The 59,735-nt window shown below is 36.1% G+C and overlaps 1 protein-coding gene across 4 annotated transcripts; it reads left to right on the top strand.

Annotated features, from left to right (window-relative positions):
• Positions 1–4,730: 4,730 nt before the first annotated feature.
• ARHGAP29 (Rho GTPase activating protein 29) lies at positions 4,731–59,002 on the top strand. Of its 4 annotated transcripts, none has more exons than XM_058175966.1 (24): positions 4,731–4,961; positions 7,518–7,856; positions 32,938–33,081; positions 37,327–37,423; positions 38,017–38,089; positions 40,375–40,435; positions 41,289–41,426; positions 41,659–41,723; positions 42,142–42,252; positions 42,363–42,443; positions 43,003–43,188; positions 43,360–43,497; positions 44,954–45,144; positions 45,925–46,088; positions 46,962–47,090; positions 47,194–47,289; positions 47,907–48,070; positions 48,636–48,824; positions 48,917–49,054; positions 51,757–51,989; positions 52,598–52,910; positions 53,005–53,101; positions 54,053–54,163; positions 57,316–59,002. In XM_058175966.1, the coding sequence occupies exons 2-24, from the start codon at positions 7,598–7,600 to the stop codon at positions 58,200–58,202; spliced, it is 4,065 nt and encodes a 1,354-aa protein (XP_058031949.1). In that variant the 5' UTR covers positions 4,731–4,961; positions 7,518–7,597; the 3' UTR covers positions 58,203–59,002. The 4 variants fall into 4 exon arrangements, with proteins under 4 accessions (XP_058031949.1, XP_058031947.1, XP_058031950.1 ...); XM_058175964.1 differs by having other exon boundaries at positions 47,191–47,289; XM_058175965.1 differs by lacking the exon at positions 4,731–4,961 and adding an exon at positions 5,084–5,194 and having other exon boundaries at positions 47,191–47,289.
• Positions 59,003–59,735: the final 733 nt, after the last annotated feature.

Raw genomic sequence — 59,735 nt, 5'->3', positions numbered from 1 at the left:
GCGTATATAAATAGTATTAAATAAATGTACAGATAGTCCTAGACTTACAACTGTTCATTTAGTGGCCATTTGAAGTTACAATGGGACTGAAAAAAGTGACATGATCATTTTTCACATGACCATTGCAGCATCCCCATGGTCACATGATCAAAATTCAGGCTCTTGGCAACTTGATAAGTTAAATCTATATGTATGTTAACTCAGTGGCATTAATAATAAAGGTGTGCTTTAACATATCTAATTTTGTTTTTCTTTGGCTATAGGAAAGACCTGGTAGCTAGCTTTTTCTGTTTTTTCCCCTAAATTGCTATTAGCTCTTGGAGAAAGCCAAGACTAGATTTTCAGACAGGCTTGTTTCAAGCAAGACCTACTATGGAGCAATCTTTACCTACCCAACCTCCACTGATGCATGACCAGCAGAGCCATCAATGGTGATGTAATAACCTCCCAAATACAAACACTCCTTTTATTATTGTTAAACAGTCCCACTATTCACTGCTTAGGTGGTCAGCCTGTTCCAGCCTTTGACCTTTCACCACAGGCCCCTTTTATTCAATTCATGCTGATACTCTGAATGTCTTTGCCCTCTGTCCAGACTTGGGCATTTAAATTATTGTAATGTGCAAGGGTTTTGCTGGCATCTTGAGACACAGCAGGCCTACAGATGAATTACTGCTGCCTTCCTTAACCATGGTTCTACTGATTAGGAACTTTGGGAGTTGAGATCCCCAATCTGAAGAATCTTGATTGAGGAAAATAGAAATATATTTTAAAATATAGCTCTGGATTGTTATGAATAATAATTATTCATATCTGTACCTAACTCCGATTAATGATCAATAAAATATAGCAAAGCAGAAATCAGATGTATTTAATTAAAGCTTGCAGAATGGATTCGACTGCACAGCAAATTTCATGGAAAGAAAATGAACTATGCAAAGTCTGCTACAAAAGAACTCAACAATAATGGAAATGTTTACTGGAGTAAAGGGTAGATTTTCCCATCTCTTTTTGCTAATAAATTAGAAATTCTTCTGGGGAGTGAAACCAAATTGTTGTGCAAAAGCAGAGTGAAGATTCCTTTCATATTTCTTGCTGTGCTCCACATAAAGCATTGTTCTTGACAAGCAGCAGATTCATGAGACCAGTAACTTAAAAAAAAAATACAATTATTGTTGAAAGCTTCAATTTAGCAGAAAATCTGGCCATTGTTCAGCTTTGGGGAGGGCAAATCCAGAGAAGACCTCCTCAGATGGCTGGGCAAACTTTCATCCACTATAATTAGATGTTACCTACCGCAATGGCTCGTACATCCACAAAATCACTGGCTAACTCCAGGTTCAAGAGGAATATATCTTGAAGTTGCAGCCTCCAACGTGTAATCAAAATACGACAATACTTTTGAAGAATGTGGCAAAAGGGGAGGCAACAGGAATATAAACATTCCAAATGTAATCCTCATATAACAGAGAGATTTTTTTAATGTTAAATATATTTATTTATTTATTTATCATAACAATTTATACAAGCATTACATAAAGGATTATATAATATATAAACATATATATGAGGAGAAACAAGGTAATATAAACATATATATATATATATATATATATATATATATGAAGAAACAATAGGACAGGAACGGTAGGCACGTTTGTGCTCTTATGTACGCCCCTTAGAGTCCTCTTAGGAATGTGGTGAGGTCAACCGTGGATAGATTTTGAGTAAAGCTTTTGGGGTTATGAGAAGAGACCAGAGTCAGGTAATGCATTCCAAGCATATATAATTCTGTTACAGAAATCGTGTTTTCTGCAATCTAAACTGGAGCGGTTGACATTGAGTTTAAATCTGTTGGTAGTTCTTGTGTTATTGTTATTGAAACTGAAGAAGTCATTGACAGGAAGGACATTACAACGGATGATTTTATGAGCTAAACCCAGGTCCTGTCGAAGGCGACGAAGTTCCAAGTTTTCTAGACCCAGGATATCAAGTCTGGTGGAATAAGGTATTTTACTGGTTTCAGAGGAGTGGAGAACTCTTCTCGTAAAATACCTTTGGACACGCTCAACTGTATTGATATCAGATATATGGTATGGGTTCCAGACAGGCGAGCAGTAATCAAGAATTGGCCTAGCAAATGTTTTATATGCTCTGGTCAGTAGCGTGGTTTTTTTTGAAAAGAAGCTACGTAGAATTAAGTTAACAACTCTTATTTATATATTTATTTATAAATATATTTATAAATAAATAAACTTATTTATTTATATATTTGCATTAGCAAATGGTCTTACTTGATGGACAATACCCTATCCTAGTATTTCTCTTTTACTATGAAGCTTACCTATACACTGACGATTTAATTTTCATGGCAAAATAAAATGCTTACTTTCAAATAATTTATTGGAATATCTTTATAGCCAGGGTCACCTATCCTTCCAAATAATGCATGTTACTGTATTAAAATAGTCTTTGTTGTTTTGGTAGCTGTGCTGTAGAGGCTGTGGTGGAATGAGTATAAAGGTGGGGACCCTGTGGCCCTCCAGATGTTGCAAATCTAAATCCCCCCAAATCTTAGCTAGCATGGCTGATGGTGAGAGTGTTGAGATATGCTGCTCAACAATATCTCATTTTACCCATTCCTGATCTACAGGATCTTTCTATATCCTGAGCGTTGCCTGGGGAAAAAATGGAACAGTTGAAGACATTTGCAACCTATCTGGAAGCACCCAATTTCAGGTCCTTTCTCCAGTTTGATAGCATGATTTCCAGAGAACAGCATTTGATTGCACTTAATTCTGTCCTACGAATGATACGCCTTTGTCTGTCAGCATAGTTTTCAAAATGATCTCTTCCACGTTAAGCTAATGCTAAATAGGCCCCAGACTTCAAGCCCTTTCTTCTTGTGGGATTTAATAAATCTTCTCAGTAGCTGTGCCCATCTTGCAGAACAGTACCCCCTTGATATCTGTGAACTCCAACCCTCCTCGTTAAATTCTGTTCCCACAATCCTGCTCTTTATTCTGATTTGTCAGCACAGCTACTTCTGAACACAAATTTAGTATTCTTCTGAAGGTAGGGTACATGCTGAAGCAGAATTTTATTTTAATAAAAGCTTCAGATGTTGTAGAGACCTCTATGATGTTTGACAGTAATGATAGCAATAGCACTTAGACTTATACATTGCTTTACAGCACTCTCTAAGCAGTTTACAGAGGCAGCATATCGCCCCCAACAATCTAGGTCCTCATTTTACAGACCTCGGAAGGATAGAAGGCTGAGTTAACCTTGAGCTGATGAGAATCGAATTGCTGGCAGTCAGCAGAATTAGCCTGCAATATTGCATTCAAACTGCTGGCAGAACCAAGCTCTCTTTCCTGATTTAAATCAACCTTCTGTGCAGCCCATTTGTACTGTTTGAAGACAGTCCTAATCCCGATTTTTAAGTAGATTAAACAGATAAATCTTAGTGCTAAGCCTGTGCGTAAAAAATCAAAAGTAGCATTCTTTCAAAAGAGCATTATATTTGTGTTTACAATGACCCCTTGGAAAACAGCCTGAAAAGACTTTGCAAAGGGAGACTCTTTTATGGAAAGCCAGATGGATGTCCCATCTTTGGTGCAAAATAGCCATGGACGAATTAAGGAGAAGCAGCATGTTCATAAAAGTTCAAAGTGATAAATAGGAACTGGGGCAGATTCCAATCTCTGACCAAGTCAGCAACCACATGGTCAGTGAAGCATGTCAGATTGCACCCAAGGGTGACATTGTGACAGGGAAAGAAAGAAAAAACGACTCAGGATGACTTTAAGCTGCTTCAGAGACCCGGCAGGGGATTAGTCAAAGCCAATGTCATGAGGCCATGGAAGACAAAACGTTATTAAGGGACATTTGTTCTCTAGTTAGGGGAGATGAAGGATGAACGTGTGGAGCTTGAATGCCTTAATTAGTTTGAAATTAGTTTCAAAATTTCTGATCTGCCACAAAGAAATCAGCCACACACTAAAACGCAGGATTAGAGTTCTAGAAAGATGTTCGGGGCCCTTCTTCTGCACAGCTGACCCTATTTCCAGAATAATTCTGGATTTTTGCAGAGCTGACCCTAATATCCAGAATATTTCTGGATTTTGGGGAACCGTGGGGAGATTGAACACGCTAGCTGGTCTGCAGCGGAGATGCGTTGGACATTCTCCAAATACTAAATAAATGGCTATATATAACACGATATTTTAATTTCCAAACGTGGGGAAGTGGGGGGGGGAGGAGGAGGAAGAGATGAAGTCTGAAGATCGTAAGCAAAAGTTAACATTAACGTGTTTTGTTTTTTTATTAAAAAAAAGTTCATGCACCACGAAATGACCAGGGTGGTTTTGCATCAGCCGCACCACCGAAACGTGCTCTCGCCGCCCATGAGTTTGCATTACTCCCCGCGACCCGCTGTGTTTTCTTTAATTATAACGCGGCAGCCTCTTTTATCGGCCCGCGAACTGACAAGGTTCCTGACAACCGTGCGAACCAAGGAACGGAAACGCCGCCGCTACTCTGAGATCCGCCAAGCGAGCCTCTCTCGAAATCTTGCCCGAAAACTGAACAGCGTCTGACGTCTCCGCCCCTCCTCGTACCTGCTGCCTCTTTTGCAGAAAGCCACGCCCCGGGGGTGAAAGTACCCAATGGGAGACGTCGCTTTGAGAGGGAGGGGGGGTGCAGCGTGCAGGGCGGGACTGGAGAGCGAGCGAGCGAGCGAGAGAGATTGGGGAGGGTTGGTGGTGGCGGCGTTAGCCAGTCCGGCAAGGGCGTCGGGTGAAGGGAGGGTTGAGGAAAAGGCTGAGTTCGATGGACGGAGGGGATGCAGCGGCTCCTGACGCTGCTTGCCTTGCCCGCAGTTCCGAAGGCGACGAGCCCGCTCCTTCCGAGCCGGCTATAGCCTCGTTCTCCACGCCACGCCTCAGCCGGTCTGTCGGGTAAGAAGAAGCGAGTGGGCGCGTGGCTGGGGGGGCGGCTTCGCGAACGTCTTGCTGTCAACCCCGCGCGCGCCCCCCTCTCCCTCCCCTCCCCTCCGTTCTCTTCCACGGCGCGCAGTAACTGCAGCGCAGACGGGAGAGAAAAGCCTGACGGAGGGGCGGCTGGGCTACCTTCTGGCCTCGCGAGTCGGCCGTCCGTCGCTTCTCGGCTCGGCGGCCGGTTTTGGAAAAAGGTTCCGTCGCTGGGTTTCGGGACTTTGTTGTTTTTTTAAAACAAAAAAAAAACACCTTCCCCTTTTCTCCCTAGTTGGGGGCGTTTTCCCAGTTCCCTGTTTTTTCCGCCCCTGCCTGTTGAGTTTTACCTGATAAGTTTTTTGCGCTTCCCCTCGACCTCCCCTCCCCTCCCTCCCTCCCTTTCCCCTTCCCCCCACCCTTCCCTCCCCTGTCTTGTTTGTAGCCCCAGCGTCCCCTTTCGGTTGTATTTAAATCCAGAGCTTGAAACCTCAGTGGGAGGAGAGGAAACGTGCGATTTGGCAGCTGACTGCACTTGCACGGGGCTGGGTAAGGAGAGCCCTAGACGGCCTGCGGCGCCTGGGGGATGGGGGGGGGCAGGGGAAGAAGAAGCCAAGAAAAAAGGGGTGGGGTGGGGTGGAAAATGAATTTCGGAGGGCGAGCGTGTGTGTGTGTGTGTGTGTCTGCGCGCGCCCGTCCGCCCCGCGAGGAATGCCAGCTATTTCTTTGAAGGGGCGGGTGTGTAGCCAAGGCGCCTCCTTCCCTCGCTGAAACCCGGGAGGGTTTTTACTCTTCGCTCCCTGCGTGTGTATTTGTCAACAATTATAACTCTTCGGTCGGGTCCCCTTGCCTTGCCTCTCCCTCGTGCCCTTCGTTTGATTAAAAAAAGGCCCGCTGTCCGATTCTCCCCTCCCTTGCAAACCCTACCGGGTAGGTTCGTTGGTCTTAAGAAACCTTGGTGCCTTCTGAAATCTTGCCTCCACTTCTGCTTTTCTCCAAAGTCACCGTGATTACGAGAACTGGGAAGTGAGCTTGTGGGTATGGCCGAGAGCCCCATCGGGAGGAACGCTAATTCTAAGGGAACATAACAAGATAAATGGGTCCCATAAACTGATAAGACCTTATTACTTTGGAAGGGATGAGGCTTCCCCCTCCCCGTAGGGGCGGTAGTTGTGTTTCTGGATGATGAAATATAAGAGGGATTTTCCCCCCTCCCTCCCAAAACATACAGATCAGTCAGTGCCTTAGGGCCTTAACAAGCTAAGGAAAGGATTTATACTTAAAAACAAAACAAAACATATATTGTATTTTATGGTACTTGCTGTCCTTGCTTGGATAATTGTAGAAAAAGGTTAATATTGTGTAATGTAGGCATGAGCTGGACAGGAGAGTCTAAAGCGTGTTTGTGTATCTTAAAAAGTTGTCTTTTATAATGTGGGTTGAGAGCAAGTTTCAATTAACACGTATGAGAGGAAGCATTTTACATATTTTAAAATGAACCTGATTCTAAATAGGACCTGCATATTTAGGATACAAAGCCACAAGAGCTGTTTGTGTTTAGCAAGTTTTGCTTGTCTCGCTACTAGTCATTATGTTTTAAAAGAGGGAAATAGTTTAGTGGAAGGATAAGATTGCAGAATATTATTCTGGCTTTGAAAACACACATAGGAAGTTAAGAGTTTTTGCACAATATAGTTTAAAGACAGCTCCTATCTTTATCTTTCCATAAAGTTCAGTGCATCAGGATATGATGTTGACATGGCTTTTTTTTTCATATATTAGGATATGATATTGTGTATGCCTAAGATTAAAGAAGTGTAAAAGGTTCAGAGAATTTTTCTTTTTTCAGAGAATGCAAATATACATGTTCAAGTATTTGAAATTTCTATTTAAGCCTTTCTCTATATTATATATCCCCTAAATATTTTAACTGAATTGTAATTTAAAATACTACCTTCTTCATAAAATTGAGAGAGTGGCATATTGAATCATTATACTTACATTTAATTTGTTATTTACTTTTTATAATCTAAACTGAATGGCTTAAAATAAGATTTGTAAATAGCTATATAGTAAAAACAATATATATATGTTATTATAATGTGTCTTAAATTCTATTTATAAGCTTGAAGGTGTTCATAGGAGTGAATTGAATTGAATCACATTGGAAATGGAAGAAATCATGGTTTAAATATTTATTATTTTTTCTTTCATGAAATCTACAATGTTAGGTTTTTGCAGGTGCTTCAAGTTACCACTTGAATGAGAATTTCTTAAACTTTGAGATATGCTTTTTAATATTTCTAATTTTAGAAATATTTACACTTAGATGTGGAAACAACTTTAAAATGACTTTATAAAAGTGTAAGTTGGATACCAACAATTTTGTCAAAATTTTAAATGGCACCATTCGTCTTGAACTGAAAAATATTTTCCAATATTGGAAAAAGTTTACCAATAATGCAGCCTTTGAATAATGTTCAAAATCATTTTTTTTTTATTTTTATAGCTGGCTTAAGTTTGTTTTTGTTTTTGTTTTCTCAGATCTCTGTTGCTTGGCAGATGGACCCTAAGTACCACTGAATGTTAGCTCTGGAAATTTCAAAAGCTCTGCAATAGCTGGGATGTTGCGACAGAACGGTGACAGCAACAAGCGTGGTTTAGGATTAACTAAACTGTCTACCTCCAATTTCTTCCCCATCTCTAACACAGGAAACTGGGGGATGGGGCGCAATATCAAAAGTAGTTCTCTGAGCAGCATTAGCTCAAACTTTGATGGCTATGACAGCATGATTGTGGATCCAGATTATATCATGCAGCTGGTGAACGATGTCAGAAAATTTGCAGATGTTCTACTGAATTTGAGAGAAGCCATTACTTCAGGTACGTCAGATGCTTCTTGGTAACTTCTCATTTTATATGTGTACTTGTAGCAAAGTATTTAGTAAAATATAACTCTAGGAATGTTAAGGTGGAACAGTGGTAAACTTCTCTTGGGTATGTTTGTAATTTACAGGAAATTGTGGCTTTTACTTTGCTAACTTCCTGTGTGAAACATTGCATAGGAACTGAAAGTCAGCAATGAAGGTTTTGATTTAAATGGATTTCTCATTGCTTCTTTAGCTTAGTAATACTTTCAAGTATGAATGGCTTTCCCTTATTGTCACAGCTTTGACATTTTGCTTGAACTTTTTTTCTTAAAATTTCTTTTCAAAATTTGATAAGACATTTTTGCCACTTACTGCCAGCATATGGAAACAGCAAATGTCTTTTAACTGTGTTTTCTTCTTAGAGGGAAGTAGCTTATTATTTTGTTATGCAGAAAGGAAGTATTTCACACAGTTTGGGCATAAGGCTAAGCTGTATTTTAATCGCACTTACAGATTGGATTATTAGGAAGATTTCTTTTTTAATTTTGAACAATATAAAATATTTATCGCCTGTTATTTCTATTCTATTTAATCTTCTTATGTATGTTGTAATAACTTACGTGTTAATGTATCTATGGGTTCTGAGATAAAACAGTAGTTTTCCTGTCAAATGAGTCAAGAAAGCTGGTTAGTTAAATGTACTCTTTATATGAAAAGATAAAAACAGGATATTGAGGAATAAATCTCTGTCTCTGTCATAGGTGAGGCTTTCAGATTGAAATACCTTATATTCTTTGCAAAGTAATTAATGAATATTTTAAACTGAGCAGTGTATGTATTTCCTAAGAATATAACCACTTTGTGCAGCATGACCTAACAGAGCTGTTGTGGGAAAAATAGTGGCAATTAGTATGTTTGCTGCCTTGTATTATATAAAAAGGTCAGATAAAAATATAATAGATCTTCTGTAGTTTTGAAATAACTATCAGTGACCTTAGGTTTCTTTTGAGCTGTTAACAATTAAATTGACTTTATTGATACAATTGTCAATAGACAAAACAAATACAATCTCAAAATACATTTGCACATTAAGTTACAACCAATAGCTTTTAAACCTCAGTGAACCTCATGAATTCAAATAACAAAGCAAATAAAATCCACATTATGGCTTCAAATGATGTGATTCATATCACAGCATTTGATATCAATTCCATACTATAGTTCTTGCCTGTTACTCTAGATTAGATGAACATTGATGATTGTATTTTTAAATTAAAATTTTAATTTGTACACCTTAAGCAACTTGATGGCACTATCCTTAAAAATATTGTAGATTGTATATTAGTGAAATAATTAATTGTTTCACTAAATACAGAAGAACTACTACCAAAAGTTCTAATAAGTTTTGACTATACCTTCAGAGACTATATTACTTTTTGGAGAGCTTGTAACCAATAGGCACCTCGCAATTTGGGAAGATGTTGTATTTCAGAGAAAAAGTCTTCATGCTGAGGTGAGAATCATAAATATGAATTTTCCCTAGAGAAAATTAGAGCCTTTGGGCAAATCTGAATATTGCATAAATATTATGCAAGATTTCTGGGTATTACGTTCCATGAATGTTTGGATTTTGAATGGTTTTAATTATGATCCTATATACTCAGATCAATAAAAATCCTTCTAAAAGATACATTAGTACCAAAGGGATTATCTTCTGAGTCTACTAATGGCAAAAAGTCAATAATATAATGATACATGAAATAATTTGAATGCGGTTTTGTACTAATACTGATATAGTAAGATGAGTTTGAATTGCAATTAGCGACTTCTCCTTCATACTATGTAGCTGCAAAAATTAATTCGAATTATTTAGTTTGAATACCATTAAATATAACAAAAATGCTTGTTTGAAATCTTGATTTTTTTGGTAGGCTTATTTCAGATAAACTGCAATAAATATTAAGCATAATTTGGTGAGATGGATACTATGAGAAGTTATGATTAAGCAAAAACAGAAGCAAACATTTTTGAGCATATTATGAACCGCAGTGGCACAGTGGTTAGAGTGCAGTACTGCAGATTACTTCTGCTGACTGCCAGCTGAGTGCAATTTGGCAGTTCAAATCTCACCAGGCTCAAGGTGACTCAGCCTTTTATCCTTCTGAGGTGGATAAAATGTTGGGGGCAATATGCTGACTCTGTAAACCGCTTAGAGAAGGCTGTAAAGCGCTATATAAGTCTAAGTGCTATTGCTATTACAGTGAATAAGAAAATGGAATGGTGCAAAGATAAAGAAAAATGCCAACAAATTGTTTTGTAATTTAATATAGATTTCTCCAATGGGATCCCTCTGAATACTTTAGGATACAGCAACCATTGTTGTCACCATTACAAATTTACTAGACTTCTAATAACAGTCTCTTCCTAATTTGTAAATTTTGTTTGTGGTTGGATATAATTTTTTAACCTTATTCTGCAGTGCCATTTAAAAAAATTTAAATGCAAAAAAATTCCCTAAAGCTATGCATTTTGAACTGAGAATTGCATTGTCAAATCCACTATTAATGGAAGTGTAGGAAAAACTACTTTGGTAGATTTGCCTATTTTGTGCTTACATTCAAATATATATGATGATACCCTGTTTTCCCCAAAATAAGACAGCCCCTGATAATAAGCCCAGTCGGGCTTTTGAGCGCATGGCAATAAGACCAAGCTCTTATTTCAGGGTTCAAAAAAATATAAGACAGGGTCTTATTTTCGGGAAAACATAGTACTAACATTCTTATGTATATGATTTTGGTAACATTGTTTTGTTTGATGATGGCTGCCTATACTGTAAAAATATGAAGACATTTAATGGACCACTGAGTGCTATTTTAATCACTAAAAAAATAACCAACACGATAGTATTGAAATTAGAATTTACTATATAATAGAAACAATTGCTTTTATAAAACAAATAAAAGAATGGTCAATTTGTGAGAGTGTTTTTGGTGTGTTCATGAATAGCGATATTTTTTCAGGCTTGAAAAAGTAATTTTGAATTTGTGTTTCCAGTTTTTTTATCAGGGAATTCAAATCACTTCTACATTTTGATGGTTTTATAAGGTATATTTAACATGGAATATATGATTTTATCTGAGACCAATTAGAAAAATTATTAAGTAAACTAAGAATTCAACATTGCTTTCTTTTGTCCAAGTGGATTCTTTGGCTGGTGCTTATCAGTGGTGCACCTATTACCTGTTAGGATCTTGATTGAATTGATCACATTTGATATAGGTGGAAAAAACAATGTTACAATGTCTTTAACTATTCAGTTTGAAATTAAAAAAACATTTTAGTGAAACTAAATAAAATATTAGTATGCTTTTAATCTATATATATAATAGCCAAATACCACTCATTAATCATGAAATCTCTAGAACAATAAAGCCTACAAACTTGAAATTTGACATGTATGTTCCTCTTGGATTCTAGGTGTTCGTTAAGAAAGGATTTTTTGAAATGACCATCAGATCATTAGTATTTCATATACAGTATTATATTTACATGCTCGGATGCTAAGGAGTTAAGATGTTCTACTCCACCTCCCCACCTGAAAGGAACTCTGTCCCAACTGCCAGTTGCCAGCTGGGTGTCCAGCTAGTTTTAATATATGGAACAAGTTAAAAATCTTATACTGTATAAGCCATTCAGATTGCCTCAAAGCACGAGATGGGTGGCACATACATTTAATAAAAAACAAGTGATTTCTTGATATAGCGTATTACTATTGAACATAAAACAAATTAATCAAATGAATGTATATGATAACTAGCATATTTTTCCTAGTATTGTCTTTATGTTTACCTATATTAACATACTCTGCTAAAAAAGAAAAACACTGATAAATGATACTAGATTTTTAATTTGATTCAATATTACCATAACAAATTTTCATAACACTAATAGATTTTGTTGGAGATGAGCTTAGTTGGATTTGCATCCCTCCATTCATTTGTTCTATAGACTGGAGGCTAAAATACAGCAGTCGGACATCTCTTGGAGAGATTATCACGATGTGCTACCTTCTTCAGGAAACTAGCAGGGTTCTTAGTCTGCTGAATGGTAGACATACAGTAAATGCAACAGTTAGTGGCAGTTGCTGAGATGGCATCTTGAATTCTATTCTATAGCCTGTGGTTTGTCCACAGTAAAAGTAAAGTAAGTAAAGAAAAAGTTTTTATTTCTATTTTTATTTTATTTATTTCTAAGTAAATAAAAAGTTTTCCGACCTCTGGGAGCTATCAGATACATTATTGTGAAATGAGCATTATGTAAGATCACACATGGCACTCAATTTTAAAAATATGCATGGGGGTGCTGAGAAAAATATCAGTGCCAAAATAGTCTTTTATGCCAAGATAAAGAAAGGTGCATTTCCCAAAACGCATTAAAATAACAAAAGGCACATACATACATAGCATATGCAGACAATCTTTGCACACAATAATCCCTCAAATATTGCTTTATAGCATGCCAAATTTAAAGTCAGGTGAAGCAGGGAATTTATTGGCTGCCAAGAGACTTACCTATTAGCAATAATCTACATGTGAATCCAGAATGTTTTCTACAATTGATTTTAACTGTCAGAAAATCTAAGACTAAGAAAATCTCAGTGTATCAACTTTTCTGTGTATGTAATTCTGATTAGAGTGAATAAACGGCAAAGGAGTACCTATTTCAAAATGACCTCGATCTATATCTTGTTGTGGGATTCTGATACTATAGTTTGAAATTTTGAAATGTGATAATAAAATACTGCTGGCTACCCAAGATAATATTTGTCTCCTAACCCAGCAAATCTTTTTGATTTCTCTGTTGGGGATTATCTATGCTATTAAATTATTGCACGATTAGATTAAAAAAAATCACTTTGTATAATCCACCTTCAGATATTTAAACAACTATAACACTGTCTTATCACAAAATTGTATAAAAAAATTGTGCAGTATTGCAGTGGGTCAGTAAATGTATATGAAAACAAAATCCTGTAAATTAAATGCAGTGTATATTTAATTTAGATAATAATCTGTACTTCTTTGTGAAGGCTATCCAACTGATTTAAAATTATGACCATTTCCCCTCCCCACCACATATTTTGCATTCCTTCAGAACAAATGTTCACTTGTTGCTATAGTGTCAAAGATCAACAGTTGGTTAGGGGTATGTTTCTTGAGTAAATTCATAGAATGTTCAAATCAAATTCCGTGAAGGAAGTTCAATTTTTCCTGAATTTAAAATAACTTGTTGATCAGAAAAATACATATTTGAAATCAAACTTAACTGTTTCTGATTTTACAATGGACCAAATGATGATGGTGATGCTATTGGTTTTCCCCTTCTCCTACGAATGAAGTAGCATTGAACATCATCTATATTACAATTCCAAAGAATGTCAATAACGTTGCTTTTTTGAGCAAAACATTATATGCAGAACACTCCAAATATTGTTGATTCTTCTCTCCCCACCACCCCTGGATACCTATGGGACTTGCAATTTCTGTAAAATACAGCATAATCTGAAATATCTGTCACTCAAGATGGCCAGCTGCACCCTTGAAATTAGTTTCCTGCAAAAAAAAACAAAAAACACAGTGATATGATTTGCCATTTTTAGGCAGGAAAGGAATAAATAAATAGTAAGTTTAAATATATTTAATAAAGTTGGGGAAAATACCCAATTGTAAAAATATTAATCTCTGTTCTGCCTCTTTGCGTGAAACAATTTGTCTACTGTATGAGAAGAAGAAAACAACCTGTACAAAGGGTGATTCTGTAGCCTGCAAAAATTGATTTTTCTATTCTAAATGGTGTCCTTAGAGATAACTAAGATAAACCATAGTACTGAAGTATATTTTATGCTGTTTCATTGGGATAAATAATAAAAACTATATACATTATACAAACTTCTGTTTGGAAAATAAGACACTGCAAACTTGATACTCCCTAAGCATGATGAATTGACTTCAGTACATAGGCCTATCTTAGATATAATTAAAATCTGAGCATTTTTTTAACCTAACAATGATCAAGCAGTTAATTTCCTGAAAAAATATAATAATATTTGTTGCCCCAAAATAAGTAAATGAGTGGGAGATAATTTTATATATGTAATTTGAAAGGCAGAATACATCTGCCCTGACCTTTGGATAGAAAGAACAATTTCTAAGTAGGAAAGTGGGAAGGATGATAGAATATTCTACATGCTATTGACTTTTGTTCAGTGGAATTGAAATAATGTTTTAAACAACTTTTAAAATACTTTTAAAATTTGAAGTTGAGATTAGAATGAAATAATATTTTGTGATGTCGGCATTATTTGCAATAAATTGGGTTAGGGTTATGGCATCATAGCATCAATGATGCAGCTGCATGTTATGCACATAAGTCGCTTGATGCTGTTGTTTCATAGCTTCGTAAAGAAATTACCAGGAAAGAGATTCAGTGTATGGTGGATATGGATATCGGTGCTTAGTTATTTTTCTGTGTTTTGATTCTTTGCCACAAATAGTATTTTCCTAATAGCTGCCTCCCTCTGGAGCACATTTTACAAACTGTCATCTTTCAAAAGTCTTTCACTATTGGCCATGTTGGCTGGGCCTACTAGAACATATTCAGCAATTTATCTGTCTATCTGTCTTTATCTATCTACCGGTATCTATCTATCTGTCTATCAAATATGGAAATCACCCATCTCACTCACAGAGCAATTCTGGGTGACATACAATTAAAACATAAAATTGAAATTGTGTGAGGTAGATACAGCCTTCCAAATGATTATTATGTGTCTTCACCTTTAGAAAGTGAATAGGACTTTTGAGACTTTGGAAATACTGTAATTGACTGTCATGGAGTTCCTTCAAAATAGATATAATATTAGAACGAGCCTAATGCTATGTGGTAGCATTTCTCAGAGAGTAGTCTGTGGACCCCCTGGGGGTTCCTGAGATCTTTTCAAGGGCTCCCTGAGGTCAAAACTATTTCCAAAATAATATTAAGATGTTGTTTGGCCTTTTCACTCTTATTTTCTTGGGTGTACAGTTTTCCAAAGATTACATGATATGTAAAGATGTCACAACTCTCACAGCTAATGTGTATTTTTGTATTCTTATGTTGCCTAGAATTTTCTGTAATGGTAGAAAATTTAGGTTAAAGATATATGTATTTTCAGAAATCAACTCAGTTTGTTCTCAGTATTCCTAGTGTATGCTTATTAGGTACTTTATATTTGCTATAATCTGTATAATTTCATTATCATCCAAAAAATGGTTGTTTTGTAACCCTGAGATTTTCCTTGCAACTATGCAGAAATACAGTAGTAAGTATATCTTGTTCTCTTACTTTGCAATAATATTTTTTAAATTTTATCTAATTTTTTAATAATTTAAGAACGTAGTATTCTATCAAAAATAGAATTATAATATATTTTCTTATATTTAGAATGGATCATTTACTTAAAAAACAAGGTTTTAAGATTCACTGTCTTGTAATGACAGTGTACTACAACTGCACTGTCTACACCTAAAATACTGAAAAAGTTGAAACTTGACATATCTCTGACTCATGGAAGGAAGAAATCTACTCCAAAGAAACTGGGTGAAGCTGTAAATAAGAAACTAGTATGATGAAACCTAAGACATCTTTCTCTCATATTTATAGCTGCTGTTAATTTACCTTATTATAACAAGCAAAAGAACATTTTGAATAGTCTTAAGATGCAGTTAAATTGCCATGTCACTGTGAGACCATTCAGAGTTTAAAGAAAAAGAAATCAAATATTTTAAAGACATGATAAGCTCTTTAAAAGCCAAAAATTTCAAATTAGAAATTAAAGCGCCAATTAACACTTCTCACAGAGTAAGTTATCATGTTGTATTGGCTAGAGAACCACACAAAATAGCTTGAAATCTTGTAGAGGTGACATTGCTGTTGGATGTCTGTTGGATGAAAAGAAATAATGAAAAAAAATATTCAAACTAACATAACTGATTTAAATCTAGTCTGCTTTACAAATGGAAGAACCTACAGCTGTGGTTGGACTTGCCATTTTGCTTGTATTTATCTGGCAACAGCACAAATTAATAATCAGAGAAGATCTTTCATATGAATGCTGCGACAAGTAAAATGGTGTGAATGTATTTCAAGACTTGAATAGCTTTTTGAATCCCATCGTTTATCCTGGAAAAACTAAAGGCAGTGGCCCCAAACTGTACTAGTAGTCATTGTATTTTTCATCACCATTCACTTGTGCAGGGGGAAAAAAGCCAATTTCATTTTAAAAAGGCCTTTATGAAGCAGTAAAAATTATTAATTTTATTAAATCTTGACCCTTGAGTATGTGTTTTCTATGTGGTGGAATGGAATATCAAGCGCTTGTACTGCACACCAAAGTACAATGCTTACTCTGAGAAAAAGCAAGTGTGTTTGCATTGTGAGTTGAATTCTTTTTTTTTTTTAATGAAGCATTTTTAATTGAAAGAACAACTGATAAACTGATTATTCAGACTTGGTATTTGGCAAACGTTTTCTCAAAAGAGGCCTGTCACTTAAAAGAAAACAATGGTATTTAAAATTTGAACTTTCAAGTGAAAATTAGAATTCACAAAAGCTTGCATCAGCCACTGTGAATTTGACAGCTCTCAACATTTTAAGACTTTTCTGATCATATCAGTGGTGGTATTAATGAATGTGATTTTTTTTTTTGGTATGATATAATGAAATGGGTCGACATTTGGAAGATCTACATAACTCAGTGAACCAGTGTTTTTCAGATGGCAAATGATGTTACAGAATTATGCATGGACAAAAGATCCGTTTAAAGCACATGATAAACCAATGGATTTTAATGCAACAGACTACAAAAAGTTCATTAATATGATTTCAGATTCCACATTACATCTAACCTTTAAGAAACTAACATTTGTCAACTTTTAGTATAATACCAGAGAACAATATTCAGTTACCTAAAAAATATCCACTTACCTGTTAAAATAATCTTTTTTTCAAACTACGTATCTCGGTAAGACCAGATTTTTTTCATATATTTCAACCAAAACAATATATCACCACAGATTGAATATAGAAGGTATGATAATCCAGTTGCCTTCTATTAAGCTAGACATTAAAGAAATTTGCAAAAATGTAAAACGCCAGTCTTCTCACAATTTTGGGTGAAAGGAAATAGTTACTTTAAATTAAAAATGACTTATGTTAACACACAATGAATTAATTATTAGCTCAAAGTAAACTCCTTTTTCAGCAAAAATGGCATAAATTGAGTCACTTGATTGCTGGATGCTGCGAACAGCTGTAAATGCAGGCTGATTGTCAACTGTCTGAAATGTGGACATTTGCCTGCAGGGGAGGGCAGCCATTGGAACTTTGGAATGGTGGTGTGACCCAACAACTTATAGGACATCTGTAAAGTCACTAAGAATTGAACTTGACACAGAAGTTTTCCTTATCAAATTAAAACTCAAATAATTAATATACTGTACATAATAGGAAAGGCTAAATCATCCCAGTATTTCATATTGTAAATTTCAGTCATGGGTTTTCAGACTTCAGAATGCTTCCACAGAACGTTTGGAAATGCAGCAACCTTTTGGAAATTCAGCAAATTTTCTAGAAGTGGAGAGTACAAACCCTAAATTGTAATCAAGAGATTAACGTGCGGAGCTGGCAGCAAAATGTTATTCAGTCTGACAGTCCAGCTTTCACAGCCATATGTTACAACAGGAAAAACCATATATTTCGTAAATTCATAATGCACATTTTTTGTGCTTTGATATTTTGTCAAGATTTGCTGCAACCTTTTTCCTAACGGGCAAGGATTTCTTTTCTTGGCTAATGTCACCAAAATTTTGAGTCTAGAAAGGTAGAGTTCAATGGTATCTCAAATTTGTATCTATTACTGGGCTGATAATAAATTTTACTTCCAAGAAGAGGTTCCTTAAGTCTTCTTCATTTCCAGGGATCAGAGCTTATTGAAATTTTCCCTAGCAACTTTAATATCAATTTGAAATAAAATTTTATTAATAACCACAATTCAACAGCACCAAAAATAGTAAAATGAAATTCTTTTTAGAAAAATTGAAGTCAGTTAAAAAAGAGAAGACATACTGGCTATATGTGTTTATGAGAACTGAGAATCCTTGAGAAATGATTATGAAGTATTTGTGCATCTAAAAAACAAAATTAAGTGCTTGTTGCTTGTGTGCACTTCAGTTCTTCCTCACAACTTATATATTTGCTTACTTCTTAAGTACTTATTTCTTAAGTTCTCAGTTCCATTCTTCATCCCACTTCTGTTTTTCACTGATTTTTCTTTCTCCTTCTTTCTTATTGAGCATCTTAATCCCCTTTGACTCTTGTTTTTTCTCATTTTTCCCAACATTTCTTCATCCTTCTGGATATATTTCAAATGTTACTGATTTGTCAATACTTGCATAACATTTCTGTTGTTTTAATCACACATACTGTACATTTGGCAACAGAAGGAGCAAGTGTGGCCTTAGATACCGAGTTTATTACCAGAGCTTGTGACTAAACAGCTGAAATAATAAACATGAACATCACAAAGAATTTAAACTTCATCATATGTTAAATAAATATTAAATAACCAATATTTATCTAGTATTTAAAATAGCTTCTCTTTTCAGTATTTAGATAAATACAGTCCAAAGAGCCAAAAATAACTCCAATATGGGAACAGTAGATTTAAATTACTTTTAGGTTTTTATTTGAAGGAATTTTTCTTAAAGTTTTTACTAAACAACTGATTTTGAAGTAATAGAAACAATTATTTTGTCTTTGGGCTTAGGAGTAGGGATAAACATTTCTTGATTCTCTCTGTTGATTTGTTTTTGAAGATATAGCACCTGTAACTTAATTGGAATTTCAGAAGTGACTTATAAAATAATGAGATGTTTCTGTCTACACTTCTGACATTTTGGTCTTTTTCCAACTCTTTATTTTTTAACTATTTTGTTTAATCTTTATTGCAGTTCTGGCTTTCTTCCTTAACCAGTTTATTGTGTTCACTGAAGTTCTTCAGTTCTTAGATTGCTTTTGAAAGAAGTTCTGTATTTTACATTTTAATGTTCTAAAGTAGTTTTGTACTACATCTTATGTGTGCTGTTGTTTTGCTATATAAGTGTGTATACTTTTCTTTGAAGATTAGAAATAAAACAGAAGATATGCTTTGGAGATAATAATGATTTTGATACGTTGCAGTTTGTGTGTATTGACTTGTCCAAGGCACATTCATATTAATATTTTTGAGCCTTTGCTTGATGCAGTAAAACTCTATAATTTAATCTGAAAAAAGAAGCATTTTACGTAATATATGCATTTTGCTTAAAGTTTTTTTCTTCTCTGTGTATAGGTGAGATGAAATATGACATTTGTAGCATTAAGATTGGCAGAAATGAAAAATAATGAAATTGACCACTGTAATAACAAATGAGGAATAATGTAACTGTAGGAAAATTGAACTTTAGTTTGCAGATGAACACATATGCTTATCCATGACTTATAGGATTGTGTTAATTTTGTGATGCTCATTAAATAATTTCAAAGTAAATGAGAATGTAGTGTACAGATCATCACTTGAGAAAGTAAGTCCTGGCACAAATATTTATGACAGTGGAAATTCTAGATCATGGGTGTCAAACTCACCATGTCACGTTGCTGTCACGTGACGTATCATAACATTTTTTCCTTTCATGGAGCTGGGTGGGCATGGTCTGCACGTGTCGCATCCTAACCACAGGCCGTCAGTTTGACACCCCTACTCTAAATTTTCTACATTATTTACTTACCTAGGAATTTTAAGGGAATTTTCTCCTTGGCATTGGCTTGAAATGATAAGCTCATGACTTTTATTTGTTTCCATAAATAATATTTTGGAAATGATAAATTCATGGTTTATAAGCTTGTGGTTTATCATTTGCTTCCATACTGATATTTCAGAATTATTCAGTTACGAATTTTGTTTCCCCAAGTTGCTAATTATTGCAGTCCATTCTGATTTTTTATATTTTCAAAATTGGAATGATTCAAAAAACAATACAGATGCAGAGTAGCTTCAGTCAAATTATGAATTAGAGTGAATTTATTTGTTTGTTTGTTTGTTTGATTGCTTTAGATTGATTCTGTGGCTATATTAGATGAAGCAAGATACCTGTGAAATGATCTAAGTTCATTATGAGTTTTCTTAAACAATTTGATGGGAATGAATGCTGCTACAATATAACACTACTTTTAAATTTTGCTTCTTCAGTATGGGCGGAGAGAGGTCAGAGGCCCTCTGTTTTTAAACAGTCAGAAAGACTGTTTTCTTCTTGGCAACAATCAGAAATTAAAACAGCCTAATTCCAAATTCCTGTATGTAATCTTCTATAATGCAATATATTTCTCACAAAAGGGTATTGTTGCACTGTCTGCAATTCTCATAACATTGCTCGCTGAAAAACAGTAGGGAGGATTAATGAATCTTTTGAATCTTTTCAAAACTGGGATCAGTGACCACAAAACAGTGCTCCAGTCAGTCTTGAGGCTGTTTCACTCAGTTTTGACTGAGGTTAGCACACCTTGCTTAAATTGCGGAATGGGATGCCTTAAAGACTTTTGTAATATATTTATGAAAATATTTTGTAATATTTTTATCAATTTTTTGTGTGCTTACAATTGTGTTTCTGAGAAATTTAGCATTCTCAATGAAAAATGAAGTAACCATGAATCAATTGTTCAAAGCTGGGAAATGAAATCCAATATATAGCATATTAAGGTAGCATTAATGTGAGTAACATTTCTGGGACTTGTTGCATGGATTCTTGATAAGATAGATTTCAGTCTTGCATTCTGTTTTATACTGTTTAAAAATATTGGAAATTGAAAAAAATTTTCAGAAAAACTTTTTTTATATAAACAGTCTAGAATATTCTGAAGATTTAGGCACTGGTGATTACAGATAGACTTAAAGCAAGAAAGAAATGATACATAGAATTAATGTACAGATTGCTGCAGTTTGTTAGACATAAAAGGGACTCACATTATTTTTACTAAAGGGAAAATAGTGGATTTTGAAAGCCTTCCTCATATAAAATTCAGTATAAGATTTTCTTAGCTTAAAATGTTTCAGATATATTTTCATTTGCTCTGTAAATAGCAGCTGTGTTTTATTCATTTTTGTTATAGTTACAATCAATTGTGTAGCATTGTGGTGTAGAGGTGGAATTCTTACCTCACAATCAGGAGGTTGTGAGATTGAACCTAGGGAGCAGCAGATATTTCTCTCTTTGGGCGCAATGAGTAATTGTCTGCTGCGAACGTCACATAGGCATCAAGAAGGGCAGCTGCCTAGTAAACGCTCAAGTTCTGTTCAGTCACCCTCGACTCTACCCTGATGCAAGGGTTTACAGGGTTGTTAAAAGAAAAAAATAGTTACAATCAGTTCAGTGGTGGGTTGCTTCCGGTTCGCTCCGGTTCTGGAGAGCCGGTATTAAAAATCTGCTGGCGTTCAGAGAACCGGTAGTAATGGCTGGCTGGCCATGCCCCTGAACCGGTTCCCCGATCATCAGAGGTTTGGGTTTTTTTACTTTTAAAAGCATATTTTCTTCAGCCAAAAAAGGGCTTTTAAAAGTAAAAAAAAAACCAGTCTGATGATCGCACGGCTGAAAGGTTATTTTAAAAGGTTATTTTTTTTAACAACCTCTTCAGCTGAAGAGGTTGTTAAAAGGTTTTAAAAGGCTCCTCTGATGATCCCAGCTGAGTTAAGTGGTTCTGGGCTGTGATTAAGCAACTTCAGCTGGGATCGTTTGAGGAGCCTTTTAAAATCATCTTTTCCTCTGGCCCTCCCAATCCCCCCCCTCACTTACCTCATTACAGCTTCTTTCGGGCTGGCAAAGCCATGCTTTACATCAGTTGCATCAGCGAGCAACTGAATCTGCCTGCCTGGAATCCATCTCCTCAGTGAGCAACTGCTTTGCTGGCTGAGGAACTCTGGGAATTGAAGTCCACAAACCTTAAAGTTATTAAGGTTGGATACCCCTGATCTAAAAAATATAAATAAAATAAAATAATAAAATAAAATATTTGTTCAGCTTTCTGAGATTTGGTGTGTTTCTGTAGTGTTTCACTCTAACTACACAAACACACAAAATCTCACAAAGCTGTATGTGGCATTGTGTGTGTGTGTGTGTGTGAGAGAGAGAGAGTCAGTTGTGTTGTGTTGTGTGTGTGTAAAGTGTGAAAGTTGGTTTTTGAGCTTTTTGTGGCTGTGTGAGGTTCCTGCTTGTTGCAGGGGCCATTTTGGGTGAAGTGCAGCTCCTTTTACATTGTGTGTGAGTCTGTTGTGTTGTGTTGTGGTGTGTGTGTCCCTTCACAAGGACTTGGAGGCAGCTTTTCTGAGGAAAAGAGGAGGTGGCAAAGCTCTGGCTGTCCCCTGGGAGAAATCACCCTGTTTCTGCAGCATTGGCCATGTGACTGAGTGGGCGTGGCCAACTTGATGTCATTCACAGCAAGGTGCCGCCCCACCTTGTCCTGAGTGACTTCAAGTTGGCCATGCCCACTCAGTCACATGACCACCAAGCCATGCCCACCAAATAAGCCATGCCATGCCATGTTAAATTTTATTAATTTTAAATGGGGCTTTAGTGTAAGGTAAATTTAAATAAGTTTTTTAAATTGTATTTTAATTGTATTTTGTATTGTTGTTTTATTCTGCCTGTACACCGCCCTGAGTCCTTCGGGAGAAGGGCGGTATAAAAATTAAATAAATAAATAAATAAATAAATAAAATAAATGCCCACAGAACCGGTAGTAAAAAATTTTTGGAACCCACCCCTGAATCAGTTGTTATTTTTAAAACATTAAAACACTTAATTCAAATAGGATCAAAGCGTTATTAAATGCTAATAAAGGAATATTTGATAAAATGTATAGTAAAATAAAGCATCTGCATATTTTAAAAGCCAAATATTAAACTTCCTTTCATTGTTGAGGTTAATTAATAAAATCAATTATTTGAATCTCATAAATAGTGCCTAACAAAAGAAGACACTGCTGATACAACTGGAATACTTTTCTCAATTGCATGTAATTTAATGTTAGGTCATTGTTTTGAAACTGGTAAACTTGATTCTAGAACATGTTTTAGCAGCTGTATGACCAGATTCTGTGTTTGAGTGATTAATGGAAATTAAAGACTAATAGAAATTAATGCATGCATGGTAAAGATGCCATTCAGAAATTAAATGTTTTAAATTAGAAAATAGGTAAATTATATTGTTCACAAAAAATAGAAGGATAACCAAGAGGAAAGCAAACTTGGACATCTATGGATGGAGCTGGAAAAAAAGCAGTGAATATTTCTTGACAGGTTTCTAATATGATCCATTTGCATTTGATAATCCTTATAAAATGAATTTGAAATGCTTTCCTTGTAAAATAAAGTCAAAAAGCCAATTCAAAGATTGATAAATGAAACAATTCATTAAGACATGAGGGATTGATGACCAATCCTTTCAAACAGGAACAAATATGATCTTTGAGAGAAACAGTATTATACCTGCCCTCCAGATTTGTAGATAGAATTTTATTATGTCTAACATGGAAAAAACCATTATTTGTGGAATAGACAGAATGTTAGTAAAGTAGCAGCCTAATACAGATAGTTTTCTGAGAAGAAGAACAAATAGTTTCTTTATAAGAGTATGGGCCAAACTTCTCTCTGCAGGTTGGAATTGGTAAATGCTGCTTTATTCCAGTGATATTTTGTACAATTAAATACCGAACAAAAAGCTACAATAATTTAAAGCTCTCCCTGTGTTATTTTTCTCTGAGAAAGTTAACTTGCCCATAAGCAGTAAGGATACAAGAAAGATTTCCAGTATCTTAATTTATAAAGTTATACAATCCCTCTATAGAAGGGAGACCTGTTTTGAATTTGTGGAAATATTTAGAATAAAAGTGAAATAAAGCATTGCTCTTACACATTTTGTGTTGGCAATGTCTAATGCTCTTAAGTCTTTATACAGACAGACTTCTGCACCATAAAGCATTAGGCTTAGGCCCTTTGCCTTAAAGAGCTTTACTGGTGCAGGAGCTTGCAAACTAAGGTAACGTGTTGGTGGATTTTGTATGTACATGATTTGTTTGTTTGTTTCTTTGGTCCAGACCAATAATTAAAATACATCAAACAGTGCACATAAAACACACATTTAGAGAGCATATGAGTGGAATGAGTGTACAGGACAGGCCTGAAACAATTAGGAACAACTTCTATTAGCCTTCTAATAATTATTGATAACAATTTTGCAGCATTTTTAGAGGTAACTGAAAACTGGTCACAAAAAAGGTACCCAAGATAGTATTTTATTAAATTTTTCCATGTTGAAGATGATTGGAAGATAACTCCTAAATATTTCCATGGATTGTTGCCGGATCGGGTCAGGGAGGTACAGACGAAAGCGAAAGGAGAGGAAACAAAAGTGCGGCTCAGCCAGTCTGCTGGCTCGGCTTCAAAAGCAACCTTACAGACTACCACTGCCTAGTATCTTTTTGACAAATGCCAGATCTCTTGTCCACAAAATTGATGCGTTAGAGCTGCAGATGGCAGCAAACAGGCTTCCCCGTGAAAGCTGTGTGATGGTTGTAATGTAGACCTGGCTACATCCATCTGTACCTGATGCGACAGTGGGGTTGACAAGCCATGTTACTTATCGTTTCTACAGAAATGGCGACTCTGGTAAGAGCAAGGGAGGAGGACTTTGTATACACAATAACTGGTGTGTTAACAGCAGAGTAGCTTATACGTATTGCTCCCCAGATGTGAAACTGATGATTGTCATATGTAGGCCATTTTACCTGCCTAGAGAAATCACTGTGATAATTATTATAGCTGTTTATATTCCACCTGATGCCAATGTCAGCATGGCATTTTTTAAGCTATATGACGTCATCTCCAGGCAGCAGCAAACTATCCAGAGGGCACTTTTGTCATGGCTGGGGACTTCAGTCAAGCGTGCCTAAAGACAGGTCTCCCTAAGTTTGTGCAGTATGTGCAGTTCTCCACCAGAGGGAAGAACACTTTAGATTGGGGTCCCCAATCGTTTGCACCTCAGGGACCACCAAGTCCATAATTTTAAATTCCGCGGACCCCTAATACAAATCCAGTGCGCCGCTTGCTGAAGCACCTGGACCCTCAGTGACGGGATGGGGTCCTTCAGGCACTGTCCCTCTTCTCTCTTTCTCTCTTTCTCCCCCCTCCCCTTTCTCCCACTCTTTCTCTCTCATTCTCTCTCCCCCCCTCTCTTTCTCTCCCACTCATTCACTCATCTCTCTTTCTCTCTCCTCCCTTTCTCTCTCTCTCTCCCCCCCTCTTTCTCTTTCTCCCCCCATTCTTTTCTCTCTCTCCCTCTCTCTCTCATTCTCTTTCTCCCCTTTCTCTCTCTCCCACTCCTTCTCTCTCTCTTTCCCTCACTCTTTCTCTCTTTCTCTTCCCCCACTCTCTTTCTCTCTCCCCCACTCTCTCGCCCTCTCTTTCTCTCTCTTTCTCTCCCCCACTCTTTCTCATTCTCTTTCTCTCTCCCCCCTCTCAAATTCTCTGATTCTGATTCTCCGCGCGTCCCTTTCAGAGCCAGGCGGCTTTGAGCAAGAGCTGCGAAGAGAGCCCCCACCCTGGGCGACATCCCCAGGGAGGCGGGCAAGCCGGGCAGCAGAGTGCCCTTTGAGTTTTCCCTCCGACTGAGTAAACAGCCCAGAGACTCTGGGAGGAGGAGGAGGAGGCGGACAGAAGCGGGGGGTGGAGTGCTCCAGAGAAACAAGGCGCGCCGGGAAGGACCACTGCCTGCTGTGCTGACCTCGCAAAATTGAGGTGGGGGGGTCGATACTTAATGCAAGACATCCCCCTTCGGCCCCACCCCGCACTTCTTCCAAGAAGGCGGTACTTCATTCTCTCTCATTTTCTTTCATTCTCTTTCTCTGTCTCATTCTATCTCCTCTCTTTCTTTCTCTCTCCCCCCCTCTCTCCCCCTCTCTTTCTTTCTCTCTCTTTCTTTCTCTCCCCTCTCTTTGTCTCTCTCTCATCTCTCTCCCTTTCTTTCTCTCTCTCTCTCTCTTCTCTCCCACTCATTCACTCATCTCTTCTCTCTCCCACTCCTTCTCTCTCTCCCCTCTTTCTTTCTCCCCATTCTTTTCTCTCTCCCTTTCTCTCATTCTCTTTCTCCCCTTTCTCTCTCTCTCTCTCCTCTCTCTCTTTCCTCACTCTTTCTCTTTCTCTTCCCCACTCTCTCTCTCTCCCACTCTCTCGCCTCTCTCTCTCTCTCTCTCTCCCACTCTTTCTCATTCTCTTCTCTCCCCTCTCAAATTCTCTGATTCTGATTCTCCATGCATCCCTTTCAGAGCCAGGCGGCTTCGAGCAAGAGCTGCGAAGAGAGCACCCCCCCTCCCCGGCAACATCCCTGGGGAGGCGGGCAAGCCGGGCGGCGCAGCACCCTTTGAGTTTTTCCTCTGCCTGAGTAAGCAGCCTAGAGACTCCAGGAGGATGAGGAGGAGGTGGACAGAAGCGGGGGGGGGGGAATGCTCCAGAGAAACAAGGCATGCCGGAAGGACCGCTTCCTGCTATGCTGACCTCGCAAAATTGAGGTGCAGGGGTCGATACTTAATGCAAGACATCCCCCTTCGACCCCCCGCACTTCTTCCAAGAAGGCGGTACTTCATTCTCTCTCATTTTCTTTCATTCTCTTTCTCTGTCTCATTCTATCTCCTCTCTTTCTTTCTCTCTCCCCCCCTCTCTCCCCCTCTCTTTCTTTCTCTCTCCCCTTCTTTCTCTTTCTCTCTCTCTCCCCCTCTCTTTGTCTCTCTCTCATCTCTCTCCCCCTTTCTTTCTCTCTCTCTCCCACTCTTTCTCATTCTCTCTCTCTCTTTCATTCTCTCTCTCATTCTCTTTCTCGCTGTCATCTCATGGGCCAGCCAGTGTCTTGGGACTGAGAGGAAGTCAAGCATCTCCCTAAGAGACTGAGGTGCAGGAGCACCAACAAAGGCCGGAAGAAACAGCCACAAGATCTAGCTCCCGCTCTGGAATATGGAGCAAATCTCCATTCCCCCCCTTCCCTTGCCAGGCAAGGAATGACTGGGAAGGGAGGGTGAGGGGCGGTGACAGCCGCTGGTGCGTTCAGCCGATAGGAAGCTACAGCAGGGGGAAGAAACAGCCCAGGGTTCCCACCACCCGTTGCTTCGGCCTGCCTGCATTGCCACCCCCCTTGCAATATTATCTTATTCCAGCTGGCAAGGGCTGTGCTGCAAAGTTACAAATTGCCCGAACCTCCCTCAGCAGCAGAGATTTACAGCCCCACCATGAGCTGCCTGGCCAGTCCCATCTTCCAGAGCTCTAGTTACAGCACTAGCCATTGCTTATCCAGGAGCAGCTCCTCCACCCGGGTGCACCGTGGACCACCAACATTTTCTCACGGACCACCAATCGTCTGCGAACCACCAGTTGGTGACCACTGCTTTAGACTGTGTGTACTCCAACCTGAAACAGGCATACAGAGCAATCCCCCTCCCCCACCTGGGTACATCCGACCATATCTCACTCCTGTTATGCCCGAAGTATGTCCCTCTCAGGAAAAGAACTCAGCCAGCCATGAAAATGGTTAAAACCTGGCCAGAGGGTGCTCTGAGTCAGCTGCAGGACTGTTTTGAAACCATCTGGAACCCCGACACCACTGAGTGGAGGGTATTTGAACATCAAGACCTGCATGAATATATTGAAGCCATACTATCTTACATCAAAGTCTGCATTGACAGCAGACAGGTGCATCAGAGTTTATGGGAATGTAAATTGTAAACCCTGGATGACTGCCAAGGTACGGATGCTTCTGAGAGCCCGGGATTCTGCCTTTAAGGCAGGGGACAGTGAGAGATATAGAGAGGCCAGGGCAAACCCCAGAAGAGGCATTAAGATGGCAAAGCAACAATACAAACACAAGGTGGAGAACCATCTAGGAGAAAAACAACCCAAAGCAAGTGTGGCAGGGACTGCATCACCTAACTAATTATAAGGCCAACATGAGGAACACGGTCAATACTGATGCCTCGTTGGCAGAGGAGTTGAACACCTTTGCCCGCTACGAGGTGAAAAGACCAGATCCTGCCCTCCAGCCTTCGGATTCCCAGCCACTCATTCTCTACGAACACCAAGTGAGAGCTGTATTGAAGGCTGTGAATCATTGCAAAGCTGCAGGCCCAGATGGGATGCTGGGGACAGTGTTAAAGAATTGTGCCGATCAACTAGCAGGGGTCCTAACTAAGATCTTTAATATCTCCCTGCAAATGGCCTGTGTTCCATCATGCTTGAAAGCAGCCACTATTGTCCCAGTCCCGAAGAAAACAGCAATTAACTGCCTAAATGACTACAGACCTATTGCATTAACATCTGTAGTGATGAAATCCTTTGAGAGATTGGTTCTCCAACACCTTAGGACATGCCTCCCTCCAAACTTTGACAAATATCAGTTTGCCTACAGGGGGAATAGGTCGACAGACGATGCCATAGCTATTGTTTTACATTCTGTAGTGAGCCGTCTGGAGAAACCTGGGAACTATGTCAGGATGCTTTTCACAGACTATAGTTTGGCCTTCAACATCATTCTGCCGAGCATCCTTATCGAAAAGCTGACTGACTTGGATTTTCCCTCTTCCATCTGTGACTGGATCAAAGACTTTCTGAGGGACCAGCCACAAACAGTGAGGGTTGGGTCTATCATTTCCACCCCCCTTAAGTTTAGCACTGACTCCCCACAGGGCTCTGTGCTCAGTCCCTACCTGTATTCACTGTACACACATGATTGTGTACCCATCTACTGTGATCATTAAATTCGCAGATGACACCACCATACTGCGTCTTATTACAGGTGGAGACAAAATAGCATACAGGCGGGAGGTTCAAAAACTTTCCACATGGTGCTTAAAAAACAATCTGCACCTGAACATCAGCAAGACCAAGGAGATGGTGTAGGACTTCCGGAGGAAGAGAGAGGAATCTGCCCCACTTTACATTGAAGGAGGCTGTATAGAGAGGGTTTCCTCCTGGGAGTCCATCTCGGTGAAGACCTTACCTAAAAAAACAACACGATCCAAGTGGTCAGGAGGCCCAAAAGAGACTCCATTTCCTTAGGGTATTGCGTAAAAACAGGGTGGAACAACAATTGATGACCTCCTTTTACCGGTCCACAATAGAAAGCCGCAGATAGAAAAACATTACAGAGGGTGGTGAGCACAGCATAAAACATTGTGGGCTGTCCCCTGATTCCACTAAATGAGATCTCTAGGGCTCTCTGACTTAGAAGAGTGAGGGAAATTCTCAGGGATGATTCTCGCCCTGGTCATCACTTTTTTACCCTCCTACAATCAGGAAGGAGATACAGAACTATAGCCAGCCATACAAACAGGCTGAAGAACAGTTTTTATCCGTGGGCTGTCAGACTCCTGAATGAAAAATAACATCATAACTATGTAGTTATGTAATGCTCTCTACATGGGGCTCCCCTTGAAGTGCACTCGGAGGCTTCAGTTAGTCCAGAATGCAGCTGCGCGGGTGATAGAAGGAGCTCCGCGTAGCTCCCATATTACACCGCTCCTGCGCAGACTGCACTGGCTACCTGTGGCCTTTCGAGTGCACTTTAAGGTGTTGGTTACTACCTTTAAAGCGCTCCATGGCTTAGGGCCTGGGTACTTACGGGACCGCCTGCTGTTACCACATGCCTCCCACCGACCCGTACGCTCTCACAGAGAGGGACTTCTCAGGGTGCCGTCCGCCAAGCAATGTCGGCTGGCGGCCCCCAGGGGAAGGTCCTTCTCTGTGGGGGCTCCCACACTCTGGAACGAGCTTCCCCCGGGTTTACGCCAAATACCTGACCTTCGGACATTCCGTCGCGAACTGAAGACACATCTTTTTATTCGCGTGGGGCTGGCTTAAATTGATTTTAACAAATTTTTAAATTCTTAGTAATTAATTTTAAATGGGGTTTTTTAGCTTATTATATATTTTACTTCTCAGGCCAATTTTTAAAATAAGTTTTTAACTGCATTTTAAATTTGTATATTGTACCGTTTGTTTTATTCTTGCCTGTACACCGCCCTGAGTCCTTCGGGAGAAGGGCGGTATAGAAATCAAATAAATAAATAAATAAATAAATAATAGTATGATGGACTTCAGGGCCGGCACAATGTGTAACATATTCACACTGGTGCAGTAGGACTCGGTGTTTTGTTAATATGATTTATTGGGTTAGGGATTTTCTGTCTTCACTGAGTTGTATTGTGTTGGGGTGCACTGAGGGAGCTCAACCAATCTCATTGCACATATGCTGCGCACTGACAAAGATTTGAATTGAATTTTACTTCCTTCACTTGCTTGATGATGGCACTCGATTTGCAGAAGAGAAGAATGAGTTAACAGTGGTATATCACAAGCATAAGGTTTGTTTGATAGTTATTTTATGAATGAGGACACCATTTCTTTAAGGAAAGTTGGTAGTAGTGAAGAACAACAATACAACAAAACAACAATACAAGAGCAAACAATAGATTTAAACTTAATGTTAACCGCTTCAATCTTGATTGCAGAAAATATGACTTCTGTAACAGAGTTGTTAATGCTTGGAACACACTACCTGACTCTGTGGTCTCTTCCCAAAATCCCCAAAGCTTTAACCAAAAACTCTCCACTATTGACCTCACCCCATTCCTAAGAGGTCTGTAAGGGGCGTGCATAAGAGCACAAACGTGCCTACCGTTCCTGTCCTATTGTTTCCTTTCATTATATCCAGTTAATATAGTTATTACATACTTATGCTTATATATATGCTTATATATTATATAGTTACTTTCATGCTTATGCTTATATATATTGTTGTGGCAAAATAAATAAATAAAATTGGTATTGGTTATAAATATCTCAAGTGAATTAAAACATAAATGTTGTAAGACTGTCATTCCTGTTGGTATCGCTGGTATATAGTTCATGTGGATTGACTTTTATAATTGATTACTGACTTTTGTTCTGGGCAATTATGATTAAAGCCTATAACTTAATTAATAATACTTTTTCATCTTTTTAAAGTGCCATAACACTTTAAAGCAGATTTTAAAGGAGTTTAAAATCATCTGCGTCAATTTTAATTGATGTGTTTTCAGTGCTGTTATTGGCTTTCATCCTATTCTGGTAAAAAACAAAATCTTTGCTTTAATGTTTTGTAGATTAGAACAATGGAAGATTGTTCTTTTTCTGAATCTGGTTATAAAAACTGGATTGGATATTACTACTTTAGAGTAGGTCAGGATGATTTAAAGAAATACAAATCCTCCATTGAAATAATTGAGTAAAATGTACTCATAGTGATATTCTAGGAAAGATGGAAGTGTGTTAAAATAGGAAAAGATAGCCATTAAATGAAGTGAGAATTAGGATATAGCATTAAATCAGGATTCCGATTGAAAAAAATTTGGTACCTGTTTATACTGCTGCCATGTCTTAAATTTAAGCATAGGAGAGAGCTTAACTTGATCATTTTAAAATCCTTCAGTATCCAAGTGAACTGTTATTTTATAAAATTAAGTATATATCTGTCTACTTAAGTTTTTATTATATAAAATTAAATTGACATATCTGAGCTCTTCCTGTTAAACAGTATGATCATCATTTTGATGCTAGATTTTAGATATTTTGAATCCTATCTATAGATTCTATAAAACATAGAAAACAATGAGAATATATTTTAGCTCCTGCTACATTGTTAGAAATAAAGTTTTAGTAAAACAGATCATGTTCTTTCCCGTCTTGTGATATATAAATTAGGCTGTCAGGGTTCCTGGCACTGAATTACAGTAGGCCATGAGGTGATTTTTAATATACATCAAGGGTGTCAAACTTGCGGCCTCATATTTTTGTCTCATGACGTATTGTGACTCCCCCCCCTTTGCTAAAACGGGGGTGGGTATGGCCAGCACATGACACATCTGGCCTGTGGGGCACGAGTTTGATACACCTGATATACATAGTGGGCTTGTATTCTTGTCAGGATTTGGATTGTTTTCAAATATTCCACTTAATATTATAGTAGTCCAAGCGCTTAAATGAATTGTCCTGTATATTTTAATTTCAGAAAAAGCAAATAGAGCAATAGTTATATGAAAAGAGTAATATTGTTTCTTCCCAGAGCTGTACACCAGGCTTTAGGATAATTTAAAACTACTTAATTGGCCACTTCTGGAGATAAAACATTCTGTTTGTTCGTAAGTTTACTTTTATTGAGTAACAGGTTGCTGATTTCTTTCTGGTCAAGCTCAAAAAATTTTGAATGCAGCTCTTGGATCACAGAAGTTGCCTATTAAAGAAATAAATTAATGTAGGTGAAAAAAATAGAAGTCTTTAACTCTCTTCGATTTAATGAAAATAAAATTGATTCCATTTGAATATCTTTTTGCTGAACGATTATAACGAAAAATGCTTTTAATTTGGAGGAGAGAGAAAATCCATACTGGAGCATCTGACATTTCCCAGACTCTTAGAAACTATGGCACACAGTGGATAGACAAGTTCTTTGTTTCTTCACTTTTTGAAGTTTTAACTATATCAGTTAAATAATTAATATAGTTGGAAGGAATATTGTCTGCTCAAGAGGCAATATTTTAATTCTTCCATGGTTTCTCCGGAATACCTGCTTGTGCAGGCAGTGGGCATGTTCCACTGCCACATGGGGGCAAGGGTGGCTCTGTGAACATCCATTGAAAAGTATGGTCATGATCTAATTATTTATTGATAGTCTTTCCTGGAAGTTTACTCTGAATTTTTAAATGCTGTAACTCCTATCATAATACTTTCCTACCATACTTTTCTTTGACAGTATGAACTAGTTTATAATCTTAAAATAGCTCCTTTAAGCCTTCCATGTGACTAAGCCCAGATAACAAGGGAAATCATATTTGCAGCACTTTATGTGGATACTGCTTATCTATTAAATACTATAAAATTTTCTTTCCAGAAAATCAAATCTGTCGCCATCAATTTGTTCATGAACGTTTGGGTGAGGTACTTCGTGTATTAAAGGCAATAATTAACAAACATCCGAATCTTTATTCAGTTGATGTTCTAAGTGCTGCAGGTACAGTCATTGCAAAAGTCAGAGGTAAGAAAAATGACCAATTATTTTATTGTGACAGTAAACTGGGATTGGACAAAAATCTTTAAAATATAGCGTCAATTAACACAAATTGCGATTTTTTTATCTGTGTATGTTCAGTAATTAAATGCTATTTTTTTTAAAAATAATGGATTAAATTATTAATTTTGTGCACTTCTGAATTTATCAAATACTTATATGAGTATTTTCTTTCCATTTGATAATTCAATAATTGGTGTATATGGGGGGGTGGAGATAGCTAAAGTATTTAAGGTATAATATTTTTTCAGAAATTAAATAACCATCCCATGATACACAACAGTATTATTTCCTATATGGCATATTTAAAACTGAAATTTAGGGAAATAATCTTGCAAAGATCATATTAACTATTCATATCTGAATTTAGGTTTTAATCAGGTTACCACAGCCATAGTTATCTGAAATGGGGAGGGGGGAGGGAAGGGGAATGGCAACTGATGAAACCACCAGATTCTACAGATACCTCTCTTCAGGGCTCATGCTCTTAATTTTGTTGTAATACTTCTGTATTATACTTGAATTGCAAAATATAGTTTGCTCAAAGTTTTGGGAGGGGTGTGTGTCTCTTTTTAGTGTTCCAATAATTTGGAGATTGCTACCACTGTTCTTTGTGACATTTATATCCTGTCTTTCCCCCGCTAAGCTCAAGGTAGCATATACAGCACTCCTTCTCAGATTTTCCCTTCACACTAATAATGCTGAAGCAATTTAGGATAAGAGATAATAACTGGCCCAAAGTCACTGAGTGAACTCATGACTGAAAGTAGACTTGATGCTGAGTCTCAGTTCTGTTCCCATATATAATCATTATGCCACTGGAATAATTCTGCAGCTAAGACTTTAATGGACCAACTAAACTACGTTTCTAGCTACAATTTTTAATCAATATTAAAATTCTTAACTTGAAGTATGTCTAACCGTATTTGATTCAATGGTATATTAGTAATTTAAATATTTATTATTGATTTGAACAATTAAATTAGAATTAAAAATTACAATTCCAAAATACAAACCGATACAAACTAAAAAAAAAAGGAAGAAGAAGAAGAAGAAGTAGGGTTTCTCCAGAATGCCTGCTGCAGGCACTGGGCATTTTTCATTGCTACATGTACAGGCTACTACACTCTTGTCTGATGATTGTAATTCAGTTCACGGCAGTTCTCACTTAACAATGGTAGTTCCAACAGTCCCCAGTTACATTGTTGAACGAATCATTAAGCAAAAACCTTACATGACTGTGACTTTCTTCTGGCTTTCCCATTGACTTTGGTTGTAGAAAGCCAACAGAGAGGATCACATGACTGTAAGAGCACTGCAACAGCTGGAACTTTATGGATTTGTTCTTTAACTACCATTTGTTCAGTGCTTTCAGAAGATTGAACAGTATTTCTCAAAAATTTAGTATACAGATTTTACTCTCAACAAAGTCTTATTAACTCACCTTATTAAACTGAACTCCAGTCTTTTAGAGGCAAGCTTTCTGTTTATTAGCAGTCTAATATCATAAATTATAATAAATTACTCAGTATAGACTTCATTGCTTTCATATATTTCTCTGTGACAGCAATTACTCGAAGTCCAGATGAGCATTTGTTGTAAAAAAACAATCTTTTTGCATTTTATTTATTACTACGAAATATATATGACATTGTATTTTTAGCGACTTCGAGTAATTGCATTGGCTTTAATTGTAATGTTATTATACTAATTATTATCAATTATATTCAATCAATCTTATGATCTTATACCATTATCACAATTTGTAATAAAATTACTACATTAAGCATTTAATTTATCCCAACATATTTTCTTTATTTTGCACTGCCACAATTAATATTTGCATATCTAAAATAGGTGAAGAAAAAAATAAATACAAATAGATCATATGGAAATGTTTCAGTTTCGATTTCTTAGGTAGATAAGAGAAAGAGAGAGATTGATAAAATTCAAGTTACAATTATATTTTATTGGACTACTAAATTATGTTATTATAAATCCAGGAATTATGATTTCAGTTTTTAATAATAGTCCTTGGAACCAAATGTTTACATTAATTTTTCCCATCTCTATTATGTTGCATGCTGACTTGAAAGAGTAGCTGTATAGAAACTGCCATTTCCAGACATGGAAACAGTATTACTAATTGTTGTCAGCGCTATTGTGTACAGCCAGGATGTCCTGGGGAAGGACTGTTTAAAGCTGATGATAAGTAATATCAGTATGTAATGGTTGAAAGAAGGCTTTAGCGTTCTTTGAGTAGAAGTGTTTTGGAAATAAGGTAGGAGAAATTAATTTATATTTAAATCACTAAGTACTTATTTTCCAAATCATTACAATTTAGGCATAGCAAGAAACAAAGACAGACTTGTAAAACAGGAAAAGATTTTGTTTGGTATAGTCGATAGCATTTCCTTGGGGAACATTGTTCAAAACAGTTCAGATTGTGCATTTTTTTTGCTACTGCTATCTTTATTGTTTTCCTCCTTATTTCCTCTTTTAATTTCCAGTAATATTTTCAATATACATATTAAAGTATATATTAAGTATGACTTGCATACTTAATTTTTACACTGTTATTGTGAGCCATTAGATTGTTTTTCTCAGATTAACAGTACAGTCCCTTTTATGCCATACAGGATAAGCTAGCGACTGCCTTTGATTTTAACTGAACTTTTAAACTACTTAATGGTATCAGGCTTTGCATTTCTAGTATTTCATTCTGGAAAAAAATGATATATGTAATTTATCTTACAAAATCTATTTAGTATGACTCATAAATGCATTGTTAAATTATAGAATATAGAATATAGAGGAATTGGTTTTAAATATTTCAATCATTTGTGAAAAGTTTTCAGAGCAGAGTTTATATGAGGAAACACAATTTATATTATGAGCAATGAAGTCTATATTGAATAGATTATTATAATATATAATATTAGACAGTTAATTTCTATCAACCTACTAGAAATTTTCCTTGTCACAAAGGAGGTCTGATGGAATATCTGGTTTATTTAATTCATTGCCTTTGTTTAAATACTTGTCAATAAAATCACATGGTGTTTTAAATGTAAGGCTGACTTCTAAATAAACTCATTTACATTTATCTAATTTATTTTCTTTAAAACAGGGTTTCATTAGTTTCTTAATAAAGTAATGTGTTCTGTAAAAGATGTTAAATGATATAATGGACACTGTTTCTAAATACAAGTGAAATATGAAGATTGAGTAATGGGGGAAAAAAAAACTGGAACTGAAATAGTCTCCCAATTTTCTAAATTTCTGAGTATACTCTGCAAAGCTTTTCAGGAAAGAAAAATGACATGACTTAATTCTAAGACTGCTGCAGTTAACTCCCTGCTCCTCTGATTGTAATGGATTTAAAATTTTCTATTCTTCATTTTGCTTATCTTTTGTAGGTTCAGTTTTTCTACAATCCAGGATAATAACATATGCCCCTGTTTATGATAAAATGTAGTTACATCATGAAAACACTTTCCTGCTTAATGAAGAAATGAAAATGTTGGCTTATATTATAAACTGATTCAGACAATAAAGAACAATGATAGGCCTGCAGTCAGTTCTTACTCTTTTTGCCAGGATCCTGAATTTAGTTTCCAGAACCTTGAGTGCCAATGAAAGTTGGCAAAGTGATTTTTCAAGGAGTCACTATTGTTTCTCTTTCTGTATAGTGTGATCGTTCAAAATTATCACATTACACAGGAAACATTAATTAAGCTTAGCAAAAAATGCTTCTCTTGGTGCCAGTGAATGATCATTGCCATGAACAATACTTTTTTCAGGGAAGTTGCTAGCCTTCCCTTCTTACATGTCCCAAATTCCACATGCACATAGCATTATGTAAGATGGCTCCCAGGAGTTTGAGGAATAGGGAAGTACTTAGCTCCTATCAGTGCCCCTTCCTTCCTTCCTTCCTTCCTTCCTTCCTTCCTTCCTTCCTTCCTTCCTTCCTTCCTTCCTTCCTTCCTTCCTTCCTCCCTCCCTCCCTCCCTCCCTCCCTCCCTCCCTCCCTCCCTCCCTCTCTAGTTTTTGAAAAGATTATCTAACATGAACTGAATAAAATACTCCCTAGCCCTATTTCTTTGGTTTAAATACAGCATAGTACTCACTCTATGGCCTGATTTGAGAGCATTACTTAGCTATGAAAATTCAATCTGCTAATTTACAGAGCCTCTTTGTTTTCTCTCTTAGCTGTGAACTTTAAGGAAATTAATGAAGAAAAGAAGCAAGAAGTATTAAGTGAAATATTCTCTTCTATTGACTTACTGGCATTCACTTTTGGCAACGCGTAAGTTTTAAAAAGATATAATTGTGTTTGTTAGACTTTAGACTCTACGTATCTGAACCACTATTAAGATTCTTCAACCATGTTATTCATTTAATTTGTAATTTTCCTTTCCTAATACTACTTTTTTTTTTAGGTCTCCTAATATAGCAAGCTTTTCTTGCAATTGAAAAGAAAGAGTAAATTTTTATACTCTTATACTTTGAAGGTCTTTGCTTCAGTGTTTCCAGTCTTTTCTTGCAGCTATTCTCCATTAAATTTTTGATTTCTGAAGGAACACTGATGTCCCGCCTGTTTTCTCTACCAATGCATTATGTATCCTGTTTTCTAACAATTAAGAACAGAGCAGACTATATCAATCTAGGCTTCTACCCAAATTTTGAAGTTACCTGATGTTCAACAATTTCATAAAGAGTAGCAGTTTTTAGCAGTTAAACATAATGTATATTTAAAAATACTACCCTTTATAGCTGTGACTATCTTAAAATAGATGCTGATTGTTCCCATATGATATTTGGTCTTAATATTTGTTAGACATTTGTGCCTGTGTGGTATGCCAAAGCATAATATAATTTTTATTCTGACTTCCATGACAGAGTGTCAGACTTCCTTATGGGAGATGTCGATAATGGCTCAGGACTGGGTCTTCAGGTATCTCGGCAAAGTCAGGTACGTTGACAATGTTCTTGAAAGTTTTAGCTTTGTGCAGTGATTGATAATGTAGATTTCCTTACTACTGTTCAAGAACAGTTTAAAACTTAAAAACTGCATAAGAACCCAACTTTTCATAGAAACTATGGAAGTTAATTTGTACAAAACTGGAACTACCTTAGTTCTAAAATATAAATCTAAATGTGAGTTCTTTTGTTCTTTTTTTTTTTTTGAGATATTTTATTGTATTCAATTACAGTAGTTAAGTACATGAGCTTTGTGGACTTCTAGTAAGAAATTGAAATGCGTTGTCATGTCAACTTATGATGGATAAAAATCCATCCATCCTGAATCCAAGATGAATTTTGTCTTCCATAAGCTCCCTTTGTGTTTAACTGTCTTAACAATATTTGGTAAATGAGCTGGAAAATATGTTAGTGGGTGAAGATAGTATAATATGAAGAGTTGCATAGTTTCAATGTCGTTGCTTCACTTTTTTATTGAAAAGGCTGTTTGTTTTTTCATGCTCCTACTTTTTATCTGTGGGCACCAGATAATATCTTCTTGGTGCTTAACTTTCTTGTTGACTCATTTTATTCCTTACATTTAAAATATATTTTAATTTTAAAACTAGAAAGTTGGAGTCCTGTCATTAAAAGTATCATAATCCATTCATGTTGCTGTGAATGTTTCTGGTTCTAAAATGAGCCCCACTAGCTTTCTTAGAAAATAAAAATGGAAGGTAATAGAGTTTTAGAGCTTTGCTTGGAAGTATATCTGCTTCACCAGGAAAAAAAACCATAAGCAGGAATAATAGCATACTAGATGGAAACTAAGCAAGGGGGGACTATATTCTCTTATATCAGGCTTCATAGCTGATTAAGTCCTCAATAAAAGACATTTTTTAAGAACATTCCTGCTGTATACTCAGATTCCTAATGTTCCTGTCAGCTAAAAAAAAAAACTCTTGGGAACTGTTTAATATTAATACATTTGAAACCATAATGTTTATAACATGAATAAAGCAGTAGTGTTAACCTCAGTAGTCTACAAATATCACCTGACCTTGATTATCGGTAAACTCTTAATATATAATCTTTTTACCTACTGTCATACTGAGTGTTTTCCTGGTTAATTGAAAGAATATGCTACTGGTGCTAAACATGCATCATCTGTGCAATGGATTTTTTTTTCCATGGAGACAATATATTTCACTTAAAATCCAATCACTTAGTGATCACTCAGAGTTACAACAGACCTCCCTCGGGGTACTTATGACCCAGTTCCAAAGTTCTGACCGGTAGTTGCATATAAAGTACTTAGCAGTTGGTCTGGATTGATGGCTATTTGCAGCATCCTGCAGCCACATGACCACATTTTTAAAAGATTTTGCTCGAAAAATGGCATTTATTTCTGATTTTTGGCAAAAATATCACATATCAAATAGCGGATTCACTTTATGCATTGTGATTCCATTACAGTAATAAGTCAGACTATCTGCACTGGAGTGTGATTTCAGATTTCAGCTCCTCTGAGGGCTAAGCTGAAAAGTTGTTATCTGAACCTGTTAAAATCTTGATTAGTATTATATTCCTCATTTATGAGCACATCTGCACATGTTGCAAAGAAATTTATAGGAAATATTGGAGTAAAGATATTATTGTGACCCATTTACCCATGAAAAGCTTATATTATTTGACCATTTCAATTTAATATTAGCATTCATACTGTGATATTTTATTAATGAAGTTAAGCTTCCTGGAGTCATGGATACTTTAACACTGGAGAGTTCCAAACCAGTTAAACAGACATTCGTCTGGGATAGTTGAAGATTTCTTGCCCTGGGGAGGAAGTTGGACCAGAAGATGTCCACAATCCCAACTATATGATTCTATGAAGTTAAGACAGAAAAAAAAAATGCTTCAAACACTGGTCCACTCAAATAATACTTCAGCTTTGCTTATAGTTGCATTAATATTGGAGATCCAAGTGTGGAGTTACAAATTAACCCATCTGACTTGGTTTTGCCTCATTAGTATCAATTTTGGGTTGATATCAACAGGTTGGGTTGTTATTATGAATCTACTTTATTTTTTATGAATTGAAGATGCCTTTGCAGTGATATTATTTTTGTTACTACTGTTGCATGCATCTATACTTTTGTTAATTCAGCTTAATAACATTTAATGATTTCTTGTTTATCTGATTTTGTATTCCCCCCCACTCTGCCTCATCAGGTAGCATATAATGTGTTCAATTATTTTTTTTTTTGCTGATGCTAAATATATTTTTTTTTATTCCAGTCTTTTGAAAACCTTTGTACAGATTCTGGAATATCATTACATGAAGGTGTTCAATCAACAGGTGAGCATTTTTAAATGCATGATGACTTTGTACCCCATTTTTTGTAGGTAATCGTAACAGAGGCAGTAAAAAGTTATAAACAGATCTTCTACATAAATGCTATATAAAAATACTAATATAAATATTTAGAGGAAAATCATCGGTGTTTTAAAATGCTCTTTTTATTATGACTGGAATTCCCTCCCAAATTCAGGTTCTGAGCCTACTGGTATTTTGAAGGACCTTAAAAATGTGGCTCTTCAACCAGGCCTTTGGAAAGGACGACTGATGCCCCTTTCTACCTTTCTTTCCCCCCCGGATTTCTTTTCTTCACCATGACTCTTTTTTCTTATGCTGTTTTAGCATTTTTTTGTATTGTTCCTTGTTTTTAAATGTTTTAACAATCATAAATCCACAGTTAAACATATTATTAGGGTTGATTGCACAGTCAGGAGAAGTTTAGACTACCTTTGGCTTTCTATCCACCTATTGAGTCCTTTCCAAGGACCTCAGATAGGCAGATGTTTTTTGATTGTGTTAAAGCCATCATCGTAGGATGTAAGCTGTTTCAAGTAAAGTTGCCTTCTGCAGTTGACTATTATTATTATTTTTATTATGTCTCATCCCAATCTTAAAAATTGTTTATTATCATCAGAATGAACCTAAGCTGCTCATATTATTTTTCTCCTGGTATGCTATTACAAAAAATCCATAGTTTGCTAAGATATAATCCTGTGAACTTTTAATGTGTTCTATAAGCTCTGTCAGATCCATTTAGTTGTCAACTAGCATTAAAAAGATTACAGCTGATTTAATGTTCACAGTAAGCTAATATCTAAAATGTGCTGTTTTGTACTTGATGCTTTATTTACAGGGCACCTTAATGCTGAAGAAATTGATAGCGCTCTCCTAAGAAATGATAATGGAATCAAATCTGCTCTATCCTATGCTAAAGCATGGTCAAAATATGCAAAGGATATTGTTGTATGGGTAGAGAAAAAAATTAATTTGGGTGAGTACCTTTTTCTGGCACCTGCGATCATTCAGAGTCAGGCAGGCATATCAGTTTTATATTGTCAGAATTGCACTACCCATTGCCAATAATGTGAATTTTAAATTAATAACTATTTGTTAAAATGAATGGAACAAATGCTGGTTCCTGTACCTGGAAGATTGTAATAAAATAGTATCTAATTAAGATTAAGATTTATTTTTTTTACTATATCTAATACTTCTTTCTACAGAAATGGAATGTGCTAAAAACCTGGCAAAAGTAGCAGAAACCACTAAGACTATTATTGTCTCTCAGGTGTGTATTCAGCTAAAAAAAAAAGAATATTAAGTGTATTATGTAAATCATTACTATTTTGATATTCAAAATGAATTTAATTACAAGTTAACTTTATAAGTTCCTAATTATTTGGTAGTTTGTATCTTATCTTGTTTCTTAAAAACTGAATAATTTATTATAATAAAGTATATCATAACAACTGTGGTAAGATGCAAGTATTTAAACAGATGTGTAAAGGTGCAGATATTTAAACAGTCATTTAAACACTATTTTTTTTTAAATAAGCATTTTAAAATTATTTTAAACAAGTGTTATGTAGCAGTTTAATTTGGCATTAAAGCTGTTTAAATAACTTTTCATTTTTATAATTGGAAATCTGAATCTTAACACTATTTTGAAAAAATACTAGCATTACATTATGTGTGTTTGCTTTTAGGACTACATGCCATTCCAGTCAATATTCATAAATGCATTTCAAAATGATATAGAGAACAGTTTGCTTTGGCAGCAGACAGCAGTAGCTCTTCAAACTAATAAATTTTTACAGGTAAATAAAAACTATTCTGTAAGAAGTATTACTATATGAATAATTCACTGTTATGTGAACTGCTAACACATAACTGATACTTCTTTACTCAGTTCATTTTTCTTATTTAGCCACTGCTTGGGAGAAAAAATGAATTGGATAGACAAAGAAAAGAGATAAAGGAACTTTGGCAACGAGAACAGAAAAAATTGGTGAATATCATTGTTTATTATACATCTTGTTCACTCATTTTAACTTCTAAATTTCCTTCTGAGTTTAAATTGTGACTTTTTATGAAAAAGACAAGTCTCATGTAGAGTTCCCATGGGCATGTGATTATGATTTGGGCACTTGGAAACTTGCATTTACAATGGCTGCAGTGTCCTGCTGTCATAAGACCATCTTTTGCAACTTCCCAACTGCCTTCCAACAAGTATAATCAGTAAAGAAGCCAGCAAGAAATGTTGCTGGTCTTAGTCAAGTGATGTCTCGATTAATAATTGCAGTGATACACTTAAGGACCAATAAAGGTTGTAAAATTGGATGTGATCGTGTGATATGGTGTAAATCAAGGATTACCTGTAAGCAATTGCCTACACATCTCTTTTTCCCTTAATGGTATAAGGATCATAGTTTCTTTTATCAGAACCATTATGTTTAATAAGTAGAAACATGCTTGGAAGTTAAAAAATCATATTGATTTAACAGATTAATATTCCACCACAAGGTGTACTTCTTAGTATAAAAGATATTTTTCTTTGGAATGTACAGCAAGAACTGGAATCCAGTGTAAGAAAAGCAAAACAATTATATCTTCAACGGCAAGAGGAGTATGAGAAGGCAAAATCAACCACTCTTCGTGCTGAGGATGACTATATTTCCTCCAATTGGGGCTTTACAAAAGATACCAGCAAATTAGAAAAGAAACGTAAACTGGAAGAGGAAGCTCTCCAAAAAGTAAAGTATCTTCTGTAAATATGTCACTATTTGACAAATAGGCAGACATTGGCTTTTATCTATTATTTGAATCATATGACTTTTTATTATGGGTTATTTGTGGAAGGGGATTAGAGTTAACTAGATGTTTTTTCTATCAGTACTTATTTCTTTATCTTTCATTTGTTGTAGGCTGAAGAAGCCAATGAACATTTCAAAGCCAGCAAGGCTGAAGTTGAAGAAAAGAGAAGTAATCTAGAAAATTTCAAAAGTGTCATTTTAACGCAGCTACGGGAACAAATTTATCAATGTGATCTCACACTAAAAGCTGTAAGAATATATGACTTAATGTATCTTAAATCCGAAAACCTTTAGTGAATTTTAAAATGGCAACATTAGATACTTTGCCATAGTGTGAAAATGATTTCACACTTTCCTTACTTTAATTATGGTGAAACCCATTAGCATAAGACAATCATTGTATTATCTCAGATAGTTTTCTGGTACAGAAAGCGGTATTTAGTTAAAATAGCAATAGCACTTAGACTTATATATTGCTTCACAGTGCTTTACAGCCCTCTCTAAGTGGTTTAGAGAGTCAGCATATTGCCCCCAGCAATCTGAGTCCTCATTTTACCGACTTTGGAAGGATGGGAGGCTGAGCCAACCTTGAGCTGCACAAGATCATAATAAAAAATATAAATAATAAAAGAAGTATGTTATTTGCATACATTGATTATATTATACATTTTATATGCGGCCCAAGACAGTTCCTCTTCACTCAGTGCAGCTAGGCAAGCCAAAAGATTGGACACACCTGAGTTAAAGTAAAACTTGAAAAACCTGACTGAAGAGAAGCTGTACAACTTTTATTAGCTAAAAAGCCATACTATGCTTTTCATGGTAAGTTGAGAGCCCCACTAAATCTGTGGTGGCTCTGAATGCTGCAAAGTGGATGTTGTAAGCTATATTTTTGTGCTCTTGCTATAGAGAAAACTCTGCAAATGAAAAAAGCTCCCAGTTCCAGAGCCTCATTTCCTATCCGATTATATTTGATTATCTTTGCCATATTTACATCTTTGTGTAGCAATGTAGTGTGTGTGTGTGTGTGTATCTTATATAATATTTGATGAGAGTGCCAATGCTTGCTCTTTTTTTGTATACACTGGTACTTACTAAGCAAAGGGTTTAATGTTTATCTTTTCTTTAAAACAACGTTGAGAATTTGAAGATCAACAAGTGGGTGGGTAGGGGTTATTGATATGTTTTATTTTTATTTCTATACTGTGTTTTATTGTTTGCAAGCCACTTAGAGTAGGGGTCCCCAACCTATGGGCCAAAGCCCCCTGTTCTGTTATGGTCACTGGGGCGCATGAGTAGCTGGCCGGTGCACGTGCCTGCCCCTTCCACAAAAACATCCCCTTTTTTCCGCTCCCCCCATTCCGGGCTGCCAACCCAGAAAGGTTGAAGAACCTTTGGACCAGAGGAATGCTGTCGATATAACCTAGAGTCCCTATGAGCGAGTAGGTGGCTATATAATTTTTTTTAATAAAAAATAATTAAATAAATAAAAGTGTGAAAAATGCAACTGCAGTTTAAACTTTAGTTTAAAGCTGCATTGTTTTATAATAGGTTAATTGTATAGAAAATGTAGGCTTAGAACTATTTGTAGGGTTTGGGTTTTATTTTAATTAATATACATGTAAATAACATTTTGTAGTTTCTTTGTATTTTGCTGTTTCTAAAAAGTCCTGTGAAGTCTTGAAAAACTTTATCTTCCACGTAGGCAACAGTTAACCTGTTCCAGATGCAGCATGCTCAAGTTGTTTCAATGCCAGTCAATTATCAATACCTCTGTGAGAGTGCCAAGCTGTATGATCCAGGAAAAATGTTATTTGAATATGTGAAGAATTTGCCAAAATATGATGCTCCTACTGAGTCTGTTTGCTTTGAAACTCAGACTTCCCAGGTTGGAGGGTAAGATATTAGATATATTCTTCCATATTTGGCAGTAAATATGAACCAAAAGTTCAGGTAAAGAAATAAAATATAGATAAAGAAATAAAAGCTTGCATTTTTGGATTACTGATTGGATACCTATTAAATGGTGGAAAAACAAATTGAAATGGGGCAGAGAATGCAGGTGAGAATGCATTCTTATGTAAGTTAATGTTTTGAATTTAGCAAAATTGTGCATTTGGTTAGGTTTACCAGTATATCTGAGTCTTCTTTCCCATATTTAATTACTATCATTCAGTGAAGAGGTTGTAGAAAAAATGCTTTTAAAAGGGTTTTTTTTTTAAGTTGGCCACACCGATCCGATCACATTACTCCCCCAAGCCACACCCACAGAACCGGTAGTAACAAATTTTACATTTCACCACTACCTAGAACCCATTGGAGAATGCGGGCTGAAAAGAGTGCCTGCTAGCCATTACAATGAATTCTTATAGCATCACTCACTACAGGTTGGAAGTTGTTTAAATAAATTTAGCTGAGATGCCAGAGACTATTTTAGGATTAGTTTGAAGCTAAGTCGTGAGAAATTGAGCAGAGTTTGTTGTTAAATTAGTTTCATAATCTGTGTATTGAGTCTTTGTTTGCCAGGTTGCTAAAAATAATCAAAGAAAGATTCAGTATTTATGGTTATGGCTCTATAAGTATTTAAAATCTTGAAGAGAAGTGTAAAATGTTGATTTGTTGTGATAAATTTGGAAAACAATACAATTCCAAATGATGGTTTGTTCCCTTTCACAGAGTTTTCAGTGAACAGTCAAACAATGTTTCTGCATCCCAAGGAAGCATACCTCAGTGCTCAGGAGATTATCCTATTCAGTTACTAGATGATACTACAAGCCCAACCTATCTTTGCTCTCAAAAGATTGGAGACAAAAGATCTTTGAGCAGTACAGATGTTTCTGGTAATACTTCATTTGATCATTTATGTAGTTAAGTAAACAATTTTAACATATCATCATGATTTGGCCACTGCCAATATTCTACTATATTATTTTTATTTTTGTTGCCTTCAAAAAAATATCTTTACATAAGTCAATATATCAATGGAAATGAAACATAATTAAGACTCATAATTTAATTTTGGGAAGTGAGAATTTTCAACTTTTCAATTAATATGTCAGGAAACCAGAGTGAAATATGAATAGAAACTGAACAATATAATTCCTCTCCAAAGAAATGAAAGGTCAAACAGTAAATGTAGAAAAATGTTGAAATATGTGAAAGTTAATCACATATAGTATTTTTAAATATAATAAATGGATAAATATTAAATATTTCAATTTATTTATTGAGGATAAGTGTAGAGGCTGTTTTCTTCTAATGATTAGTTGTTCAAGAATTGGTAGCTCATGTTTTCAAGATCTTTTCATGGGTTTACGGCAGATATGTAATTGGGATCTACCTGACTGTAGATGCTGGACTTAATGTCAATTAATGTCAACTTTCCTATGAGCAAAATTTGTACAACTAAATTTCTGATTTACTGCTCTGGTTTTGCATTCAAATGCTTCTTGGACTACTTTGTTCTGCCATAGTTATGATTCGGACTATCCCATTGGATGAATACAGCAAAACTGCCACTTCCAGAGCATGCACAACCAAAAGAATGTCTTGTACAGACAGAAAGAACATATAGTTCTTACTGTAGTACAGTGAAGGGTCCCTCCAGTTTTGATTTTTAAAATGTATACGTAGGCTGTGAGAAGCAGGATAAAATTTGTTTTATATCCAAAGAACCTGAAGTCACTAAACCTATTTCTCCTTCTCCTTTAAAGCTGTGCGAGGTCCACCACCTTTTAGATCCTGGTCAGTTGGTAATCAAAGTGGGGGAATGTGCAGTGATTCTGAAAGTGCAGGAGGAAGCAGTGAATCACGATCTGTGGATTCTCCATCTGCTAGCCCAGGTACAGATATTATTCTTCAATGCTAGTATTATTGCTGTGATTTAGTGAAGCAAAAGAAATGCAACAGAAGGGCTTAAATTGTCCATTCTTGGCTGTTTAGTAGGTGACTTCAAAAGACTTCCTCGTACACCATCTATTGGGACTATGTCATCTGCAGATGATCTTGATGAGAGAGAGGCACCTTCACCTTCTGACTGTGGTAATATAATTTAAGCTGAGTTCATTTCTTGTTCTAAGTACACTTTGCAGTCCCATTTTTGTTTATTATTCTTAAACTTTGTTAGAAACAGAAGGGGCAGATAGTACATGTTTACCTCTTCTAAGCCAACAAATACATTTATTGAGCTGAAAGAGCAAATTTCAGTAAGTACAAGAATTCTGCAAAAATGAAGCTTAGCTGTTCTGCTTAAAAGGGTAATAACATCTGCTAAACATATGTTTGATAGAAGCTGGAATTAAATAAGAAGGGATTTTTATTGTTTGAGTTGTTTCAGCTTGGGTGACATGCTAGGGGATATATCAAAACCAATAAATAATGATTCAGTGAATATAGAGAAATGTATGATTTGACTTTTTCAAAAGTAGAAATATGTGAGCAATTTCCTGCCCCCATTATATGATAAAATGATAAGACAACCATCTTACACAGAATTGCTTAGGATTAGGATCTCATACATAGATAGGTAGGTATACATAGATCACTGAATACATTATATGCATCATTATTAGGATATCATTTCATAAGATAAATATCTGAAAATATTAGTGTGTATTCCTTGCACTCTGAAAAGCTAACATAGACCTTTTTATTTCAAGGTTTAAATGACCTAGCAGCTGAAATTGCCAGTACTCCTGGACCTTTTCGAAACACTCTCCTATCTAAGGCAGCACAAACACACAAACTTCGGAAGCTGAGGTCTCCATCCAAATGCAGGGAATGTGATAGTCTGGTGGTATTCCATGGAGCAGAATGTGAAGAGGTTGGAATTCCAAACACCTTTTGGCTTTCTTATAATGGCTTGTGGGCAATACAAGTTACTAGATTCACATCATATAATTTCATACTCCGTAGTTTCCATGGCTGAGGTGCACTGGAGATGTGAAGCTACTATGGGGAGCTTGAAGTGCCAGAAAGGATAGTGTCAATTTATCTTACCAGTTTGGCAGTCTATTTGCCAAGATAATGTAAATGGTTCTCCTTCTCCAGTTATTTATTAGGCTTGGCAGAAAGGTTTGTTGGTGAAGTATTCATTATGCCTCATGTTTAAGAGCTACTTTGGACCTGGCATTCTTGAATGGCTGCCTGCCTATTCCATATACCGTGCATACTTTACATTTATTTTTGGAATTTATAGCCTGCCTTTTTGCTCATACAACCCTCAAGCAGCTGTTAACTATTCAAAAGTTTTTAAAGTAGTACCAAATCACTGTGATCTAGTTGAAAGAAGCTAAATGCTTTAAATAAGTTAAATGAAGTTCGATGATGTAGATGCTATATGCCCTTACCCTGTTTTTAATATCTCATTTCTTTGCTGCTTCTTTTAGTGCTCACTTTCCTGTCACAAAAAATGTTTGGAGACTTTAGCTATTCAGTGTGGGCATAAGAAGCTCCATGGAAAACTTCATTTGTTTGGGGTAGAATTTACTCAAGTTTCTAAAAATAGTCAAGATGGCATCCCTTTCATCATAAGAAAATGTACCTCTGAAATTGAAAGCAGAGCCTTAAATGTCAAGGTAAAGATTCATACTGGTTTTCAAATGCTTTTTTTCAAAGCCGTTAAAATTTTGTTTTTACAATTATTTATGACGTTTGTTTCATATTTAAGGGGATATACCGTGTGAATGGAGCCAAATCCAGAGTTGAAAAACTTTGTCAATCATTTGAAAATGGGAAAGATTTGGTAGAATTATCTGAACTCCATGCTCATGATATAAGTAATGTCCTTAAATTATTTCTTCGCCAGGTAAATAAACATTATTGTCTTCATTATTCTTATTTGTATATTGAGAGATTTATTAAGGTGGACATGATTTTTGTGTAATGTTTTGTGAAAGTTCCAGAATTGAGGTGATTGCAGGGAGGTTTACCCTTTGACTCTTGCTTGTATTGAAAGGATAGAAAACAATCAAATTATCATTCTTAAAATTAGATTGTTATTGGTTTTTCATTGTTGCTGATTTTTGTCAGGTTAATTAAAATTAGCTATTTTAAGTATGATTAACATAGAATAAGTGGATAGGGGAAATTAGCTGGAAAAAATGATTTTAAAAAATGAAAGGGAATAAATTTTTGAATGATAACAAAAACCCAAACACATTCCTTTTACTATATCCACTTGGCTTCTGATGTACGAAAAAAAATATCTCTAATCATGCTTTAAATAAATGGCTCAAAAAAGTGAAACCTACCCTGTGAAAATATAGAACTAGGGCAAGGGTGAAATGCTCCCGGATCGGACGGGATCGCGCGATCCGGTAGCGATGGCAGCTGCTGGTTCGGAGGACCGGTAGCAAAAATCCCTGGCCCCGCCCCCCTGCCTCTGCTGAGCCGCACCATCTGCAGAGTTTTTTGTTTTTTTTTACTTTTAAAAGCCGGTTTTGCTTCAGCTGAAACCTGCCTTTAAAAGTAAAAAAAGCCTTTGAGGATCCCGCCCCTCAGCTGGGATCGGCAGCCTTTAAACTTAAAAATTAAAATTAAAGGCTACTCTGGGGATCTCACCTGAGTTCCTCATCAGCAGAACCTTAAAAACATGTTTTCTGTAGAAAACATGTAGAAAAACTCCTTTTAAAAGAGTCTAAGCCACTTACCTGATTACTGATTGACCTCATGGCTCTGCTCACAGCCCGAAAGCTCCAGTTTCGCTTTTAGCACAAGACAGAACTAATCTAAACTTAGCTAATCTATTTCACCACTGAGTGATTAATGCTGTCTGGCTGAGGAACTCTGGGAATTGAAGTCCACAATTTAATAAAATAAAATAATAAAATAAAATATTTGTGCAGCTTTCTGAGATTTGGTGTGTTTCTGTAGTGTTTCACTCTAACTACACAAACACACAAAATCTCAGAAAGCTGTATGTGGTATTTTGTGTGTGTGTGTGTGTGTGGTGTGTGTGTGTGTAAAGTGCAAAAGTTGGATTTTGAGCTTTTTGTGGCTGTGTGAAGTGTGAAGTGCAGCTGCTTTTACGTTGTGTGTGAGTCAGTTGTGTTGTGTTGTGTGTGTGTAAAGTGTGAAAGTTGGTTTTTGGTGCTTCTTATTTTTTTATACTTTGTTTATTATTTTTATTATTTATTATTATTGGCCACGCCCACCCAGTCATCTGACCACCAAGCCACGCCCACCAATTAAGCCACGCCCACAGAACCGGTAGGGAAAATTTTTAGATTTCACCCCTGAACTAGGGTCTAGGCTAATGCTGACAGTGTACTCCTAAAAGAGAATTGCCATTTTTATTAATACAGCAACTCTATAAATGTGAGTATAATACTAAAATACTATAAAAACTCCATTTTTAATTTACTGAGTATCTGAATGCTTTATTACATTCTAGTGAAACATAAGAATGTATTTTCCATGTGGATTCCTACAGTGACTAACCTGATTCTCCTCTGTTGCGGTTCAATATTCTGTTATGCCATCTCTTCTCTTTATCTCTTAGCTGCTTCATTGATGTTCCAATATTATGCCTCTTCGTATTTTTTGCTGTTCTTTGTGGTGCAGTTGTTAATAGGTTTAAAATAAATGCCTCACTTGCATCAAAACAGTGGAAATTACTCTTTGTAGTTTATGAGTCAAGAGAATTGGCTATATTGTGAAAAAGAAAAAAGATGCGAATCTTGTGAATAGTGATTACCTACATTAATGTTCATATATCCTGGACTTCCATAATCCCTTACTAGTATTCCCTAAAGTCTAATACAGCTTGCAGTAGTATCTGATTGCTTACTAGCATCAGTATTTAATGTAACATTTGCAAAGCTTTTTAATGAAAACTGGGAAATATTAAGTCATTGTGCGCTGTGGTACATGTTTACTCTAGTAAACAGCTGATAGGTTCAAATGTATCATACAAACACAGGCTACAAGTCTGAATGAGGAATTCATTGGTGTTCTTATTTGATAGTCCATACCCCTTCCTTAAATTAACAGTCTTTTTAGCATTTGAATTGCAGGCTCTCAATTGCCATTTCGTCTTACTCAGATTGACACATATGGTAGCTGAGTTCACCTGTATAGTACTTGCTTTTCTTCTGGGAAACAGAAATTATTGTTTGTCAAATCACAGTTTAGGTTATAGACTTTAATGTAATGCATGAATCCACTCACAAATATCTAGTCCTTCTATTCAAAATATTGTAATTGTTCTCTTGTTCTGTAATAAAGCAGATTAATAACTATCTCAATCAGGTTTTATTTTTAGAAACTTTTTACTAATAAACAAAATTGGTCATTTAAACAAAGCAAAAAACTTAAAAACACACATAGAAGTGTTATTAAAATTCAAGATATAAGAAATGGAATCCATCAACAGTGCTACATGAATTTCTTACAATATTCTAGTTATGCAGAAAAAAATTCAGAAACTTCCCAGGATTGGACAAATGAAAAGAAGGACATAAAGTTAAGATAAAATTTCACGTGGATTTCTGATATTCTTTCCCGCAGCTCCCTGAACCTTTGATTTTGTCTCGATTTTACAATGAATTCATTGGACTTGCAAAAGAAAGCCAGAATATTAATGGGGAACTTGATATGAAACAGATGAGACCAAAAACAAACAAACAGCAATCAGTTTGCATTGAATTGAATAGAATCATACTTAAAATTAAAGATCTACTGAGATTGCTACCTACAGCAAACTATAACACTCTGAAGTTTCTTTTAGCTCATCTATGCAGGTAAGAGCATTCTGAGTCAACCAGCAACTAGATTTTTCTATATATTTTTCTAGAATTATATGTAAATATCTCTTTCTATTTAGTGACTTGTTATATTTACTTTATTGAGATCAGTTATAAAGTTCAATACAGATTTTTTTTATTGTGTAAAATTGTTATAACTATGCAGTGGTAACCTGTAAGGCCCAGAGTGACTTTTAGAATCCAAAACAATAAAAACATTTAAACAACATAACCAACAAAGCTTGGACTAAAACAACTATCATAACAACAGACAGTCACAACCCCTTACCTGAGGTCCAAGTTAAGTATTGAGGTATTTTCAGAACTTCAGGAGAGAAGGCACTGTCAGTTTTTTTTGTTTTTTTTTGGGGGGGGGAGGGGGAAGAGTGGCTGTTGTACCCAAAAGGAAGGGAATGGTGGTGGCAGAGACACTTCTCTCCTGGAACATACTGGGAACCCAGACACAATTGGGGATAGGTGGTCCTTCAGATATCTAGACATTAAGTTTTGATTAATGTTAGTTGGCAATTAATATATATACTTATCTGTACAAATATTTGTTGGTACATTCAAAACTTTTGTGCATTTTCTGTTCTTTTACGCAGAGTTAGTGAACAATCCGATGAAAATAAAATGTCTGCCCGCAATCTTGGCATTATATTTGGTCCAACTTTGATCAGACCACGTGAGACAGATGCCACACTCTCACTATCTTCACTTGTGGATTATCCATATCAAGCCCGAATGATAGAACTTCTCATCACTCACTATGAGAAGCTCTTTGACACTGCCCAAGAGCATTCATTAGCTGCAACTGAATCTGATGAAAATTCTTTTTCTACTAAAAGTATTTTATCAGCAGAAGATAAACAAGCATCTCAAGATAGGAAAGGAGGATTCTTTGTGGCTATGAAGGAAGTGAGTTTCTGTTGAGGAACAATATAATATTCCATTATATTTGTAGTATTTCGTTTAGGAAAACATATTCTATTCTTATTGTTATTATTGACAGAGTGTCAAGAGGAAGAATTCTACTAAAAGAAGCATATCTTTTGAAGAACCAGATGGTAGCAAACGTTCCCCCTTCCAATCTGATTCTTTAGTGAAAGGTAAGTGTTTATATGTTAGAATAGATAGCAATAGCATTTAGATTTACATACCACTTCATAATGTTTTCTATAGCCCTCTCTAAGTAGTTTTCAGAGTCAGCATATTGCCCCCAACAATCTGGGTCTTCATTTTACTGACGAATACACCAATGAGCCAGAACTGTCTCTTAATTTCTGGGGGTAAATATTGATGGCCCCTGTGAAAGTGAAAAAAACAGTATTAAAATATTTTTAGTTTGAAATAATCTTATTTATTTATCAAATTTATATCCCACTTGCAATCATAAATTGATGCTCAATGGTTAACAAAAGACAATATAACAATAAAAACACTACATAATTTATTTTTAAACCTTTATTATTGGTTTCAATAACTCAGGATGGCAAACACACCTAACACTTCTTCTCCTTCTATTTTCTCAACAACAACAACAACCCTATGAGGTGAGTTGGGCTCAAAGGTACCCAAGTGTCTTTTGATGCTTAAGGTGGAATTAGAACTCACAATCTCCTGACTTCTAGGCTAATGCCTTAACCACTAGATTAAATTTGCTACCTGGAAACAATCAGTTAGGGTTAGAGGTTAGTCTAGATGAGTAGTGATGAGGGCATGACACACTGTAATCGGGTCATTTCATCTGAAGTAAGGCCACCAGTGGCACACCAGCCAAAGCTGGGCAAATGCATCCCTGGCCATAGTCTACCTGTTGATGCAATTGCAACTGCAAATCCAGGAGGAACCCATTTGTGGACCTCTTCCTTCAGCGGCAATGCAACTCCTTCCAGAGATAACACGGGGTACCTCAGTGTACATCTGTAGCTCAATCTTACTGTTTGAACCTGTTTTCTACCATTCAGATCCTAACAATCTCCATAGCTGACTTCCACATTATATTAGATTTTTGTGTGGAAATATACAGTAAATGCTTACATTTGTGGTTTTTTTCTTAGAATCGACCTGTACTCTTGAAAGAAAACTCAGTCTTGGCAAGCAAAATTCTCCTTCAGAATCTACTCCTGTCATGGCTTTGGAAAATGACACGGTTCCTATAAAAGAATCAGGTTAGTTTTATTAACTGTGGAATATTTATACAGTTATTCCTGTTACTGTTGAATTATTCTATATTTAAAAGCCAAAGCAATTATTTATTTAGATTAAATTTGTGCCAGTATTGACGAGAAAATGCCAACTTTTAGGGTGTTAATGTAATTGGAAATATATAAAGATTAAAAGGTCACTTGAAACTTGAGTTAACATTTAAATAATATTTCAAGGTAAAAGTGCAATATAATTAATTCTCAAGTGTTACATCTATAGCTTATTTTTTGCATACTGTAGCTACAGTTGATATTTTTTAACCTAATGCAACTTAAAACCACACAAATATGTACTTTACTAATAGCTTTTAAAATAACCTTTTTCCCTTTTGTGTCATATTAGGTTCAGGTAGTCCTCCACTTACAACAGTTCATATAGTGACTATTCAAAGTTATAACGGCACTGAGAAAAGTGACTTAATGCCATTTTTCACACTTACGACTGTAGCAGCATCCCCATGGTCATGTGATCAAAATGAAGATGCTTGGCAATTGAGTCATTTATGACTGTTACAGTGTCCTTGGGTCATGTGATCCCATTTTGCGACCTTCTGTCATGCAAAGTCAAAATTTGGGAAGCCTGATTCACTTAACAACCACGTTACTAACTTAACAATTTTAGTGATTCACTTAACTACTGTGGCAAGAAAGGTCATAAAATGGGCATTACTCACTTAAAAATGTCTCACTTAGCAGCAAAAATTTTGAGCTCTAATGTCGTAAGTCGAGGACTACCTGTATTACTAAACAAAATCCTGTGCATAAAAAAAAATTTGATTGATTACCTGCTATTAGTCACAATCAACTCTTAGCTACCATGTGGCAACTATATAGAAAGACTTTCTCCAAGATGAACTGGTCTTTCAGGTCTTTGAATGAGGCACCCATCACCATTGTAATTAAGTCCATCTACCTTGCTGTTATTTATCCTCCTCTTTTTTCCTCTCCCTTTCCCACCATTATCGGCTTTTTACTCTTGCCCTTACACAACTTTTGCTATAGATCCAATTTGGCATTCTTCAACAATAGTGTGTTGTGGTGTTGGGATCTGTACAGCATCTATTGATCACTTTAGACTACTGCAGGAACATTGCCTCCAGTCTTAAGTTTTCTGAGAACTGACATGAACATTTCATCTTGGATTGCTGAACACTCCAGACACCTGGCATCTATTGAGGCATCAAGCCTATCAAGTCTATGTTTTGCATTTGTCCAGTTTTGCAGTAGCTTCTTATGAATGCGGGCTTTTGAGTCTTTAACATTACACTTGTGTTAAAAAATATACAAATAGGCTACTATCAAATGGGAAAGGGAGTCAGTTCTGCCTGCTGTGTTGCCATTGGTTTAATTAGAGATTTTCCACTGCTGCCACCAACGAGGGACTTTGTTTGCCACATTTTTTATTGTTTTCATTACTTTTTATCGTTTCTGAGGATTCTTTGATGACTACCACAAAGTTGTATCTGCAGTTCAAGTGGCTGTTTCTGTTGGGGTGCCTTTTTTCCACTCTGGTCTGGCTTTGGTGACACTGTTATTTCACTCAGGCATACTATTGTATACATATATACAATACTGTTTGTGGTCTCCATGGCCATGGACCGACTATTGGTTATGGGATGAGGCTAAAAAGCAGGATACTGTAAGTTCTAGACCCAACATAGCCATGAAAGCCGGTTGGGTAACCTTGGACCAGTTACTCTCCCAGCCCAACTCGTCTCACAGGGTGGTTGTTGTGGGGAAAATAGGAAGAGAAGGATGTATTTATATGTTCTCTACCTTGAATTATTTGTAAAAATAATAAAAATATAAAAAAGGTGGTGTACATATATACATACATACTATTTTCAGATGTTAGTGATTACAAAATCAGTAGTGTACTAATGCTAAGATTTGCTTGCAGCGTTATAGCAGTTAATTATTTGTTTTATTTGCTGCCTATTTTTTCTCATGCTTCTCTTCACCCCTTTTATCTGGACTATTTTTAAACATGTCTTCCTTCAAAGCCCACTTGACAGTCATAGTGTGGAGGAGAGGTTGCATCAAATAAAAGCATTGTGAGAGCTTCCTTTTTTTTCCACTCCACGTCTCCCACCCTCTCTTAGCACTTGTCTTCTGTTAGCTGGACAACTTAACAGGCTTATAAATCCATCATTCCAAGCACCACCATCCAATTCTATCCTGCTGTACAATATTTTAAGGAAAGCTATTGGTTTTCCTATTGGCATGTGATACTTGGTGGAAGGAAAGAGAAAGCCAGGTAAATCCACTAATCACTTTCCATATCTGCCCCAGATTAAATCTGTAAAGACAGCACTATTCACTGGCCTTGTTCCTCTACCAGAATAGGGATCGGCTGTGCAAACAGCACAATTTATGCAGGCTTATAGTCTGCTAGATAGTGCTTAAACATGATATCTGGCAGAGTTTAAGAGTTCCTTAAGTCTGTAAATGCTATCTCTTGTTTGTCCTTTTACAATCTGTTTTTCCCTCCAGCTTAATTATCATATTCAGTTTTTCATAATGATGAAATAGGTAAAAGTATTTAAATATTGTAGTTCTCTAATATTTATGGTAGGTTATTGTACACTATTCCCAACAAATATAGTGCTAAATTTGAATTATGAGAACATCTTTATGTAGGTAAGGTCTAGTTGTAAGAATCTTTCATTTGAATTGTTTTACCATGTTAATTCTGCAATTAGCCTGACTTTCAATTAATGGGAGCTATCTGTCCAGATACATTAGAAATTCAACCACTTGAAATGCAAAGTTGGAGAAGCTTAGGTTAAAAAAAACAAATATAAAATGTTTATGTTCATTCTACTAACAAAAACAAACTGGAAGGATGAAATTCCATTGTGGGTGGCTTCTTACAAAACAGTTGTAGGAGAGTTCCTTCCTTCTTAAATTAAGTTGAGGAACATGAATCATAATAAATACAAGAAATATAATGGGATTCTGGAGTTGGCTGATCTATCTTTCAGACATAATTGTTATAAAACAATGAAAGAAGAGAAATATACAAGAAATGTGATTCTCTGAAATTTATATCTTTTCTAATTAATATTCAAGATTAATACTTTTGATGACACTTGAAACATTTCTTTCCTTCCTAGACAATAAAGCAACTCCAGTTTCAGATCAAGACAATGGGAAGCAAGACCTTGAAACCGAGGATGGTGTTAAAAGTGATCAGTTAATAAGACCTAGACGTCATATAACCAAAGTTCAGATGCGCTGTCAGAAGTCCAAGCCATTTTTTCGTCCTGTGAGTTTACCTTTAGGATCAATGCTTCCTTCTTGTATTTTAAATGAACAAAATTTCCAGAATGCAAGTCTGAACCCAGACAAGCTTGGGAAAAGTCTTGTTATTGAAGATATTTCTGAGACACAGTCACTTCCCTCTGCTAATGTTGGCTCTAGAATCTCTTGTTATGACCCACAAACTCAGAAAAAGACTTGGGACAAGCAATATAAACAGTATGACATGACATCAAAGACAGCAAAGATTATGACCAATATCCATGAAAACCTAACACAAGAATCTGTAAATACATGTGCCTTAAATGCATCTGGCAACCTTGTTAACAATTCAGTAAATGCCATACTTCTTTGTAAGCCATATACAGGATCGTTCACAACTTTAAAGCCTGCAGGAGAAACTCATTGCACAGCCTCTACTCCTGTTGCTAGTTTGAAAAAGCCAAGATGTTTTCAACCACCAGGAGGAACATTTTATAAACCACCATCCAACAATAATGCCAAACCAAATGATGAGAGTTCTGCATCCAAACACTGTGCAGCAATAATCCATAACGACATGCCAGGACTAGGTGTGAATCCTGGCCCTGATCCTAGCTTTTTGGATTCCTCTAGCCAGCATGGAAGGCAACAAAAATCTAGCTTTGAAACCATGTCCCCTGCAGATTTGAAGCCCACTTATCAGAGATTAAGGCCAAAGCGGATGCAAGAACTGGAACACAGGGAAGCTCATTTTGTGTAAGATACTCAAAACTTCTGGAAGAGGTTTTTTTTTTTTCTTGAGGATTTCGCCTTTGTGCCATATTGAAATTATTTTTATAAATATCTGTACAGGCATTTTAAAACATTGAATGAAAAAAGCTGTGAAGACTATTTGAAGTTAATTTTTTTATTATTATTATTATTTCATTTTTCTCAAGAGTATTTAAATGCATTCCAAATGTATGAGCAGCTAATATGAAGTGCACTCAAAAAACCTTATAACCTACTTCATTTGTTCAATTGTATTTTTTCTCATGGAAGCCTACTTAAGTTAGAGTGCAACAGTGAAAGGAGTCCATATCCAAGAATAAATTGTTTATTAAGACTGCAGAGTATGAAATATAGATACTTAATTTAAGAATAAACCAAAGCTTGAAGCATTGCTGTAAGTGTCTGTATTTAGTTTTTTCTCTACTCTGGACAATTAAATGCTCTCCACTGAAACAGTCACAAGTCACAAACAGAAGTACTGGGTATGAAAGCATAATTTGACACTAATAGTCAATTTGGCTGAGAAAGTATGCAGCGAGCTGTTTGGAGCTGGAATAATAAGTGTCACTTTCCTGTTTATCTGTTTCTTGTATGATGTTCTTTTCTGAAATAGTTTTAAAAGTCTCAGTGTTCACAATGAATTGACAAAGTCTCACCTATTCTGGTTTGTTCTTCTTTTACTCCGTTTTGTTTCATTTATGTTTTATTCCTATGTTTTATGTTACCATATGTACCATATGTAATACTGGCCAGTGACTGAAGTAAAGTATTTTGACAAAGTTATGAAAATACCCTGTTGGTTATTTATGCATTAACAGAGAATGCCTAAGGAATAATAGTGCTAACATTTGATGTGTTTTAGATGCAGACATAAATGTATAAATACTGTTTTCTGTAGATAATGCTGCATTTTTGCCTGGCAACCTGAATAGTGCGAATATGAAATATACATCTGATGCAGCAAGGAATATGAATCTGAAAATTAATGTACCAAGCACCAATAGAGTTATGTCTGGAAGGGAAAAATGGAATCAATGATTGCTAGTTATATATCAATGGTCATATATAAATGGGTAAAAAAACTAGAGCAGCTGTATACTTTGTAAAATGATTGACTAAAGGAGGGTAAATGTGGAAATTTTAAGACCTGCAGTGATAGTAGAAAGGCAGTAGGTAATATGGGGTTTGCTGAAATAAATGAATGTTTATAAAAAGAAGCAATCGCTATGGATCAGAGAGTGCTTTTGCCCAGTTTGTTACAGAAAAGTGAAAGCCATGTCAGGAGAAACACACTAAGTTGAATGCCATGGGAATGAGATCCTTAAGAATTTGGGTCTAGTAAAACAAGGGAGGGAAGGGCTTAAGAATGAACAGGGTTGAATGAATGTAAACCTGAATGATCACTACAAAATAAGTACATTGACATTTGGTTATAAAGAAGGAAGGAATTAAGATCAAACTCTAAAATATATGAAATGGAAGATGAAAGAGTAAACCAAGAAAATTGTAACTGGATGATTTT

Source organism: Ahaetulla prasina, chromosome 3 (genome assembly GCF_028640845.1).
Source record: "Ahaetulla prasina isolate Xishuangbanna chromosome 3, ASM2864084v1, whole genome shotgun sequence".
In the NCBI taxonomy this organism is placed as follows: domain Eukaryota; kingdom Metazoa; phylum Chordata; class Lepidosauria; order Squamata; family Colubridae; genus Ahaetulla; species Ahaetulla prasina.
The sequence above is the reverse complement of the archived record's forward strand: the minus strand, read 5'-3'. Positions and strand labels throughout refer to the sequence as shown.

What these genes read in the sequence shown, in the direction of transcription:
- ARHGAP29 (XM_058175964.1), top strand. Translation starts at nt 7,598, where the DNA reads ATGTTGCGACAGAACGGTGACAGCAACAAGCGTGGTTTAGGATTAACT. An exon ending in AGACTATTATTGTCTCTCAG is followed by an intron (nt 41,724 to 42,141) that starts GTGTGTATTCAG and finishes GTTTGCTTTTAG; the next exon opens with GACTACATGCCATTCCAGTC. An exon ending in ATGGAGCAGAATGTGAAGAG is followed by an intron (nt 48,071 to 48,635) that starts GTTGGAATTCCA and finishes TGCTTCTTTTAG; the next exon opens with TGCTCACTTTCCTGTCACAA.